This window comes from Arachis ipaensis, chromosome B6, assembly GCF_059453495.1.
Source record: "Arachis ipaensis isolate K30076 ecotype BB chromosome B6, ASM5945349v1, whole genome shotgun sequence".
Lineage (NCBI taxonomy): Eukaryota > Viridiplantae > Streptophyta > Magnoliopsida > Fabales > Fabaceae > Arachis > Arachis ipaensis.
In genome coordinates this window covers 116,242,296-116,314,384 of record NC_142441.1, presented here as the reverse complement: position 1 = coordinate 116,314,384, position 72,089 = coordinate 116,242,296, and the positions used below count along the sequence as shown (strand labels likewise).

General features: G+C 36.7%; 2 protein-coding genes across 2 annotated transcripts; both read left to right on the top strand.

Moving 5' to 3' along the window:
* Positions 1-28,923: 28,923 nt before the first annotated feature.
* Positions 28,924-29,490, top strand: LOC107647159 (uncharacterized). The gene has a single exon (XM_016351275.1). It carries the CDS (start codon positions 28,924-28,926, stop codon positions 29,488-29,490), a length of 567 nt encoding a protein of 188 aa, XP_016206761.1.
* Positions 29,491-29,521: 31 nt separating this feature from the next.
* LOC148562420 (uncharacterized) lies at positions 29,522-52,082 on the top strand. The gene is made up of 2 exons (XM_088490885.1): positions 29,522-30,185; positions 51,676-52,082. Exons 1-2 carry the CDS (start codon positions 29,522-29,524, stop codon positions 52,080-52,082), a joined length of 1,071 nt encoding a protein of 356 aa, XP_088347011.1.
* The last annotated feature ends 20,007 nt before the right edge of the window (positions 52,083-72,089 follow it).

Below are 72,089 nucleotides of genomic sequence, written 5' to 3'. Positions count from 1 at the left end.
AATAATTTGAAAAAGATTTTATTTTAAAATTGGAAGTTAGAAAAGATAAGATAAGAAATAAAAGATTTGAAAAAGAATTTAAAAAAATAAGATTTTGAAATTTGATTTTGAAAAAGATTTGATTTTAAAGTTTGAAATTTGAAAAAGATATGATTTTTATTTTTGAAAAAAAATTGATTTTTGAAAACTTGACAACTAAGATATGATAAGATAAAATTTTGAAATTAAAATCTGAATTTTTATGGTTAATTTTTGAAAATAATGTAAAAAGATAAGAAAAGATATTATTTTTTTATTGTTGAATTTAATGATGAAAGAGAAAAACACACAAAAGACACAAAACTTAAAATTTTTAGATCTAGCACTCCTAATTTTCGAAAATTTTGGAGGGAAATACAAAGGGACACAAAACTTAAAAATTTTAAGATCAAAATACAAAAAAGACTCAAGAACACTTTGAAGACTAACAAGAATACAAAGGACAAAATTCAAAGACCTAAAGAACTTAAGAACATAAAAAAGACACCAAACTTAAAATTTTTAGAAAACTAAGAAGGAATTTTCGAAAAACAAAAGAAAAATAACAAGAAAACACCAAACTTAAAGACTTGACACAAGATTTAACCAAGGAAAAATTATTTTTGAAAATTTTTAAAAAGAAAGACTCAAAGGAACAACAATTACCAAGAACATAAGCACAAGGCTCTAACCAAAAACAAAAATTGAACAAAGAAAATAAAAATATTTTTGAAAAGCTTTTTGATTTTTCGAAAAAATAGAGAAGGAAAAAAATAAAAATAAAAATAAAAGACTCAACAAGAACACAGATTAAACAAAGAAAGAACAAATATTTCTTGTAAAAGGTTTAAGAAGCTGTGGGAATTGAAAAACAAGAACATGTAAGACCCTAACCAAGAACAAAAATTAAACAAAGAAAAGAAAAATATTTTTGAAGAATGTTTTTAATTTTTTTTTCGAAAAATTGAGAAGAAGAGAATAAAATTAAAAGACTCAAATAAAATAAAATAAAATAAATTACCTGATCTAGGGAGCAAGACAATCCGTTAGTTTGTCCAAACTCAACAATCCCCGGCAACGGTGCCAAAAACTTGGTAGCACAAATCCCCACACCTTCGTACTATTGTACCAGTAAGTGCACTGGGTTGTCCAAGTAATACCTAAGCGAGTCAAGATTGATCCCACAGAGATTGTGGTTTGAAGCAAGTTATGGTTATCTTGCAGGTCTTAGTCAGACAGATCAGAAGGTTGTTGGTTTGAAGTTGTAAGAGTAATGTATGACTTGAAAGGAATAAAGGAAAAGAGGTAGAAAATACTGATAGGAATAGAGTTGAGAGTTAGAGTTGCTTTGTCTTTCTGAATTAACTATGGTACTACTATCTTCTTTGCTTGTGAATGATCTTCTTCTATGGCAGGCTGTATGTAATCAAAGCCATTACCTGTGGTCATTAATCAGCTCTGCTCCAGATCAAACGCTATTGCCCGTGGTCATTTAGTCTGACGGAGGGTGAAGCTCTAGCAGTTCATTCTCTTGGCGATCCTACTCAAAACGCCACAGATAAGGTCGAATCTTCCGGATCAGAGTACGCTGCTTCTTTGGACTCTAGCCTATACTACGGAGACCCTAATCTCCCTGAAAATCAGCTAAACTGGTGTCTCGAGAAGTCCTTAACGAAGTCGTGGATTAGCCGTCTGAGAGATGTATAAACATAGTTGTTGGTTCGTGCTTTCCGGCCACGTATTCACACGAACCCAAGTAGACGTGGGTGTTTGTCAGGAACATTCGTCTTAATGTGATGAACAGAGCTGATTATATGGTCATCCTATCCACCACGATGAAGATCGGATATACATCTTAGAAGTAAATCAGACACGGATCGAAGAAGAAACAATAGTACTTTTATTAATTCATAGGACTCAACAGGACTCCTCCCCTCAACTTAGGAAATTTAGAAACTCATACTGATGTAAAATACAAGGTAAAAACATGTATGGTGTCTGAAAGGAATCGAAGAAGATTAAAGGTCGGAATAACATAAATCTAATCCCTTAAATACTAAACAAATGACTAGTAAGGGTAAAATAGTCTTTTTAGTGCTAGAATCTACTTCTGGAGCCCACTTGGTAAGTGTTTGGGTTGAGCTTTGATGAGATCCACGTGCTATGAGGTCTCTTGGGTGTGGAACGCCAGCTAGGGGGTTCTCTTTGGGCATTTGGACGCTAATCTCTGCTTTTTGGGCGCTTGACGCCTGGAATGGGGTAGGAAGCTGGCATTGGACGCTAGTTTTAGGCCTTCTAATCCGAAGCAAAGTATAGACTATTATATATTTCTGGAAAGCTCTGGAAGTCAGCTTTCCATAGCAGTTAAGAGCCCTCCATTTGGACTTCTGTAGCTTCAGAAAATCTCTTCCTAATGCAAGGAGATCAGATCCAGACAGCATCTGCAGTGCTTTCTCTGTCTCTGAATCAGACTTCTGCTTCAGCTCCTCAATTTCAGCCAGAAGTTACCTGAAATTGTCCAAAAATACAAAAACTCATAGTAGAATCCAAAAATGTGAATTTAACACAAAATAAAACCTACTAAAAACTATATGAAAATGATGCCAAAAAGCGTATAAAATATCCGCTCATCAGTTGCGAAGAAAATTATTGGGTCAAAATGAGTTGGTAGTGATTGAAGGGATGAGTTGATATAATTGGATGATGGAATGGAAGAGATGGATTATTGAAGTTAATTTGGGACTTTTGATTTGGTGAAAATGGGTTTTTGAAAGAGGTGTACAGGACACTCACTCTGGGAGGTGTACAGGACACTCAACTCTGCGAGGTGTACAGAACACTCAACTCTGCAAAGTGTATAGGATACTCAACCCTGCGAGGTTCCCTCTATCTGCGAGATATACAGGGTATTTACTCTAGGAAGTGTACAGGGCACTCACCTTATGAGACTATATTATATATATAGCGAGTAAACAGCAGAGAGACAATGTCTCGGTCAGCTACGGGATATGTCGAGATCTGACAATGTAACCTACACGTGAACTCGTGGCCAGTAGGGCAGGCATGCATCATTTGCATTTATGTGTATTGATTGGGTGTATCTATATGCTATTTGAGCTACTTGCTTTATTTGTTCTCTCTATTTGTGTATTTCTTGTATTATTTTGTATGTGTTTAAACAAATGAGAGATCCCTTATGGTGCCGATGGTGACGCTGATGGTTGTTCTGGATGCGATGTGGTAAATGGAGGTTTGTGAAAAACTGAAAATAAATAGATAGATTAGAAATCCTTAGGCAAGATGCCATTTTCTGGTTTAGTGAAAACGCTAGGCTTGGATCAATGAAACTTTGAAGTTTAAGATTGCTTGGAGAGTTCCTATTACCTTATATTGTATTGATTCGGCACTTTTATCCTACTGGGAATCCGGTAGTTTGGGTTCTCACCCATATATTATTTCTGTTTTTCAGATGCAGGTTCCAATGCTTCTCAGTGAGCGGGAGTTTTATCTGGAAGTTGGCGAAGAAGACTTTTATTTCTGTTTTAATTTTAGATCCTCTCTTTCTTTTGAAAAAACTTATATGATGTACTTATTTTGAAGACTTTCCTTTAGAGGCTTTTGATGTATTCTTGGAGATATTAGTTATGTATATCAAACTGTTTTACTGTTGTAACTCTAATCGGCCTAATCTTCGCGAGCCGAGACTAGTAGATATTTGTATATACTTATATATGTTTCTTTACCCTTATTCTTTTTTCAAACTTTTAATTATCTACCTTTTTCGACGCGCTTATGTATATTATCGAGTATGAACGATTTGACGAATTGTCTTTTATCCGAGGTTTAAATACTCTTACAAGCTTCTAATTTAATATCTCCTTCTATACATATATAAGTATTTATATCTAGTCTTGTAGCACCAAACCCTTATTAAATTATTACTTAAGTATAAGATTTTAAAGGATACGGTGTTACAATAATTAGGTGTTAATTAATATATTATTCACTATATTTAATTTAGAGAGCGAGTACGTATTTACTAAATAAAAGAACTCAATAAATACATATTCAAATCTAATAGAGTTTTACTCTTTCGTTGCTTACCTTGTGTATGTAGTCCAAAGAGCCAAAAAACTAAGCCTAATATGGAAAAAAAGCCAACAGGGTCAGCGAAATAAAAATAAACTTAGAAAAAATTTATCTTTTTAACGAGACAGTTGGATAAATTTTAAAATAGAAAATATTAAGGAACATATTTTTAATAAATAAATAAATACATTAATGTTAATTCAGTATTTTAAATACAACATAAATAATCGAAGCAAAACCAAAAGGGTAAGTGAAATAAAAAAAATTAATAGAAAAAATTATTTTTTTTTAACGAGATATTTGCATAAGTTGGGAGTAAAGATTATTGGATGTACATGCATGAATGAATTAGCATTGAGAACTAAATCAGAGACCTGGGTGAATCTAACGCTAAAAAATAAATAAATAAATAAATAAAAAGGAATAGATAATGCTTTTAGAGAATGATATTAGAGAAGAAGATTTGATAATATGCTAACGTTTGTGTTAGTAGAAAAGAGTAGAAGTATTTATATAGACTTCCGAATAACAAAAAATTATAACTGTTCAAACTTCTTGATTTGAAATTCAAATGAAACAATAATATATCTATTCCAACAAAATTATACTGCCCCGTCACCGAATAAAAAGTAATTTTAAATTTGTTTTATAAATAGAAAAAAATTTATCATCTAAAATTAATTTATTAAAAAGATAAAATAATTAATATAAAAAAACCGACTGCTCAATTCCGATTAATAGAAATTTAACTTTATATGCAGATTAATTAATAGTTTAAATTGCAATATTATAATTAAAGATTAGTTTACACAAATATGATTTACAACAGTTTAATTTTATTTAACCGATAAAAATGAGTTCAAATAAGTCAGACCCAAAATAACTTGGTAGCATTTTGAAATCCAACCAAATTTTTAGCTTTCAATTTCACTCAAATCTTTGACCCTAATCGGCGCCTATTTTACCCAAAATCCTAAGCGGCTAAGCCAAACTAAACCACCATCACATCCTCTTCAAACACCGTCTATTGGAATGTTGATGTTATCGGTAAATTTTTTTTCCTCTTCTCTTGAATATTTTATTATAATTTGATCACTTTAGTATTTTATTTAATTTTTGGACAACAATAATAACATAAAATTTTGTTATTTCTTTCTTAGAGAATGACATCATAAAAAAGATGAATTTGAGCATCAAAGAGGCTATAGCACTTCCTCCTAGTAGATAGATTATAATGGAGTTCAGTACAGAGTTGCAACCGATCGATCAAGCAACTGGCATATTAAATGAGTTTTTAGGAAATTTGGATGTCGACTCTTAAGATTTTTCAATTAATGAAAAAAGTTAGAAGACAATGGACATTGCTTTGAAAGAAATTGTATATATGACACAATTAAGGTATAATTTTAGTTTTGATAGCTTCTTATGTTATTTAAAATACGACCTATGTCCTTATTTTTTCTTATCTTCGTATTTATCGGATTATGTCTCAAATTTGTAACGGACCTTTCAATACGAAGAGGATGACAACAGAAAAATAAAATAGGTAATTATTCAAAGGATAGGAAAAATCTGGAAGAAAACAAGAAATAATTTATTTCATAAGTTTTACAACGAGAGAAAGAATTTAAAAGAAAATGCTAAGCGTAAAATATCATAAATAAATGTACAGCAATGAAATGGTACCTTTAATATCGATTGAAGGATTCTACAAATGTAATTAATATTGAATTGGTATTTCATTTAATATCCAATTTTAAATATTTTGAATTCCTGAATAAAATAATTGATTAGCTGTGATGGAATTAAAAATCCAAAATATCCTTCCATTATGTTTCTAAACCTTAAAACAAAAAGGGCACCATAAAAGAGTCTATAAGTTCTAAAATTCATTACATGCTCAATTCTATTTGCGTCTTTATTTATAGAAAAAATGCAAATAAAATGCTCTAAATTGGTCAAAGCAGCTTTATACACATATTCGGAATTCCAATACATTGGCAAGGCGAAAGGATGAAGAGGTAATTATGTGTCTATTATTTTTTGTATATTTTTTCATGTTTTGTAATATTTATTTGTTAGATATATGATTGTGAAAATATTTAAGTGGTTATAGGAGAAATTACAGAAAAGGCACATTAGTAGAGGATAGGTATGGACTATGGTTCATAAAAAAAAGATGGCTCATATATCCAAGAAGATGCGCGTGTTGTTGGAGTAAGTATTGTTTTTACTTCTCTTGCTGTATTCAAGTTGCTAACTTTGAAATTACAAGAACCCAATTCTGGTATGTCTGTAGGAAGCAATTGCGAATATCGAGAGCCAAGATGGTTCTTCGAAGGAACTTTCACATAATGATTCGCTTGCACGAGTCATTGGAAATGAGCATTTAGGACAAGTTCGAGGGTAGGTTTTGGACCATGTCCAACTCATATTATTCGTAATACTACACAACAATTGAATTCTAGAGTGCAAATTAAGGAGTATCAGAAGGAGATTACAGAATTGAAGGCAGCGGTAGCAGAACTAAAGGCAGAGACAGCAGAAGAGAAGGCAAAGAGACAGACCATGGAGAATCCATTAAGATACATAATCCATTAGCAAGGAGATACTTTGTCATTTGATGTTGCTGTAGAGCTGAAATCTTTGAAAAATGCACCGAAATAGGTAGGAGATCTTTTAACAATTTAATGTTTTTTTGTTTGCTTTATGAATAGTGCACTTCAACGACAAATTGCTATTAACTATATTATTTTTGCAGTTATATATATTATTTGGATTATTCTAGCATTGTTTTTTTTACTTGAATTATGTTTTTTTATTATAATTGAAAGTAAATTAGTTAAATTAATATGTAACTTCTCAAATTAAAACATAGAAAAATGGTGATTGTGATTTGAAATAAAAATTCAAATAAATTGGAGAAATGAAAAATGGAAAATAAGAAATTTAGCAACGGTTTTTATTACCCGCTGCAAAAATAACTAGTTAACCGCCACGACACGGGCATTAATTAGGTTCCGAATCTAGCAAAGGCCATTAACCGCCGCAAAATTTTTTCACCACAAAATACTATTTAGCAGTGATTATTCCAGCAGTTGTAGAAAATCGCCACTAAGGGTTTAGCCACGTCCTATCTCGGAACGGTATATCAACCGCTGTAATACGTTTTGTGGCGGTCAGAAAACTGCTGCTATCTAAAAAACCAATCGCCGCTGTTTGTCGGATTTGTTGTAGTGAAAGGAGATTAGAACATGAAATTTGTTAGAAAAAAAAAGGGCTCAAATAGATTGATCTTTGTTTTTTTTCTTTAATTTATTCTCCATTGACCTAATTTTTTTTAAGTCACAGATACTAAGATACATGCATTTTCAGTTTTATAATAGTGAAACGATTATGATGACCAAACACACATATCGTAATATTCACTTCTAAAGCTCATACATTTTTTCAACTATTCACCCAAAAACGTGTTTTGAGATCTATCTTTTAAAAATCATATCCTTGACTATAGATAATAGTACTATCAACATTGAGAACTTCTGATATGTCCTCTGATCAAATGATAATGGTATATGAAAAAAATTTAGTGTCTATAATTCTCCATTGACATGCAAGTAAAATTTTTAGTGTGTATAATTCTTTTTCGAGAAAATAGCTGAAAAATGTGAAGAGGATTGACGACAAATGTGTAAAAGAAGAATTGTTGGACTTTCTTGAAGTTCTTAATATTCAAATAAACAAGGCCAACATAAAGAAGATAAGTTCTGCTTTAGTTTTCTTCGGTCCACAACCCCTTATTTCTAGAATGGATTTTGTTAGCTCTTGATTTGAAACTATCACATTATATGCTTTCAAGAAGAACTGTGAGTAAAATTATTAGAATTTTTGGAGTCCCTACATACTACAACTGATGTTCAACTTGCTGATAAAGAATAGGTTGATTATCTTTGAATTATTATCTAAGATTCTACATCAATTATTTTGTTTTGTTTGTAAAAGTAAATAATATACTTTGTGGAATAATATGTTATATTTTGAGCTGTTTGGTTAAAAGCATCCTTCATGTATTTCTTGATTTTTTATATTGATTCTTTTTAAATTGTTCTATAGTTCAAATAGATGTTTTGGAATTAAACATTATATCATTTCAAACTAAAAGAAAATCAATCATGTATCTCAATACTTGCTTATTTTTTGCATTTGGCATGCATCATCATAATGGCAAGTTGGCAACTGTAATTCAATAACTTGATTGATGAAAATAAATTCCTCTGCAGTTAATAATTATTTGTGTCTTTTTATCAAATAATATGTCTCATGTGTTCTTATTTTGCAGAGTCATAGTTACATGTTTGGTTTGCGTTATTCTTAGGATTGATTAGTCCGTCCATTTTAGAGTTGTAATATAGTCAAGTCTAAAAAATTTAAAATTACGATTTTAATTATTTGATAGTTATGTTTTACAGCTTTATACAAATTAAAAGAAATAATTTAAATATTGAATAAGTATAGTCTATTAATATATAAAGAGGAACAATCTCAATATTTGATTTTACTTTTATACAGCAATAAATACATTTACTTATTTATTTTTTAAATTAGTTAAATTGTGCTCTAAAAATTATTTTAAGAAAATTATTTAAAAATACAAATTAATATTAATCACTCTAAATTTTATATATTTATTTTTTATAATTAGATTAAATATCGAAATAATAAAAAGAATGTTAACTATTCAATTCTTGCAATGTGAGAACTTTGTTATTTATATATGAGCTCCTTTGTGCATAGATTAAAAAAACAAAAAATAAAATATATTTATGAAAAGGCATGCACAAAGGTTGCAAAACATACCAGAAAAATATTTTGAATAGTTAATTTAACCTTTACATAGTAGTTAATTAATTTATCTATTTTTTAAATTTAGTTAAAATACATTTTAAAGGTTCATTTAAAAAATTTATTAAAAAGATAATAAATTAATACAAACTAAAATATCAAAGAATATTAACTACCATAAAAAAATATTGATTGTTTAAACCAGATTAAACATCAACATAACAAAAGAGATTAATCACTTAATCTTTTATATAGTAAATAAATTAATTTTTTCAACAAATATATATTAATCTTTTTGTAAACAAATTATACATAATACAATAAAGTAGATTAAGTAAATGACTCGCACTATGCGCAGGACCATACACTGGAGTATAATAATATAACTAAATCTCACTTAGTATTTAGTATTTTTGTGATTACAGTATAAAATATTTTTATTAAAGTTATAATTTTTTGGGGTTCTATAACAGTAACAAAATGTAACAACATCTATTTAAAATACAAACATAATAGCATTCACATGTAAGTGGAATTCACTAATATGGATTAAAAAATAATAAGATTATTTAAAGTAGAGGATGAAACATTCTATACAATGTACAATAGATTTTTATTTTTGTACGCGAAGACTTTTCAAATTAAAACTAACAACTCTTAGTTGTTTACAGACCCTAATAAATTTTTGCAATGGATCAACATTTGGTCGCGTATAGTACGAGTCTTACATTAGTTACAAAAGAAAGAGGATGTGGGCTCCATCTTTATCAACTTTATTATATATGTATAATAGTTGTTAACTAAAAATTATAATATATTAAGTGTGTGAATAAGTTAAGTAGGGTTAAATCTAAATTCATATTCGACTCTGTTTGTAGCTCAACTCACTCAGGTCTCAACTCAATTCGTTGCTGGTTGGGTTGTCCAATTCTATTTAAATGAATTAAGTTGGATTGGATACTCGCGAATAGGATTACTATTGTCAATTCTAAAAATAAAAGAAGGATCACCGTCTTAAATTGAGACTTTATTTTTATCGACAGTTGAAAAATTAATAGTTGAAAAACTCAATTTTTTTAGTTTAATTTTGATGTACTGATAGTGTAAAATATTTTATACAGTTGTGCAATCACATTTATTTTTTTGGATGACTATTCACACAGTTAATATGAAAGATAGTTATTTTTATTGATATGATATTACATAATTAAATACACATATAAAACTATTTTACACTAATAATGTATCAAAATTAATTTTTTTTTTTTACCGACAACGTTGCTGTTAAGTATCGTAAATAATTTCTAAAATTAAAACATAAATTAAATCAATTTATTGTTACCGAGAATCCGTAAATAAAATTATAGATAGCTGAACCATCGATAAAAACATGATCGTTGAAAAAGTTTTACCCAAATTATCGACAACCTGGTTTTTTTAACCGTCGTTAACTCACCGTCTTTGACTGGCTGTTAGTGTAGCCCTCGGTGATTTAACTGCACTGTGTTGAAGTGATAACATAATAAGTGCATGGATCCTTTATCGCCTTTAGCTTTGAATCCAATCACGGGTCCCACACTTTATTGAAACTAAATGACATAATATGATGAAGATTGCTTATAATTAGTGGCCACATTTGCTTGATGTAGCTACGCTTAGGATGCAACAAGAAGATATCATCCAAAGTGGACAAATTAATTAAATTAGCCTCTTCAGCACCTTGAATTGTGCAAAATATATCTAAGCCTTCATTCAGAATGACTAATGAGACTAATAATTTGGCTCCGAAAGTGAAAAGGACGCGAAGATACCTGTTGTCGAAACTTAAAATAGTGGTGATGAACTTATGACTTGTGTCGGGTCCATGTAGGATCTCTCTTCATACCCACGAGAAGAAAATAATTAATCATTTCAATGGCTTCCTAAAATTATGACTTGCGAGGGGAACATATATATAATGAAATTATATGTCTATGACCTAGAAGTTTATGAACTTTTTGTAAGGTAATAATCATATGAAAATCATATATGTTTATAAAATTATCTTATATTAAGGAATAAAATGATCAATTTGCTTTATTTTTTTCTGTGTTAATAATTAAATTAGTTTTTAAAAAATTTTATCAAATGAATTAGTCCTTTAAAAATTATAAATTAATCATTTTTATCGTTCTATAACTTAATTAATAGTTTTTATTAACGATTGATGGTATAAAAAGTTATCTGACAGTATACATGATACCTAACATATCCAATTGGACACTGAAAAAATATATTTATGAAAATCTATCAATTTAATCAATTTTTTCAATTATATAAACCCTAATTCTAATATAACCTTTTTTTTTTCCAAAGATAATAGGTTATATTTCATTAATTATTAAAAAATGAAATACAAATATGTCCAAAAGCAGGACAGCATAATAAAAGGTGGGGATTTCCCAAAAACACTACACTGAAGGTATTCATCCGACGGTGCGTGGTCGAAAAACGAAGAAAAATCTAAAAGAAGAAAGAATGATAAATTCAATTGCATGCAACTAAGAGCTTGCCTCATGGAGATGACGACCTAAACTGGGAGTTCTTTGGATTTCACGGAGCAACTTGACAGAGCTTGCTAGAATGGCAGACGGCATAGAAGTAGAACCTTCAAAAATCAACTGGTTGCGAGCTTTCCAGCAGTTCCAGCAAATGATGGCAAGCAATTGAGGATTACGGTCAGCATTCTTCAACGGGTTAAGTATCTCTGTTGATGCAGTCCACCATGTCCAAAAGTCGTTAGAACTCTGAGGGGGAAGACAGTCACGAAGATAACTCTGAGACCATACGTCTTTAATTCTAGAGCAATCGATTAAACAATGAGTGACTGTTTCCGTTGCTTCATGACAGCAGGGGCATATTGGTGATATAGATGGGATGCGGTGATGAATCTGAGCAAGCACCGGAAGTCGGCCATGGAGAGCTTTCCAGATAAATAGCTTAATTTTGTGAGGCAAGTTCAACTTCCATAGATCAATCCATGGCTTTTTCTGCTGCATATAATTAGGGCAAAGCTCCAGAGGCGGATGGTAAAATAAATAGCCAATTCTGTAACCTGAAGCTGTATCATATTGCTTGGATTTGTTCAAATCCCATTGCAATTTGTCCCTACCCTGCTGAATTTTAACTGACAAAATCCTGTTTGCAACGTCTTGGGGAAATAATTCTTGAATGAGATTCTGATTCCAATTCCTATCTTCAGTAATTAGATCTTTAACTCTTGGAACCAACTCAGAAATAGCCTGTCTATTTGGCATGTCAGAAATCATTAAAGGATACGGAGGAGGCAACCAAGGATCCTCAAAGGTTCGGATATTCTCACCAGTACCCACAGCCCAATTAAGACCTTTTTCAACAATCTTTCGGCCTTCCAGTATGCTCCTCCATCCCCAAGAAGGTAAGACTCCAATTTCTGCCGTTATAGCATTACCATTGCTAAAGTATTTACCTCTTAGTATTTTGGATAATAAGAAAGTAGGCTGTGTTACAAGTCGCCAAAACTGTTTGCCTAAAAGCGCCAGATTTTGGATTCTGAGATCTTTAAATCCAATGCCTCCTTCTTTTCGTGGGCGAGTCATAGTGTCCCAGCTAATCCAAGCCATCCGCCTTTCAGAACCTTTTTGTCCCCACCAGAACTGAGAAAGTAGAGAGTGAATTTCTGAAATTAAACCATCAGGCAACTTGAAGCAAAACAATGTATAAATAGGAATAGCTTATCCCACTGCCTTAATTAATATGTGTCTACCACCTGACGAAAGAAAATTGCGCTTCCACCCTTGGATTCTTTTTCGAATCTTTTCTTTGATCATACTAAAAGAAGCCTTTTTTATTTAGAGACTGTAGAAGGCAAACCAAGGTATTTATCCTGAGCCCCAATATGATTAATATTCATAGAGTTAGCCAGTAGTGTACGAGTAGTGGAGGGAGTGTTGTGGCTAAAGAATGCAGCAGATTTATTAAGATTTACCCTCTGGCCATTGATGCTTTCATAAGAATTCAATAAATGCAGGATATTTGAACATGCTTCAGGATTAGCCTTACAGAATAAGATGGAATCATCAGCAAATAGGAGGTGGTTGACCTTGGGACATCGCCTATGTATCTGAAGACCCTGAATTAGTCTGTTTTGTTCTGCCTTGTGTAGCAAGAAGGAGAGACCTTCTGCATAGAAAAGAAAAAGGTAGGGGGATAGAGGATCTCCTTGTCGAATACCTCTATTTGGTTTGAAGAAACCATAAGGTTGTCCTTCCACAATAACAGAATAAGAAACAGTTGTCACTAATTCTCGAATCCACATGATCCATCGGGAGTCAAAACCAAACTTCTCCAATATAAACCAAAGAAAGTGCCATTCCACCCTATCATATGCCTTACTCATATCTAATTTTAGCGCCATTTCATTTTCGAGACCCCTTTTTTGTTCTTCAAGTAATGCATACACTCGTGAGCAATTAGGATATTATCAGAGATTAATCTGCCTTTAATAAAAGCACTCTGCATAGGGCTAATTAGTCTATTCATCATACCTTGAAGCCTATGTACAAATACTTTGGAGATAATCTTGTAAAAGACTGAAGATAGGCTTATTGGTCTTACCTGAGTCATATCTTTAGCATCAGAAATCTTGGAATAAGACAGATCTGAGTGTGGTTAAAACCCTTCAAGATTCTGCCCCCAGAAAAGAAGCTCTTAACTGCTCGAAACACATCACCACTAAGTATGTTCCAGAAGGTTTGAAAAAATTTTGCTGTCATACCATCATCTCCTAGAGCACTTTGAGGATGAATGCTAAATGTTGCGCGTTTCACTTCCTCCATAGTCACTGGTCTTTGAAGCCTACGGTTCATGTGAGCTGTAACCTTAGGTTCAAAATCAGTAAACAGAGGTTCAGGGTTCTCATGACAAGTAGAGGAAAAGATGTCCTTGAAATAAGATTCAGCCACAGAAGCAATACTAGCATTTGAAGTAGCCACTTCACCATCACTGCCAGTTAGTTGCCAAATTCTATTCCTTCGGGAAATTTTTGATGGAAGAAAGCTGTATTCTGATCACCAGATTTGAGCCATTTGACTCTAGACTTATCTTTCCAATAAGATTCCTCATTTTGCAATGCTTTTTCAAGTTTGTCCTCTATTTTTGAAATGATGTCGCCTCCATGAATTCCTGCTAAAAGAAGTTCCTCTAATTCTGACTGTAGTAAATCAATCTCCACCTTCGAATTAGATCTGTGTTCTTGCTGCCATCTGACAATCTTATGCCGACAACACTTTATTTTTTGAGTTAGGATATACATGGCTGAACCATCAATCTGTTCATGCCAAACCTCTCTAACAATCTGCCTTATTTCATCATTGGAACACCATCTTTCTTGGAATTGAATCGGCGTTTAGATATCTCAGTTCTCGGATTAGAGTCTAAGAGAAGAGGGGCGTGATCCGAGCCTGATTCTGACAGTCTAAGAACCGTTGCATTGGGATAGAGTTGCTGCCAATCAACTCCTACCAGGAATCGGTCCAGTCTTTCCTGTATCAACTCATCACCCCTCCGTCTATTTGACCAAGTGAATGGTCTTCCGACCATACCAATATCAATCAGGGAATTATCATCTATAAAACTATTAAAGGTTTCAATAGAAAAAGGAGATTTAGCACCCCCACCTTCTTTCTCCAATTGATTAGAAATGGCATTAAACTCCCCCATTAACACAACCTTATCATCGAACTGTTGGGTGACTGAAGTTAATTCAGCAAATTGAGCCATTCTATGTTGATCATTTGAACTGAGATAAACACCTAGAACACCATAGGGATCATTAGAACCAGCTGTCAGAACTGATGCCGCAATAAAAAATCTACCATGCTGTAAAATCTGAACAGTACAACCATCCCTCCATGCCATTGCCAAATCCCCTGATAATCCATCCGGATCCACAATAAACCATTCCTTGAAACCACAAGATCTTAGTTTTCCTTCAACTTGTCGAGATTGATTTTTTGTTTCACAGATAAAACCAACCTCGGGGGAGTAGGATTTGCAAATCCCTTTAAGATTGTGGATTGTCAGGGGTCTCCCCAAACCCCGACAATTCCACGAGAACAGTTTCATATTTCTCTGGGTGCCACTTGAAGGCTGGCACCCTTCACCGTCATAGCAATTATATGAGGGTTCTGAGTCTCTGATTTGTTGCCCATGGTGTAGAGAAAATCAGAATTGGTATTCAATGATTCCAAAGAGAAATAAGATATATGGAATGAGTGAATAAGAAAACGGAATGAATGAAAAGAGGAATGAATTGGGAGAGAAAACGAAAATTAGGGAGCTAAGTGGAAAAGAAATTAAGAAAAGAAAGTAAAAGAAGATGGAAAAGGGTTTGACGAAGAAAAGACAAAGAAAGGTGTAACCATGGAGGCGGCGCAGTGAAACCCTAGCAGAGCGTCAGGCGCTAGATGAGGAGTACGTACTCCCACTATTTTTCGACTAGATTGTGTTTCTTTCAATCCTAATATAACCTAATGACACTAAATTCATAAATTTTTATAAATATATTTGTTAAGCGTCTAATTGGATATCTTAGGTAGCATGTATGATATCAGTTAATTTTGACAAAAACTACTAATTGAGTGACTGAATAATAAAAGTGATTAATTTATAATTTTTGAATGACTAATTTGATTGATAAAATGTTTTAAGGATAAATTTAAAAAATAAATTATTTTTTAGGGACTAATTTAATTATTAACCCATTTTTTTTTATATATTTTTGTTATATCCAAGAGAGAAAACCACATAAAATGTCCTAAATTATTCAATTATTACTAACAAAAATATCCACTAACAATGAAATACCCTCAAAATATTTTAAAATACCACAAAAATATTCAACCAAAAAAGGTCTTTTCTATTAACGAAATCGATTTAGTTGGAAAATGAGAATGAAAAGGTAACAATTGTGAGAACCCCATGTAACCCCCTATTATTGATTTGCGACCCTAATTTCTCCAATTTCCAAATTTGAAACTAAATGCATAGTGATGAGTGGTGGTGCAAATATGGGCATGTCCTGGAGGATGCATCAGTGGGCGATCCTAGTTATGACATGTTCGAAGAGAATCGACTAAGCTCTATGATGAGATGTATTTTTTTCCTCTTGTAGTGGTGGCGGCATTGAAACCCAAGACAACAACAAAACCTAGAAGATAGATGTTTTTTTTTTTTTTTATATCTTTTGTTGAAGGTATGTAGCATTGAATTTGTTTAGAATTCCCCAATTATAACACCCTATCACACAGAGTTTCATGCTTAGATCGTAAATCAATGGTGGTAAAGCGCCACGACCTCTAAAAATAAAATATATACATATAAATATAGTAAGGATGATATAACTAGGAGCCTTGAATAAAGAAATTAAGCAAAAGCAGAAACAAAAAAGTGTGTCACATACGCTTGTACGGACAAGCGTAAAACAAAAAGGCAAGATCAAAAGGAGGCAAAAAGAAATATAAAAATATAAATCAGAGTTCCAAAATATAAATATCAAGCTCCAGACTCGACCTGCGAAACTAAGACCGACTCGAGTGTACATACATACGTATATATACAACCCAAAGTTATCCCGAAACATAAACAAAACACCTGTTTTTCCAAAAGTAACCTCTAAGAAGGCAAAAACATAAGTATATAGAGTGGAGAATAAACTATAAATATATACAACCAGTACAAAACACAAGCCCCAAAAGTACAGTTCTTCGCTTGTATAGAAAGTCTCTAGACGCTCAATGAGATGTCACTTGACCTACATATGAAAAACAACAACATATGTATAGAGGGAGAACCGAGGGTTCTCAATATGGTAAAGATGCCAACATAGATTTTTGAGCCTAGTTTCATTTTGGGTTAATAAATGATGACAAACATTCAATTGGGTTGAAAGCCCAATATTGTTTAATGTGTGCTTTAGTGTTGCAGGCCCAAGTATACTAGTTATGCTGCACCAGTGATGCACGAAATTGTGATCTCTGGTAATGGCTCCAAAAGCTTGGTGCTCTAATCTCAATTCATAATTTGTCACAACTTCGATACAACTAACCAGCAAGTGCACTGGGTCGTCCAAGTAATAGACCTTACGTGAGTAAGGGTCGATCCCACGAAGATTGTTGGTATGAAGCAAGCTATGGTCACCTTGTAAATCTCAGTCAGGCGGATATAAAATAGTTATGGATTTTTCAGAAATAGATAATAGAATAAGGATAGAAATACTTATGTAAATCATTGGTGAGAATTTCAGATAAACGCATAGAGATGCTTTCGTTCCTCTGAACCTCTGCTTCCTGCTATCTTCATCCAATCAGTCTTACTCCTTTCTATGGCTGGCTTTTTGTAAGGATGTCACCGGTGCCAATGGCTACTTTCAATCCTCTCGGGAAAATGGTCCGATGCGCTGTCACTGCATGGCTAATCATCTGGAGGTTCTCGATCATACTGGAATAGGATTTACTATCCTTTTGCGTCTGTCACTACGCCCAGCACTCGCGAGTTTGAAGCTCGTCACAGTCATTCAATCCTTGAGTCTTACTCGGAATACCACAGACAAGGTTTAGACTTTCCGGACTCTCATGAATGCCGCCATCAATCTAGCTTATGCCACGAAGATTCTGATTAAGAGATCCAAGAGATACTCATTCAATCTAAGGTAGAACGGAAGTGGTTGTCAGGCATGCGTTCGTAGGGAATGATGATGATTGTCACGTTCATCACATTCAGGTTGAAGTACGAATGAATATCTTAGAAGCGGAATAAGTTGAATTGAATAGAAAAACAGTGGTACTTTGCATTAATCTTTGAGGAACAGCAGAGCTCCACACCTTAATCTATGGAGTGTAGAAACTCTACCGTTAAAAATACATAAGTGAAAGGTTCAGGTATGGCCGAATGGCCAGCCCTCAAACGTGATCTAAGATAGCATACAACTAATCAAAGATGTCTAATACAATAGTGAAAAGTCCTATTTATAATAAACTAGTTACTAGGGTTTACAGAAGTAAGTAATTGATGCATAAATCCACTTCCGGGGCCCACTTGGTGTGTGCTTGGGCTGAGCTTGAAGTCTACACGTGGAGAGGTCATTCTTGGAGTTGACCGTCAGCTTTTGTGCCAGTTTGGGCGTTGAACTCCACTTTGCAACATGTTTCTGGCGCTGGACGCCAGAATTGGGCAGAGAGCTGGCGTTGAACGCCAGTTTGCGTCATCTAAACTCAAGCAAAGTATGAAGTATTATATATCGCCGGAAAGCCCTGGATGTCTACTTTTCAACACAATTGGAAGCGCGCCATTTTGAGTTCTGTAGCTCCAGAAAATCCACTTTGAGTGCAGGGAGGTCAGAATCCAACAACATCAGCAGTCCTTCTTCAACCTCTGAATCTGATTTTTCCTCAAGTCCCTCAATTTCAGCCAGAAAATACCTGAAATCACAGAAAAATACACAAACTCATAGTAAAGTCCAGAAATGTGAATTTAACATAAAAACTAATGAAAACATCCCTAGAAGTAACTAGATTCTACTAAAAATTCCAAATTATAAATTCCAAACTATCAATGAAACATAGCTCCAATCAGATGAGCGGGACTTGTAGCTTTTTGCCCCTTGAATAGTTTTGGCATCTCACTTTATCCATTGAGGTTCAGAATGATTGGCATCTATAGGAACTCAGAGTTCAGATAGTGTTATTGATTCTCCTAGTTCAGTATGATGATTCTTGAACACAGCTTCTTTATGAGTCTTGGCCGTGGCCCTAAGCACTTTGTTTTCCAGTATTACCACCGGATACATAAATGCCACAGACACATAATTGGGTGAACCTTTTCAGATTGTGACTCAGCTTTGCTAAAGTCCCCAATTAGAGGTGTCCAGGGTTCTTAAGCACACTCTTTTTTTGCTTTGGACCTTGACTTTAACCGCTCAGTCTCAAGTTTTCACTTGACACCTACACGCCACAAGCACATGGTTAGGGACAGCTTGGTTTAGCTGCTTAGACCAGGATTTTATTCCTTTAGGCCCTTCTATCCACTGATGCTCAAAGCCTTGGGATCCTTTTTATTTGCCCTTGCCTTTTGGTTTTAAGGGTTATTGGCTTTTTGCTCTTGCCTCTTGGTTTTAAGAGCTTTGGCTTTTTCTGCTTGCTTTTTCTCTTTTTCTTTTTTTTTTCGCCTATTTTTTTTTCTGCAAGCTTTGTTCTTTGCTGCTTTTTCTTGCTTCAAGAATCATTTTTATGATTTTTCAGATTATCAAATAACATGTCTCCTTGTCATCATTCTTTCAAGAGCCAACATATTTAACATTCTTAAACAACAACTTCAAAAGACATATGCACTGTTCAAGCAATTCATTCAGAAAACAAGAAGCATTGTCACCACATCAATATAATTAAACTAAGTTCAAGGATAAATTCGAAACTCATGTACTTCTTGTTCTTTTGAATTAACATTTTTCATTTAAGAGAGGTGATGGATTCATAGGACATTCATAACTTTAAGACAAAGTTGCTAACTACTAATGATCATGTAATGAAGACACAAACATAGATAAGCACATAACATAGAAAATGAAAAACAGAAGAAACAAGAACAAGGAATGAATCCACCTTAGTGATGGTGGCGTTTCCTTCTTGAGGAACCAATGATGTCCTTGAGCTCTTCTATGTCTCTTCCTTGTCTTTGTTGCTCTTCCCTCATTGCTTTTTGATCTTCTCTTATTTCATGAAGCATGATGGAGTGCTCTTGATGTTCCACCCTTAGTTGTCCCATATTGGAACTCAATTCTCCTAGGGAGGTGTTGATTTGCTCCCAATAATTTTGTGGAGGAAATTGCATTTGAGGTATCTCCGGAATCTCATGGTGATGAGCTTCTTGCGCCTCTTGAGCTCCATGAATGGGCTCTCTTGCTTGCTCTCTTAGTGATGGGCTTGTCCTCTTTGATGAGGATATCTCCCTCTATGTCAATCCCAGCCGAATTGCATAGGTGGCAGATGAGGTGAGGAAAGGCTAACCTTGCCATAGTGGAGGACTTGTCAGCCACCTTGTAGAGTTCTTGAGGTATAATCTCATAAACTTCCACCTCTTCTCCAATCATGATGCTATGGATCATGATGGCCCGGTCTATAGTAACTTCAGACCGGTTGCTAGTGGGAATGATTGAGCATTGAATGAACTCCAACCACCCTCTAGCTACAGGCTTGAGGTCCAATCTTCTTAGTTGAACCGGCTTGCCTTTGGAGTCAATCTTCCATTGAGCTCCTTCTACACATATGTCCATAAGGACTTGGTCCAACCTTTGATCAAAGTTGACTCTCCTTGTGTAGGGGCGTGCGTTCTCTTCCATGTTTGGCAAGTTAAACGCCAACCTCACATTTTTCGGACTAAAATCTAAGTATTTCCCCCGAACCATTGTAACGTAGTTCTTTGGATCCGGGTTCTTACTTTGATCATGGTTCTTGGTGATCCATGCATTGGCATAGAACTCTTGAATCATTAGGATGCCGACTTGTTGGATGGGATTTGTTAGAACTTCCCAACCTCTTTTTTGAATTTCATGTCGGATCTCCGGATACTCATTTTTCTTGAGTTTGAAAGGGACCTCGGGGATCACCTTCTTCTTGGCCACAACATCATAGAAGTGGTCTTGATGGGCTTTGGAGATGAACCTTTCCATCAACCATGACTCGGAGGTGGAAGCTTTTGTCTTCCCTTTCCCTTTTCTAGAGGATTCTCCGGTTTTAGGTGCCATCAATGGTAATGAAAAAACAAAAAGCTTATGCTTTTACCACACCAAACTTAGAATATTGCTCACCCTCGAGCAAGAAAAGAAAGAATTAGATGAAGAAGAAGAAGAAAATATGGAGAAGAGGGGGAAGGTGTTTTTCGGCCAAGAAGGGAAAGAGAGGGTTGTGTTGTGTGAAAATGAAGAAGAATGGAAGGCTTTATATAGGGAAGGGAGGGGGGTTAAGGTTCGGCCAAATGGGTGGGTTTGGGTGGGAAATTGATTTGAATTTTGAAGGTAGGTGGAGTTTATTGGGTAGGTTTATGGGGAAGAGTGGGTGGATGTAAGTGGTGAAGGGTTAATAGGGAAGAGGGATGGAGGTGATAGGTGAAGGGTTTTGGGGAAGAGTGTTTATTGGGAATAGAGGATAATTGAGAAGAGAGTGAGTGGAGGTAGGTGGGGATCCTGTTGGCTCCCCAGATCCTGAGATGATCCTGTGGGGTCCACAGATCCTGAGGTGTTCAAGGATTTACAACCTTGCACCGAATTAGGCATGTAAAATGCCCTTGCACACAACTCTGGGCGTTCAACGCTCATTTGTTGCCCATTTCTGTCGTTGAACGCCAGAACCATGCTTGTTCTGGGCGTTCAGCGCCAGCTCTTCTTCAGGGTGCAATTCTGGCGTTCAGCGCCCAGATACTGCCCATTTTGGGCGTTCAGCGCCAGAACCATGCTCTGTTCTGGTGTTGAATGCCAGACAGGTGCTTCCTCCAGGGTGTGATTTTTCTTCCACTGTTTTTGATTCTGTTTCTAAATTTTTCGTTTATTTTGTGACTCCACATGATCATGAACCTAAGAAAACATGAAAAACAAAAATAAAATTAGATAAATAAACATTGGGTTGCCTCCCAATAAGCGCTTCTTTAATGTCAATAGCTTGACAGTGGGCTTTCATGGAGCCTCACAGAAGTGCAGAGCTTTGTTGAGACCTCCCAACACGAAACTTAGAGTTTGGATATGGGGGTTTGACACCAAACTTAGAGTTTGGTTGTGGCCTCCCAACACCAAACTTAGAGTTTGACTGTGGGGGCTTTGGTTGACTCTTCTTTGAGAGAAGCTTTTTCTGCTTCCTCTCCATGGATGCAGAGAGATATCCTTGAGTTGTAAACACAAGGTTGTTCTCATTTATTTGAAGGATCAATTCTCCTCTGTCCACATCAATCACAGCTCTTGCTGTGGCTAGGAAAGGTCTTCCTAGGATGATGGATTCATCCTCTTCCTTTCCAGTATCCAGGACTATGAAATCAGCAGGGATGTAAAGGCCTTCAACCTTTACTAACACGTCCTCTACCTGTCCGTAAGCCTGTTTTCTTGAATTGTCTGCCATCTCTAATGAGATTTTAGCAGCTTGCACCCCATAGATTCCCAGTTTCTCTATTACAGAGAGGGGCATGAGGTTTATCCCTGAACCAAGGTCACATAAAGCCTTTTCAAAGATCATGTTGCCTATGGTACAAGGTAGTAAGAACTTTCTAGGATCCTGTTTCTTCTGAGGCAATGTCAGTTGATCCAGATCACTTAGTTCATTGGTGAACAAGGGAGGTTCATCTTCCCAAGTTTCAATGCCAAATAATTTGGCATTCAGCTTCATGATTGCACCAAGGAACTTGGCAGCTTGCTCTTCAGTAACGTCCTCATTCTCTTCAGAAGAGGAGTACTCATCAGAGCTCATGAATGGCATAAGGAGGTTCAATGGAATCTCTATGGTCTCTAATTGAGCCTCAGAGTCCTTTGGTTCCTCAGAGGGAAGCTCCTTATTGATCACTGGACGTCCCAGGAGGTCTTCTTCCTTGGGATTCACGTCCTCTCCTTCCCTTACAAGTTCGGCCATGGTAATTAATTCAATGGCCTTGCACTCTCCTTTTGGATTCTCTTCTGTATTGCTTGAGAGAGTACTAGGAGGGATTTCAGTGATCCTTTTACTCAGCTGGCCCACTTGTGCTTCCAAATTTCTAATGGAAGACTTTGTTTCATTCATGAAACTCACAGTGGCCTTAGATAGATCAGAGACTAAATTTGCTAAGCTAGATGGATTCTGCTCAGAATTCTCTGTCTGTTACTGAGTGGATGATGGAAAAGGCTTGCTATTGCTAAACCTGTTTTTTCCACCATTATTAAAGCCTTGTTGAGGCTTTTGATCCTTCCATGAGAAATTTGGATGATTTCTCCATGATGGATTATAGGTGTTTCCATAAGGTTCACCCATGTAATTTACCTCTGCTATTGCAGGGTTCTCAGGATCATAAGCTTCTTCTTCAGAAGATGCCTCTTGAGTACTGTTGGATGCAGCTTGCATTCCATTCAGACTCTGAGAAATCATATTGACTTGCTGAGTCAATATTTTATTCTAAGCCAATATGGCATTCAGAGTATCAATTTCAAGAACTCCCTTCTTCATAGGCGTCCCAGTACTCACAGGGTTCCTCTCAGAAGTGTACATGAACTGGTTATTAGCAACCATGTCAATGAGTTCTTGAGCTTCTGCAGGCATTTTCTTTAGGTGAATGGATCCACCTGCAGAAGTATCCAATGACAGTTTTGATAGCTCAGATAAACCATCATAGAATATATCCAGGATGGTCCATTCTGAAAGCATGTCAGAAGGACACTTTTTTGTCAGCTGCTTGTATCTTTCCCAAGCTTCATAGAGGGATTCACCTTCTTTTTGGCTGAAGGTTTGAACATCAGCTCTAAGCTTGCTTAGCTTTTGAGGAGGAAAGAACTTGGCTAAGAAAGCTGTGACCAGCTTATCCCAAGAGTTCAGGCTATCTTTGGGTTGAGAATCCAACCACACTCTAGCTCTGTCTCTTACAACAAAAAGGAAAAGCATGAGCCTGTAGACTTCAGGATCTACTCCATTAGTCTTAACATTATCACAGATCTGCAAGAATTCAGTTAAGAACTGAAAGGGATCTTCAGATGGAAGTCCATCAAACTTGCGGTTCTGCTGCATAAGAGAAACTAGCTGAGGTTTCAGCTCAAAATTGTTTGCTCCGATGGTAGGGATGGAGATGCTTCTTCCATGTAAATTGGAATTAGGTGCAGTAAAGTCACCAAGCATTCTCCTTGCATTATTGTTGTTGGGTTCGGCTGCCATCTCCTTTACTTGTTCGAAATTTTCAATAAGGTTGTCTCTGGATTGTTGTAATTTAGCTTCTCTTAGTTTCCTCTTCAGAGTCCTTTCAGGTTCTGGATCAGCTTCAACAAGAATGTCTTTTTCTTTATTCTTGCTCATAAGAAAGAGAAGAGAAAAAGAAAAGAAGAGGAATCATCTATGTCACAGTAAAGAGGTTCTTTAGTGTTAGTAGAAGAAGAAAAGGAATAGGGGTGAAGAAGAATGAAGAATCCAAACACAAAGGTGATGATAGGAGCAGAGATGTGAGATGAAGAGAAGTGTTAGTAGATGAATAAATAAATAGAAGGGGATGAGAGGAGGAGAGAATTTTCGAAAATAATTTTTGAAAAAGAGTTAGTGATTTTCGAAAATAGTTTTTGAAAAAGGTTAGTAGTTTTTCGAAAATTCAAATAAAAAAAATAAAATAATTAGTTTAATTAAAAAGAAACTTTGAAAAAGAGGGAAGATATTTTCGAAAATTAGAGAGAGAGAGTTAGTTAGGTAGTTTTGAAAAAGGTAAGAAACAAACAAAAAGTTAGTTAGTTAGTTGAAACAAATTTAAAAATCAATTTTGAAAAGATAAGAAGATAAGAAGTTAGAGAAGATATTTTGAAATCAATTTTTTGAAAAAGATAAGATAAGAAGATATTTTTGAATAGATATGATTGAAATTATTTTTGAAAAGGATTTGATTTTTAAAATCACAATTAATGACTTGATTCACAAGAAATCACAAGATATGATTCTAGAACTTAAAGTTTGAATCTTTCTTAACAAGCAAGTAACAAACTTGAAATTTTTGGATCAAAACATTAATTGATGATGTTATTTTCGAAAATTATGTGATAAAAATAAGAAAAAGATTTTTGAAAAATATTTTTGAAATTTTCGAAAATAACTAAGAAAAATGAAAAAGATTTGATTTTTGAAAAAGATTTTGAAAAAGATAAGATTTTCAAATTGAAAATTTTATTTGACTCATAAAAATAACTAGATTTTAAAAATTTTTGAAAAAAGTCAAATCTAATTTTCGAAATTTTAAGAGAGAAAAAGGGAAAGATATTTTTTTTTATTTTTGAAATTTTTATGATGAGAGAGAAAAACAAGAAAAATGATGCAATGCATGAAAGTTATGGATCAAAACAATGAATGCATGCAAGAATGTTATGAATGTCAAGATGAACACCAAGAACACGATGAAGATCATGATGAACATCAAGAACACATTTTTGAAAAATTTTTAATGCAAGAAAAATATGCAAGACACCAAACTTAGAAATCTTTAATGCTTAGGCACTAAGAATTCAAGAATGCATATGAAAAACAAGAAAAGACACAAAACATGCAAATGCAAAGATCAAACAAGAAGACTTACCAAGAACAACTTGAAGATCATGAAGAACACTATGAATGCATGATTCTTTTCGAAAAATGCAAGATGCACATGCAATTGACACCAAACTTATAACATGACACATGACTCAAACAAGAAACATGAAATATTTTTTATTTTTATGATTTTATGAATTTTTTTGTATTTTCTTTTAATTTTTTTTTCGAAAATCATTTTGAAAGAGAAAAATAAGGATTCCAAAATTTTTAATATGAATTCCAGGAATCTTATGCTCTTTAGTCTAAAGCTCCAATCAAAGGGTCAGGCATGGCTTAATAGCCAGCCAAGCTTTAGTGTGTAACTCAGACATGACACGCCTAACATGCCCTATCCAAAAGAATTAGACATGGCTTTACAGCCAGCCAGGCTTCAACATGCTTCATGAAACGCTAGAATTCATTCTTAAAAATTCTGAAGAAAAATATAATTTTTTTTGAAAACATTTTTATTTTTTTCGAAAACAGATGAGAAATTTTTGAAAGATTTTTGAAAAACTTTTGAAAATAAAATAAAAAGAAAATTACCTAATCTGAGCAACAAGATGAACCGTCAGTTGTCCAAACTCGAACAATCCCCAGCAACGACGCCAAAAACTTGATGCACGAAATTGTGATCTCTGGTAATGGCTCCAAAAGCATGGTGCTCTAATCTCAATTCATAATTTGTCACAACTTCGATACAACTAACCAGCAAGTGCACTGGGTCGTCCAAGTAATAAACCTTACGTGAGTAAGGGTCGATCCCACGAAGATTGTTGGTATGAAGCAAGCTATGGTCACCTTGTAAATCTCAGTCAGGCGGATATAAAGTAGTTATGGAGTTTTCGAAAATAGATAATAGAATAAGGATAGAAATACTTATGTAAATCATTGGTGAGAATTTCAGATAAGCGCATAGAGATGCTTTCGTTCCTCTGAACCTCTGCTTCCTGCTGTCTTCATCCAATCAGTCTTACTCCTTTCTATGGCTGGCTTTTTGTAAGGATGTCACCGGTGCCAATGGCTACTTTCAATCCTCTCGGGAAAATGGTCCAAATGCTCTGTCACAGCACGGCTAATCGTCTGGACGCATCACCCTTGTCGATGGTTGCGTCCTATTCCCCTCTGTGAAAATGGTTCGATGCGCTGTCACTGCATGGCCAATCATCTGGAGGTTCTCGATCATACTGGAATAGGATTTACTATCCTTTTGCGTCTGTCACTACGCCCAGCACTCGCGAGTTTGAAGCTTGTCACAGTCATTCAATCCTTGAGTCCTACTCGGAATACCACAGACAAGGTTTAGACTTTTCGGACTCTCATGAATGCCGCCATCAATCTAGCTTATGCCACGAAGATTCTGATTAAGAGATCCAAGAGATACTCATTCAATCTAAGGTAGAACGGAAGTGGTTGTCAGGCACGCGTTCGTAGGGAATGATGATGATTGTCACGTTCATCACATTCAGGTTGAAGTACGAATGAATATCTTAGAAGCGGAATAAGTTGAATTGAATAGAAAAACAGTGGTACTTTGCATTAATCTTTGAGGAACAGCAGAGCTCCACACCTTAATCTATGGAGTGTAGAAACTCTACCGTTAAAAATACATAAGTGAAAGGTTCAGACATGACCGAATGGCCAGCCCTCAAACGTGATCTAAGATAGCATATAACTGATCAAAGATGTCTAATACAATAGTGAAAAGTCCTATTTATAATAAACTAGTTACTAGGGTTTACAGAAGTAAGTAATTGATGCATAAATCCACTTCCGGGGCCCACTTGGTGTGTGCTTGGGCTGAGCTTGAAGTCTACACGTGGAGAGATCATTCTTGGAGTTGAACGCCAGCTTTTGTGCCAGTTTGGGCGTTGAACTCCACTTTGCAACATGTTTCTGGCGCTGGACACCAGAATTGGGCAGAGAGCTGGCGTTGAACGCCAGTTTGCGTCGTCTAAACTCTGGCAAAGTATGGACTATTATATATTGCCAGAAAGCCCTGGATGTCTACTTTCCAACGCAATTGGAAGCGCGCCATTTTGAGTTCTGTAGCTCCAGAAAAGATACTTTGAGTGCAGGGAGGTCAGAATCCAACAGCATCAGCAGTCCTTCTTCAACCTCTGAATCTGATTTTTCCTCAAGTCCCTCAATTTCAGCCAGAAAATACCTGAAATCACAGAAAAACACACAAACTCATAGTAAAGTCCAGAAATGTGAATTTAACATAAAAACTAATGAAAACATCCCTAGAAGTAACTAGATTCTACTAAAAACATACTAAAAACAATGCCAAAAAGCGTATAAATTATCCGCTCATCAACCAGCCCATCACAGCAAATAGAAGAGCAGCTCACGTTGTTCCTTAGTGCAGTAAATAAGTCCAACAATTCCTCATAGCACCGTTTAGCAAATTAAATGATTATGTATATATTTGCTAAAAGCAATATGAGGACATCTGTATCATGCAAGGATAGGTGTGGCTCTGTAAAAGTAAGCAAGGACACAAGGGCACAACCACTAACCCAAGGACATCAGCTGAGCAATACTAGGATCGTGGTTATGCAAAAATGAACTTGCACATAGCAGCAGCAGCAGCAGGGAAATGGAGCAAAATGAAAAAGGAGAGCATGCCTTGGAAGAAGGCCAAGCAAAGGACAGCAGGAGTAGTGGTCGAGCTCCTCGGACAGCAGAGGTGGTGGAGCAAGATGAAGAAAGGACTGCATGCTAGCAAGGACAGCTCCAACGAGCAGCTGGCACAAGGAAATGGAAGAGGCAGAAATTCAAGGCAAGCTGAAGATATGTAAGAAGTCTCATTCCATCATTTCAAGTCAAGGAAGAGAGCACACACATTCAGAGCACCTTCTCTAACACAGAGCTGAAATCTCTTTCTTCTACTCAAGCTTAATTCTGATTTTTTGTTATGGCTGTCTTGCGTTATTTTTTGTTTTGAAAAAGGCAATTATGTGAGGTTCAAAAGCCAAGAGAGAAAAGGCAAGAGTGATGCAAAATAGCCACTATTTTTCTGATGTAATTTGGGTGTATGAACTAGGATTAGTTTCCCTTGCCAAGTTGGGTTAGTACTTGGTGAGATTTGAATCTGTGTAGATTCCCCTTTCAAGTTGGGTTAGCACTTTGGGGTCGCTAAGCTTTGGTGAAAAAAGCTTGGGGTAGATACTAGTTGGATTAGGGAGTAATTCAATAGTATTGGTGTATGTAATAGGAGGATTATAGTGAAAATTCCACCATGGTTTATGGTGGAGATTGGACGTAAGATTCATGGCACTAAGAATCCGAACCAGGATACATGCTTGCCTCTTTCTCCTCTTCTATGCTCTTTTAATGTTCTGCATATGATATAATTTCAAATAATCTCCTGCAACTCGAGCAACAGCAAAAACAGAGTTTGAAACTCTAAATTTTAAGCTAACTTGATTCAACCCCCCTTCTCAAGTTCAACTAGAACCATCAATTGGTATCCAGAGCAAGGTCTCAAGAAGGCAAGCTTCACAGCTTGGAGTAAAGATCCATGGCCAACAACATGAATTCCAACATCGTGGCTTTCACTCTCATTGAAGGGCAGTCTAATAATAGACCTCCTTACTTCAATGGCAGCAACTATTCTTACTAGAAAGAAAGAATGAGAATCTTCGTGCAGTCAATCGACTACAATATCTGGAAGATCATTCTCAACGGACCGGACGTTCCCACCAAACAGAATACTGATGGAGAAGTAGTAGCAAAGGAAGACAGTGAATGGACATATGAAGAAAAGAAGAAGGTTGAACTCAACGCCAAAGCAATCAACCTGATGCATTGTGCAATCAGTTTTGAAGAGTTCAGAAAAGTGTCAAGGTGCAAAACGGCTAAAGAAATCTGGGATAAGCTTAGACTCACTCATGAAGGCACTAAGCAAGTGAGGGAAACCAGAATTGACATGCTGATGAAGGAGTATGAAATGTTCAGTATGAAGGAGGATGAGAGCATCGATCAAATGTTCGAAAGATTCTCAATAATCATCAACAATCTGGACGCCATGGGAAGAAACTACTCTGAAGAAACCTTAGTAAGGAAGATTATGAGAAGTCTTACTAAGAAATGGGAAGTGAAAAGCACAGCCATCTCTGAAAGGAATGATTTGATCAAAATCACCTATGATGAGCTAAGAGGTAAGCTGCTGGCTTATCATGTCTCAAGACAAAGATGACAAAAAGAAAAGTATAGCACTAAAATCAAGAATGACAGCCCAAGGAGAAGAATCTGATGACAGTTTCTCAGATGAAGAAATGGTGCTCTTTGCAAGAAAAATGAGAAGACTACTGAGATACAAAAACAAAGGCAAAGGAAGCTCTTCATCCAAAGATGTCAAGAAAGATCAAGTCAAGTTTACATGCCATCACTGCAAGAAGCCTGGTCACTTCAAGTCAGATTGCCCTCAACTTAAGAAAGGCAAAAAGTCCAAGAAAGACAAAAAGAAGGTGATGATGGCAACATGGGAGGACTTGGAGAACGACACCAGCTCAGAGAGCTCAGATCAAGAAGCTCAACTATGTCTGATGGCAGATCATAATGATGAAGATGAGGTAGATCTCTCTGACTTATCTATTGATGAACTGTACTACATTATCAAAGATATTTCTGTGAACTCTAAGAAACTCTTGGATAAGTATGCTAAATGTAAGAAAGAAAATGAGGCTTTGAGGACAGAAAATGATCTTTTTTTGAAAAAGGTTAAGGCAAATGAAAAGTTTTTAAAAGAAGAAAACATTGCCTTGCAAACTGAATTAGAAAAATTCAAACTAAAGCATGAAGTTACTGCTTCCACTGATTTGATTTCTGAAAACAAAAAGCTGAATGAACAAATAAAAAATTTGAATGAAGACTTAGCAAAGTTTGTTCAAGGTTCTCAAAATCTGAACAAACTACTTGCTAGTCAAAGGTTTGGATCTGAAAAATCTGGACTTGGATTCATAGAGGAAAACAAGGCTGTTTTCAAACAAAACTTTAAAAAATCTGAAGCCTCCTCTTCCAAGCTTTTCAAACCAAAAGGATTCAGCAAAACTCAAAAATCAATAAGCAAGAATCATTGCTACAAGTGCAATAGAAATGGTCATGATCCTCCTCAATGTTTCATCTTTCTTAAGTCTTTTGGTAATAATAGTAAATTATATAAAGTTGTTCATGATTATAATGCTCTTGGGCAACCAAGAAGATTTCACATCAAAGGATCCAAATGGATTTGGATACCTAAGGTTAGTTGAAGAACATGCAGGTGTGCCTTGCATCCAAGAAGAAAATGGACATGTGGTATCTTGATAGTGGATGTTCAAGGCATATGACCGGAAGGGATACTTTCTTCATTAAACTCAACAAGTATAATGGAGGATTTGTCACTTTTGGAGATAATAGTAAAGGTAAAATAATTGCCATTGGTAAGGTTGGCAAAGATTTTTCAACTTGTGTAACACCCTCACTATCAGAAGTCACGCTTCTGGCTGCGCCACTCTGATTGCAAGAAGTATTACGACTACTTTACATACTAAATACTAAAATAGGAGCCTGTGACTCAACACTGTGTCGCTGATTTGTTAGAAAAACCGAAATTAAACACTTTATCTTAAGAAAAATACAAACAGGCATAGATTCATATACAAGACTCCTTATATAATAACTCATAATATAATATACATATAAAACATACAATTCCTATCCCTCTTACAAACTCATAATAACAAAGACGAGGGAAGAAAATAATCTAATTAATACATCTTATAAACCAAACGCAGTATATCTCTTCTTAATGCTTCTTCATCCGGTTCCTGAAAAGGTAAAGCTGTAGGGGGTGAGAACCTAACCACACGGTCTCACCACGGAGTTTCAAAGTTGTTATAAGAAGATATTTAATAAGAAACTGTTTTCAAGCTCAGTGATTATCATTGCCTTATGAATCTTTTAAAACCAATAGGAAATCGTTCAAAACCCTTTTCAAAGAAACAATGTTTAATCTTTCAGAAATCCAAAATCTTTCATTTCTTATAGGAAAATCTCAATCAATAGAAATCAACCACGCAATTAAACAACACAATCATTAATTCAGCATCCAAGTTCATTCCCAAATATAGAACGCCAGAACAAACACAGGCAAGACAGATGGTGCACGAATTGTGAATCACACTTTTCACAACTCGTACCACTAACCAGCAAGTGCACTGGGTCGTCCAAGTAATACCTTACGTGAGTAAGGGTCGAATCCCACGGAGATTGTTGGTTTGAAGAAATCTATGGTTATCTTGTAAATCTTAGTCAGGAAGTCAATTATGTTTATCAATTGAATTGTGAGTAACCAGTAGAGCATAAATTAAAAGTTACTTGTTGTGCAGTAATGGAGAATATGTTGGAGTTTTGGAGATGCTTTGTCTTCTGAATCTCTGCTTTCCTCTGTCTTCTTGTTCACGCACGCACGTCCCCCTATGGCAAGCTGTGTGTTGGTGGATCACCGTTGTCAATGGCTACCTTCCATCCTTCCAGTGAAAACTACGCTCACGTGCTCTGTCACAGCACGGCTAATCACCGGTTGGTTCTCGATCCGGTTGGAATAGGATTTACTATCCTTTTGCGTCTGTCACTAATGCCCAGCCTTCAGGAGTTTGAAGCTCGTCACAGTCATTCAATCCTTGAATCCTACTCGGAATACCACATACAAGGTTTAGACTTTCCGGATTCTCATGAATGCTGCCATCAGTTCTAGCTTATACCACGAAGATTCTGATTAAGGAATCTAAGAGATACTCATTCAATCGTATATAGAACGGAGGTGGTTGTCAGGCACGCGTTCATGGTTTGAGGAAGGTGATGAATGTCACGGATCATCACCTCCATCACAGTTAAGCGCGAATGAACATCTTAGATAGGAACAAGCGTGTTTGAATGGAAAACAGAAATACTTGCATTAATTCATCGAGACACAGCAGAGCTCCTCACCCCCAACAATGGGGTTTAGAGACTCATGCCGTCAGAGAATATAAAGTTTAGATCTAAAATGTCATGAGATACAAAATAAGTCTCTAAAAGTTGTTTAAATACTAAACTAGTAGCCTAGGGTTACAAAATTTGGATAAACTATGATGGATGATGCAGAGATCCACTTCTGGGGCCCACTTGGTGTGTGCTGGGGCCCACTTGGTGTGTGCTGGGACTGAGACTTAAGCAATTCACGTGCAGAGGCCATTTGTGGAGTTGAACGCCAGTTTTTATGCCAGTTTGGGCGTTCAACTCCAGCTTTTGATCCTTTTCTGGCGCTGGACGCCAGAATTGGGCAGAGAACTGGCGTTGAACGCCAGTTTACGTCGTCTATCCTTGTGCAAAGTATGGACTATTATATATTGCTGGAAAGCCCTCGATGTCTACTTTCCAATGCAATTGGAAGAATGCCATTTAGAGTTCTGTAGCTCCAGAAAATCCACTTTGAGTGCAGGGAGGTCAGAATCCAACAGCATCAACAGTCCTTTTTCAGCCTGAATCAGATTTTTGCTCAGCTCCTTCAATTTCAGCCAGAAAAATACCTGAAATTACAGAAAAACACACAACTCATAGTAAAGTCCAGAAATATGAATTTTTCCTAAAAACTACTAGAAATAGACTAAAAACTAACTAAAACATACTCTAAACTATATGAAATTATCCCCAAAAAGCGTATAAAATATCCGCTCATCACAACACCAAACTTAAACTGTTGCTTGTCCTCAAGCAACTTAGACAAATAAAATAGAAGACTAATAAGTTGAGAAGCAATAATATCTCAGAGTTTTTGAGTGAAGCTCAGATTCTAATTAGATGAGCGGGACTAGTAGCTTTTTGCTTCTGAACAGTTTTGGCATCTCACTTTATCCATTGAAGCTCAGAGTGATTGGCATCTATAGGAACTCAGAATTCAGATAGTGTTATTGATTCTCTTAGTTCAGTGTGATGATTCTTGAACACAGCTTCTTTATGAGTCTTGGCCGTGGCCCTAAGCACTTTGTTTTCCAGTATTACTACCGGATACATAAATGCCACAGACACATAATTGGGTGAACCTTTTAGATTGTGACTCAGCTTTGCTAAAGTCCCCAATTAGAGGTGTCCAGAGTTCTTAAGCACACTCTTCTTTTTGCTTTGGACCTTGACTTTAACCGCTCAGTCTCAAGTTTTCACTTGACACCTTCACGCCACAAGCACATGGTTAGGGACAGCTTGATTTAGCCGCTTAGGCCAGGACTTTATTCCTTTTTGGCCCTCCTATCCACTGATGCTCAAAGCCTTGGGATCCTTTTTATTACCCTTGCCTTTTGGTTTTAAGGGCTTTGGCTTTTTGCTCTTGCCTTTTGGTTTTAAGAGCTTTGGCTTTTTCTGCTTGCTTTCTCTTTTTTTTTTCTGCAAGCTTTGTTCTTTGCTGCTTTTTCTTGCTTCAAGAATCATTTTTATGATTTTTCAGATTCTCAATAACATGTCTCATGTTCATCATTCTTTCAAGAGCTAACATATTTAACAGTCTTAAACAACAAATTCAAAAGATATATGCACTGTTCAAGCATTCATTCAGAAGACAGAAAGCATTGCCACCACATTTAACTAATTAGAATTTCTCTTATTAAAACTCGAAATTTTATTGCTTCTTATTCAAAAGATCTACTACTTTATTCATGTTTGCTGATGATGAGAAAAATAAACTATAGCTTAATTGGAGATAAAATCAAAATAGATACTAATTACTACTATATGACTCCTAAGGTAAAATTAAAATAAGAACAGTTATCACAGAGTTAAGGCTAAGATTAGAACTCAACAACCTTGAGGTTTGGGAAGTGGATGTTCCTCTAGTCTGTGAGGTGCTTGGTCCTTCAAGAGAGAATTTCTGGCGCTTCAGTTCCTTTAAATCACGCCCTTGCTCCTTTTGGAGTGGGTTGTTTTCCTTTAGGGGCCATGATCTTAGTGATCACGGATAAGCACACCAAACTTAGAGCTTTGCTTGTCCTCAAGCAAAAAGAAAAAGAAGGAGATGGGTAGAAGGAGAGCTCCTCCCCACCATCCTGGCGTTTGAACACCCAAACACTGCCTATTTTGGGCATTCAACGCCCCAAATGCTGCTCTCCTGGGCGTTCAACGCCCAGTTGTTGCCCTTTTCTGGCGTTGAACGCCAGATAGCTATCCTTACTGGCGTTCAGCGCCCACTGGATGCCCATTTTGGGCGCTGAACGCCCAAAATGGCCTTCACTGGCATTTTCTTGCCAGTAAGCTCCCTATATCTGTTTTGTGTGTAGATTCCTTCTGTAACCCTGTAAACTTATGCAAATGATTCTTTACCTTAGTGTCAGTGAACTTTATATAAACAAATAAAAATAAAAATAGGGCAAAATGCTTAGAGGATTGTTGCCCCATGGCTGGGTTGCCTCCCAGCAAGCGCTTCTTTATTGTCTTTAGCTGGACCTTGCTGAGCTTTTAATCTAGCTTCAGCCTTGAGCATTCTTGCTCAATATTGCCCTCAAGATAATGCTTGATTCTCTGTCCATTGACAATGAACTTCTTATCAGAATCAATATCTTGAAGCTCCAAATAACCATATGGTGATACACTTGTAATCACGTATGGTCCCCTCCACCGGGATTTCAGTTTCCCGGGGAATAGCCTGAGTCTAGAGTTAAACAACAGAACCTTCTATCCTGGTTTAAAGATTCTAGATGACAGCTTTCTGTCATGCCATTTTTTTGATTTTTCTTTATAAAGCTTGGCATTTTCGAAAGCTGTGAATCTGAATTCCTCTAGCTCATTTAGCTGGAGCAATCATTTTTCTCCTGCTAGTTTGGCATCAAAGTTTAGGAATCTGGTTGCCCAGTAGGCCTTGTGTTCCAGTTCCACGGGCAGGTGACATGCCTTACCATACACGAGTTGGTATGGAGAGGTCCCTATAGGGGTCTTGAATGCTGTTCTGTAAGCCCACAGAGCATCATCCAAGCTCCTTGCCCAATCCTTTTTACGGGTATTTACTGTCCGTTCCAGGATTCTCTTTAATTCTCTGTTAGAGACTTCAGCTTGCCCATTGGTTTGTGGATGATATGGTGTGGCCACTTTGTGGCGAATTCCATACCGAACCATGGCAGAGTAAAGCTGTTTATTGCAGAAGTGAGTGCCCCCATCGCTGATTAACACTCTAGGGACACCAAACCTGCTAAAGATATGTTTCTGGAGGAACTTCAGCACTGTTTTAGTATCATTGGTGGGTGTGGCAATAGCCTCAACCCATTTTGATACATAGTCAACTGCCACCAGAATATAAGTGTTTGAATATGATGGTGGAAAAGGTCCCATGAAGTCAATTCCCCATACGTCAAACAACTCAATCTCCAAGATTCCTTGTTGAGGCATGGCGTAACCATGAGGCAGATTGCCAGCTCTTTGGCAACTGTCACAGTTACGTACAAACTCTCGGGAATCTTTATAGAGTGTGGGCCAATAGAAGCCACATTGGAGGACCTTGGTGGCTGTTCGCTCACCTCCGAAATGGCCTCCATATTGAGATCCGTGGCAATGCCACAGGATCCTCTGTGCTTCTTCTCTAGGCACACACCTACGGATAATTCCGTCTGCACATCTCTTAAAGAGATAAGGTTCATCCCACAAGTAGTACTTCGCATCAGTAATTAATTTCTTCTTTTGTATCCTGTTGTACTCCTTGGGTATGAACCTTGCAGCTTTATAGTTTGCAATATCGGCAAACCATGGTGCTTCCTGAATGGCAAATAAATGCTCATCAGGAAACGTCTCAGAGATCTCAAGAGAAGGGAGGGACGTCCCTTCCACTGGCTCTATCCGGGGCAGATGATCAGCTACTTAGTTCTCTGTCCCTTTTCTGTCTCTTATTTCTATATCAAACTCTTGCAGAAGCAATACCCATCTGATGAGCCTGGGTTTTGAATCCTGCTTTGTGAGTAGATACTTAAGAGCAGCGTGGTCAGTATACACAATCACCTTTGATCCTACTAAGTAGGATCTGAACTTGTCAATGGCGTAAACCACTGCAAGTAATTCCTTTTCTGTGGTTGTGTAATTTTTCTGGGCATCATTTAGAACGCGACTGGCATAATAAATGACATGCAGAAGCTTGTCATGCCTCTGTCCTAATACTGCACCAATGGCATGATCACTGGCATCACACATTAGCTCGATTGGTAATGTCCAGTCTGGTGCAGAAATGACTGGTGCTGTGACCAGCTTAGCTTTCAGCGTTTCAAACGCCTGCAGGCATGCTGCATCAAACACAAATGGCGTGTCAGCAGCTAACAGATTGCTTAGAGGTTTTGCGATTTTTGAAAAATCCTTTATAAACCTCCTATAGAATCCTGCATGCCCCAGAAAGCTTCTGATTGCCTTAACATTGGCAGGTGGTGGTAATTTTTCAATTACCTCTATTTTTGCTTGATCCACCTCTATTCCCTTGTTTGAGATTTTATGCCCAAGAACAATTCCTTCAGTCACCATGAAGTGACACTTTTCCCAGTTTAAAACTAGGTTGGTTTCTTGGCATCTTTTCAGAACAAGTTTCAGGTGATCAAGACAGGAGCTGAATGAGTCTCCATATACTGAGAAGTCATCCATGAAGACTTCCAGAAATTTTTCCACCATGTCAGAGAAAATAGAGAGCATGCATCTCTGGAAGGTTGCAGGCGCATTACATAGCCCAAATGGCATCCTTCTATAAGCAAACACTCCAGATGGGCATGTGAATGCTGTTTTCTCTTGATCCTGGGGGTCTACTGCAATCTGGTTATAGCCTGAATAGCCATCCAAAAAGCAGTAATAATCATGACCTGCTAGTCTCTCTAGCATCTGGTCTATGAATGGTAAAGGAAAATGATCCTTTCTGGTGGCTGTATTGAGCCTTCTGTAGTCAATACACATGCGCCACCCTGTAACTGTTCTTGTGGGAACTAGTTCATTTTTTTCATTATGAATCACTGTCATGCCTCCCTTTTTTGGGACGACTTGAACAGGGCTCACCCAGGGGCTATCAGAAATAGGATAAATAATCCCAGCCTCTAGTAACTTGGTGACCTCTTTCTGCACCACTTCCTTCATGGCTGGATTTAGCCGCCTCTGTGGTTGAACCACTGGTTTGGCATTATCCTCCAATAGGATTTTGTGCATGCATCTGGCTGGGCTTATGCCCTTAAGGTCACCTATGGACCACCCAAGAGCTGTCTTGTGTGTCCTTAGCACTTGAATAAGTGCTTCCTCTTCCTGTGAATTTAAAGCAGAGCTTATGATCACTGGAAAAGTGTCACCTTCTCCTAGAAATGCATATTTCAAGGATGGTGGCAGTGGCTTGAGCTCTGGTTTAGGAGGTTTTTCCTCTTTCAGAAGAAAGTTCAGAGGCTCTTTCATGTCCCCTGAATCCTCCAAATCAGGCTGAACATCTTTAAAGATGTCTTCCAACTCTGATTCGAGACTCTCAGCCATGTTGATATCTTCTACCAAAGAGTCAATAAGGTCAACTTTCATGCAGTCTGTTGATGTGTCTGGATGCTGCATGGCTTTGACAGCGTTCAACTTGAACTCGTCATCGTTGACTCTCAGGGTTATTTCCCCCTGTTGGACGTCAATGAGGGATCGTCCAGTTGCTAGGAAGGGTCTTCCTAGAATGAGAGTGGCACTCTTGTGCTCCTCCATTTCCAGCACAACAAAGTCAGTGGGAAAGGCGAATAGCCCAACTCTGACAATCATGTCCTCAATCACGCCTGATGGGTATTTAGTGGAACCATCAGCAAGTTGGAGACATATCCGGGTTGGTTTAACTTCTTCAGTTAAGCCAAGCTTCCTGATAGTGGATGCAGGTATTAGGTTGATGCTTGCCCCAAGATCGCATAAGGCTGTCTTGGTGCAATCACCTTCCAAGATGCATGGTATCAGAAAACTCCCAGGGTCTTTAAGCTTTTCAGGAAAGCTTTTTAGAATGACTGCACTGCATTCTTCAGTGAGGAGAACTCTTTCTGTTTCTCTCCACTCCTTTTTATGACTCAAGATCTCTTTCATGAACTTGGCATAAGAAGGTATTTGCTCAAGTGCCTCTACAAATGGAATCTTTATTTCAAGAGTCCTTAGATAATCTGCAAAGCGAGCAAATTGCTTATCCTGCTCCTCTTTCCAGAGTTTTTGAGGATAAGGTATCTTGGCTTTATATTCCTCAACCTTAGTGGTTAAGGAAGCCTTTTTAGAGGGGTTGTTATCAGCACTTGTGTGTGTCTGATCCCTCACTGGCAATTGAGTACCAGAGTCAGAAGCTGGAGTGACGTTAGACGCCAACTCACTGTCTGTTCTTGGCGTCTGAACGCCAGAAATGTGCCCATTTTGGGCGTTCAACGCTGGATTCTGCACCATTTGGGTGTTCAACGCCAGATTCTTGCCCATTTCTGGCGTTGAACGCCAATCCTGCCTTGTTTCTGGCGCTGAACGCCAGTTTTGGGCATGGTCTGGGCGTTCAGCGCCAGCCTTCCACCCATTTTCTGGCGTTTTAGTGCCAGAATTATTTTTCCCTGGGCTCTTACTGTCCTCAGGTAAATCTTTGGTGGGTCGCTCATTTCTTGAATTTTTGATGCCTTGAGGCGGGGTATTTAATGTTTTCCCACTTCTTAATTGAACTGCTTGGCATTCTTCTGCTATTTGCCTTGATAGCTGCTGCTTTGTTTGCTTAAACTGTTCGTCCATATGTATATTAGCTATCCTTGTCTCCTGTAGCCTATCTTTGAATTCAGCTAGCTGCTTTGTTAGAAAATCCAATTGCTGATTGAATTCAGCAGCTTGTTTTACAGTACTGAATTCAGCAGTTACTATTTTAACCTCTTCATTCATGGAAGGGTTGCTGCTTAGGTACAGATGCTGATTCCTGGCAACTGTATCAATGAGCTCTTGAGCCTCTTCAATTGTCTTTCTCATGTGGATAGATCCACCAGCTGAGTAATCTAGAGACATCTGAGCTCCTTCTGCAAGCCCATAGTAGAAGATGTCTAACTGGACCCACTCTGAAAACATTTCAGAGGGGCATTTTCGTAGCATCTCTCTGTATCTCTCCCAGGCATCATAAAGAGATTCATTATCTCCTTGTTTAAAGCCTTGGATGTCCAGCCTTAGCTGTGTCATCCTTTTTGGAGGGAAATACTGATTCAGGAATTTTTCTGTCAGCTGTTTCCATGTTCTTATGCTGGCCTTAGGTTGGTTATTTAACCACCTCTTAGCTTGATCTTTTACAGCAAATGGAAACAGTAATAGTCTGTAGACATCCTGATCTATTTCCTTATCATGTACTGTGTCAGCAATTTGTAAAAATTGTGCCAGAAACTCTGTAGGTTCTTCCTGTGGAAGACCGGAATACTGGCAACTTTGCTGCACCATGATAATGAGCTGAGGATTCAACTCAAAGCTACTAACTCCAATGGAGGGTATGCATATGCTACTCCCATATGAAGCAGTAGAGGGGTTAGAATATGACCCCAAAGTCCTCCTGGACTGTCCATCTCCACTTATGTCCATGATGGATATATGGATATAACTTGGACTGATTTATCTTTTTATTTATTTTATTTTATAAGAAGTAAATACTTAAATAAAATAAAATAACTAAAAAGAATTTGAATTTTGAAATAAAAAAGTTTTTTTTATTTTTTATTTTTTTTAAAATTTTTTTTATAAAAAATAAAAATAATTAGTTGAATAAAAACGAAATTTTGGAAAAAGGGGGAAGATATTTTCGAAAATTAGAGAGAGAGAGAGTTAGTTAGGTAGTTTTGAAAAAGTTAAGAAACAAACAAAAAGTTAGTTAGTTAGTTGAAACAAATTTTGAAAAGATAAGAAGTTAGGAAGTTAGAAAAGATATTTTTGAAAAGATATTTTTGAATTTAGTGAGGAGAGAGAAAAACAATAAGATAGTACAAGATTTAAAATTTTTAGATCTAATGCTCCTTGTTTTTGAAAATTTTGGAGGGAAAACACCAAGGAACACCAAACTTAAAAATTTTAAGATCAAGACACAAGGAAAACTCAAGAACACTTTGAAGACTCACAAGAACACAAGAACATGAAGAAAGAACACCAAACTTAAAATTTTTAGAAAACCACCAAAATTTTCGAAAACCAAAGGGAATTCAACAAGAAAACACCAAACTTAAAGTTTGGCACACAATTTAATAGAGAAAATATTATTTATGAAAAAGAAGGTTTTGAAAAGAGTATAAAAGATTCTAACCCAATTACCAAGAACACAGATTAACGCTCTAGCCAAATGAGTTATGGAATTTTCGAAAATTTTAAGAAAGATTAATTTTGAAAACACTAAACTTAAAGTTTGGCACAGGATTTAACAGAAAAATTATTTTTGAAAAAAGTTTTTTTTTTTTAAAAAAAATTATGATAGCCAATTACCATGAACATAAACACCACGTTCTAACTAACTGAGTTATAAATTTAAAGTGTTTTAACAAGGGATAAATAATAAAAGACTCTAAACCAACAAGAAAGATTTTTTTTTTCTAATCTAAGCAACAAAATAATCCGTCAGTTGTCCAAACTCGAACAATCCCCGGCAACGGCGCCAAAAACTTGGTGCACGAATTGTGAATCACACTTTTCACAACTCGTACCACTAACCAGCAAGTGCACTGGGTCGTCCAAGTAATACCTTACGTGAGTAAGGGTCGAATCCCACGGAGATTGTTGGTTTGAAGCAATCTATGGTTATCTTGTAAATCTTAGTCAGGAAGTCAATTATGTTTATCAATTGAATTGTGAGTAACCAGTAGAGCATAAATTAAAAGTTACTTGTTGTGCAGTAATGGAGAATATGTTGGAGTTTTGGAGATGCTTTGTCTTCTGAATCTCTGCTTTCCTCTGTCTTCTTGTTCACGCACGCACGTCCCCCTATGGCAAGCTGTGTGTTGGTGGATCACCGTTGTCAATGGCTACCTTCCATCCTTCCAGTGAAAACTACGCTCACGTGCTCTGTCACAGCACGGCTAATCACCGGTTGGTTCTCGATCCGGTTGGAATAGGATTTACTATCCTTTTGCGTCTGTCACTAACGCCCAGCCTTCAGGAGTTTGAAGCTCGTCACAGTCATTCAATCCTTGAATCCTACTCGGAATACCACAGACAAGGTTTAGACTTTCCGGATTCTCAAGAATGCTGCCATCAGTTCTAGCTTATACCACGAAGATTCTGATTAAGGAATCTAAGAGATACTCATTCAATCGTATATAGAACGGAGGTGGTTGTCAGGCACGCGTTCATGGTTTGAGGAAGGTGATGAATGTCACGGATCATCACCTCCATCACAGTTAAGCGCGAATGAACATCTTAGATAGGAACAAGCGTGTTTGAATGGAAAACAGAAATACTTGCATTAATTCATCGAGACACAGCAGAGCTCCTCACCCCCAACAATGGGGTTTAGAGACTCATGCCGTCAGAGAATACAAAGTTTAGATCTGGAATGTCATGAGATACAAAATAAGTCTCTAAAAGTTGTTTAAATACTAAACTAGTAGCCTAGGGTTACAAAATTTGGATAAACTATGATGGATGATGCAGAGATCCACTTCTGGGGCCCACTTGGTGTGTGCTGGGGCCCACTTGGTGTGTGCTGGGGCTGAGACTTAAGCAATTCACGTGCAGAGGCCATTTGTGGAGTTGAACGCCAGTTTTTATGCCAGTTTGGGCGTTCAACTCCAGCTTTTGATCCTTTTCTGGCGCTGGACGCCAGAATTGGGTAGAGAACTGGCATTGAACGCCAGTTTACGTCGTCTATCCTTGTGCAAAGTATGGACTATTATATATTTCTGGAAAGCCCTGGATGTCTACTTTCCAATGCATTTGAAAGCATGCCATGTCGAGTTCTGTAGCTCCAGAAAATCCACTTTGAGTGCAGGGAGGTCAGAATCCAACAGCATCAGCAGTCCTTTTTCAGCCTGAATCAGATTTTTGCTCAGCTCCTTCAATTTCAGCCAGAAAAATATCTGAAATTACAGAAAAACACACAACTCATAGTAAAGTCCAGAAATATGAATTTTTCCTAAAAACTACTAGAAATAGACTAAAAACTAACTAAAACATACTCTAAACTATATGAAATTATCCCCAAAAAGCGTATAAAATATCCGCTCATCAACAGACAAGGAAAGCACAAGTAAGTAGCAGTTACAGCAAATAGTTCAAGTAGCAGTTAAGAACAGTTTAGCAATTAGGCAAACCAAAACAAGTTCAAACCCAAGCAAAGCATACAAATGCATATGATGCATGCCTGTCCTATGGCTGATGAGGCTCATCTGTCGGTTATCCAGCCAACCCGACAAGTCTGAATTGTCCTTAGACCGTCCCCCGACGTGCATCCCCAAGAGTCTATGCATAGCTTTTTCTCAAATAATCAATATTACTCAATGGGGGTATCATTCCCGGGAATTTATATAGTGCCCGGTCACACTTACGTCGTAGGGTCAACAGAGTATCGAGTTTTCAACCTGGTACACGTGGTGGCAAGCCACGGCACTTAATCCAGGGAACCTCGTATCTCAGATATTTCAAATTCATAAGCCACATAAATAATTCATTCATCATTCATCAACATCTAAGCCATTCTCAATATCATCATCATTCGTCAATCCATATCCCATTTCCAAATTCATTCAAAAATCATATTTCAAATCAATCCTCATCATCCTTCTTTTCGTTAATCAACAATCTCAATTCAAAACATAATTCTTTCTTTTCTAAATAAATCAATCTTAAAACATATAACGTTCAAAAACTAAATCTTTTTAAATCATCACTTCAGGCAAAACTTTCAATTTTATAAAATTTCGGCAGCATCTCCTCTAAAACTCGGACACTGCCACCCTTTTCGGGTCCCAACCAAACCAAACCAAACACCTGTTAATCAGTCAAATCACTTCCAACAACCATTATCACTGTAACAGTACTCAACCCAAGGAAATTACAAAATCCAGATTTCAATCAACCAATCCTATAAATCACAATTTAAACTGACTACGACCAACAGCATCAATCAATAGTTAAGAATTCTCGGTCTTCTCAAACAGTTTCAAACCAAACCATTCCCTCAAACACTTTTCGAATCATTTCCAAAATAGCAAATCATTCTCAATAAATAACCCATTTTCAAATATCAAGTCTTTTCCAAGTTTATTTTAAAATCAAATTTCAATATCAAATCGGGTTTAATATCAAATCAAACTAATGATCTCATTCAACCAAAACAACTCAATTCAATTCATAAGACTCACGAAATCACAAAAATGTATTTTACGCGTTAATATCGATTTATAACAACCCTGTAATGTAAAATAGATTTAAGAAAAACCCTACCTCGTTCGCGATTCAACTACGCGACAAACCGCATTTTTATTCTTATCCCACAGCAACAACATTAATACTGACCGTCCCCGCAGCAGCCACAACCTCTAAACACAGTCTTAGCCCAATCCTAAAATATTAATGTCGCGTAAAACTCAATAATCTATAACATAACAGCAACTAAAAGAGTTTGGAACAAGGAACGACTTACTGGGCTTACAAATAATCAAGAAAACGGAGCAACAGCAGCTCCGGTGACGACGCAGCACCTTGATGCTGTATGCAGCAGCCATAGAACTCAGCAATCAAGACCCGTAACTCGATCCTATGACACCAAGACCTCAGATCCTCAAACAACTTAAAACAGAAACACCAATTTAAAGGTTTTGGAACACATGGCTTACCCAAACAAGGATGAACGGCTGAACTGAAATAACGGTAACTCCGATGGTGGTTCCGGTGATCACCCACGCCACACCCGGTGACCAGAACGGCGGCAACGACGGTGCAGCAGTTTAGAACAACAAGCAGCGGGGGCGGGTAACTGAAATAAGCATGCAGTGACGATAAAGGTTCCCGGAATCCAAAAGAACAGAAACCAAACTTTAAAACTCTTACCGACAGTGCATTCTCCGGTGGCGGCAGCAGAATTTTGAGCGGCAGAAGCGGCGGTGGCTGGCGCGGGTCTCTCTTTTCTCTCCTCTGCTCCCGAGCTCGCTCTCTCTCGCTCTCTCTAGCTCCTCCATAAGTGGCGGCAACCGACTCCGGGATGAGAACGACGACGACGCGGGTACAGTAGCGGCGGTGACGGCTTCACGGTGTGGGCGACGCTCGCGACGCAAAAAAGGTTCCGACATGGTGGTTGGACCTCAGCTCGGCTTGAGATCCCACTCTCTCTCCCTCGCGCGTCTCTCCTCCCCGCGTGGTCTCCTCGGCGCTGGCGCCAACGGCGACGCGACGCGACGGCGGTCCTGAGCTGCGTGGTGGCTTCCTTGCGGTACTCTCCTTCTCTCTCAGATCTCCTCTCTCTTCTGTCAGCAGCGGCGGCGACGGTGGCAGTGACACCCACCGCGCCGCCTCCCTCTTCTTCCTCCCCTTTCCTTCTTTCTTTTCTTCGTTCTTCTGCTTTTGCTTTTCTTTCTTTCTTTCTTTCTTTCTTTTGATATGTTTACTGAAGGAAAGAAAACAGGTGTGGCGGCTAGGGTTAATTTAGGGGGTTAGGGTTAATTTGGTTAAAATTAGGGTTTTGATTTAATTTAGGAAAATTTGTCTTTAAAAATTTTAATCAAATTAGGATTTGTTTTATTAATTTCAAATCTAATTTAATTGTCAAAACTTGATTTAATTACTTCTAATAAAATAATTTTTAAAATAAAATTTTTAATGAATAAATAAATTGAAATTAACTCATAATAATATTTTTTTGAAAATTATGGGTCTTACACCCTACTCACCTTATAAAAATTTTCGTCCTCGAAAATTGATACAAAATAAAAGAGATTTTCATATTACTTCACTCTTGAACTTATTTAAAGAAAAGGCAAAAAGTTCTTAGTATATATATATATATATATATATATATATATATATATATATATATATATTTTCATATAGTTTCAAATACCAGAATTTTCATATGGCATAAAAATATAAAGGGTATAAGTATGATGTGAAACAAAGTTACAAGATAGACTTGATGCACAAAATAATATGTTTCAAACGTGTGATAGTAAAGCAAGGCGACAAAAATGGTATAAAACAAGCTGGGGTCAAAATGATGTGCTCAACGTCCGGATACTAATCTCATACCAACTGCAAATACTCAACTATTCAAACTTCAATATAACTTATCTCTACCATTCTTAACTGTACTTCATTGAGCTCTCATCCGATGGTTTTCAACCTTGTCATCACTTCGTAAATCTTAATTGTCACAAACCCAACATCAACAAAATTCTTTCACATGAAATAAGGTTCCACAACTCCCTGCAACATCGTATATTTACAAATTTTCACCTTTTGAATTCACCAAACGTGTCCTAAAGAGCTAATGTGTTGTTTACTAAGCGTACGGTCGCACAAGACATCAAAACTAATCTCGAGTATACTCAGAAGGATCATAAACCATAGAAAAGAAAGAACAGTGACAAAGACTGTGTTTGCGAGAATTTGAAAGAATTTTGGAAATCACAAGTAGACAAGGATGAACAAGTAATAAAAAGTGCTGGAAAGAGAATCAACTGATAACTTTAAAGGTAACTCTTGAATCGAAGGAATTTAATAAGACCAATAAGATGAAAAACAATGTAGTATTTTGAAACGAATTCAAGCTGAGTCAAATAAATATGAGGTTTACAAAAGAAGAATATCCAAAACCAAAGACAAAATTCATAGAACCCAAGAGTATGATTTAAAGATACTCTCGAATGCATTGCTCATAAGGAATGAAAAACTTAAAGAAAAATCATTTTATGTTCTAAAAGAGAAAATGAGTAACAAACATCCTTCAAAAGATTAATAAAAATGTAAATGTGGCATTATTTCAATATAAATTCAAGCGAAAATAGATTACACAATTTGTAAATGGAAAGATTAATTTGGCTAAGAGAAAAATTGTATTTTCTCTTCTTTTTTAAGCATGTATGAAAACTATAATCTTGTTGGAAGAAAATCTGAGATAAAGTTTTACTCATAAAAGAAAAGATGATACGTTACAATCAAACAGGTTTAAATCACATAGAAATTTTCAGAGTATAAGGTAAAGGAGTGTAAGCTAAATTGAAAGCGATTTTATTAAAACTTCAATAGAGGTATCGCCCTAAAACAAGTTCAAATCACACCAAAGAGGGGCACTGCTCAAGTAAAGCATTTCTAGTCAGGGACAACTTTGCATAAAAATAAATCGAAACTTGTTTAAAAAGGTTTAAAACAAAACTTCAATATTATACTTGAAGTCACAACTTTATAAGGATGTTCAATAATATTATTATGTGCTAAAAAGGAAACTAACTCATTTTAAGAAAGAGACTTAAATTAAAGGATTTCAATTAGGATTCATAAAGCATGTCACTCATAGAAACAAAAAGCTTAAGAAGAAACTTAACAACTTAAAAAGTTGATTCAAAACTTAAATTTCTTCAAAAAAATTCAAAACCTTTTCAAAAATGGTTCAAAACAAAATTTTGAAAGTATACTTGAAATAACACCCTCGCAAGTATCATTTAAGAAGATCACGATGTGCTTAAAACGAAATCAACCCATGGAAGAAAGGACCTTTAAATTAAGGGAATTCAAACAAGAACGCATTGGGTATGGATTATCAAATGAGTTTCCAATTGGTCTAAAGGAATACAAAACGCGCCAGGAAGACAACTCAATCAATAGAAAATTCTCAAGAAAGAACCTTTAACTAAAGAAAGATAAATAAAAGGACAAATGGTGCATTAGATGGAAACGAATTAAAGTTGACTCGGATGAGAATGAGATTCACAAGAAATGGAAAACTAAGACTAATAGTGACGTTAAAAAAAAATAAAAGAGTAGTTAAAAATAGAATTAAATATGACATCCACAGAAATAAAAGTTTAAGAAAGAAATTGATCCATTCATGATAATAAAGATATGAGTCCAACATTTTTTTTTTGTAAGAACAACAATTGCATAAATAATATAGTATGCTAAACCAAATTCGAATAAAAATAAATTAGGTGAAGTTTACCAAACAAAACCAACTGGAAAGAGACAAAAACCTTTCTTTGAAAAATATCTAAATATATAGTCAAATCAGGATATTCGTAAAAACTGTAATAAAATTGTTAAAAAATCAAATTGTATTTAAAGTATATATACATTTCCATAAATCAGTGAAGAAACAGGCGAGGTATTAGAAACAACTAGTTTTAAACTGTATAAGAAACTTTCAACGTTTATATAAAGAAGTACATATCAAATTAAAAGCAGTTGTATATTTCCAATCAAAAACGGTTTTGTTAAGATTTAAAGAATGGCTGTAATTGTTATCAAATAAGAGGAAAACTAAATTACAATTTGTTTACAAAGGACTCGAAAAATGAACTTAAAAAGGTGTCCGACATCAAAACAGATTTAAATGTATATCAAAAAATACATGATTCAAAAAGAAGTTCCTAAATAAAGAAGGTAAATACACCGAAGGTTTTAAACAGGCATATGTAGTTAGGATCAAACAAAAGCGTACGTGAACAAGAGAGTAGGATTGAAAGATAATGTGTTCACTTTCCAAGAAAAGTATCGCAGACAAGAAACTTAGAGCATACCAAGCAGGAATAAGATACGTGATATTCGCAGAGTTCAAGACACCTAACCGAGTAACCTCAAGAATTAACTCCTAACGTTCCCAAAACCCACGATTTGCATTACCTATGACTCGCATATTGTCTATGATAACCCATTAGTGCTTACATAAACATAATTCACTAGTGTTAAGCTGGCCAAACTTAATACCAGGGATTATGCAATGCAAGACTAATGGCATTAATCAATAGACCGTCATGTGCATAAGCTCTAAATCTCGTTATTCAAACAAGACTTACTACATGACAGGCTCTCAGAGTATGCAATTGAAGCATAACCGGTCCATTCCTCAGGCTCTACAGGAAAGACTGCTCTGATACCATAATGTAACACCCTCACTATCAGAAGTCACGCTTCTGGCTGCGCCACTCTGATTGCAAGAAGTATTACGACTACTTTACATACTAAATACTAAAATAGGAGCCTGTGACTCAACACTGTGTCGCTGATTTGTTAGAAAAACCGAAATTAAACACTTTATCTTAAGAAAAATACAAACAGGCATAGATTCATATACAAGACTCCTTATATAATAACTCATAATATAATATACATATAAAACATACAATTCTTATCCCTCTTACAAACTCGTAATAACAAAGACGAGGGAAGAAAATAATCTAATTAATACATCTTATAAACCAAACGCAGTATATCTCTTCTTAATGCTTCTTCATCCGGTTCCTGAAAAGGTAAAGCTGTAGGGGGGTGAGAACCTAACCACACGGTCTCACCACGGAGTTTCAAAGTTGTTATAAGAAGATATTTAATAAGAAACTATTTTCAAGCTCAGTGATTATCATTGCCTTATGAATCTTTTAAAACCAATAGGAAATCGTTCAAAACCCTTTTCAAAGAAACAATGTTTAATCTTTCAGAAATCCAAAATCTTTCATTTCTTATAGGAAAATCTCAATCAATAGAAATCAACCACGCAATCAAACAACACAATCATTAATTCAGCATCCAAGTTCATTCCCAAATGTAGCACGCCAGAACAAACACAGGCAAGACAGGCAAGGAAAGCACAAGTAGGTAGCAGTTACAGCAAATAGTTCAAGTAGCAGTTAAGAACAGTTTAGCAATTAGGCAAACCAAAACAAGTTCAAACGCAAGCAAAGCATACAAATGCATATGATGCATGCCTGTCCTATGGCTGATGAGGCTCATCTGTCGGTTATCCAGCCAACCCGACAAGTCTAAATTGTCCTTAGACCGTCCCCCGACGTGCATCCCCAAGAGTCTATGCATAGCTTTTTCTCAAATAATCAATATTACTCAATGGGGGTATCATTCCCGGGAATTTATATAGTGTCCGGTCACACTTACGTCGTAGGGTCAACAGAGTATCGAGTTTTCAACCTGGTACACGTGGTGGCAAGCCACGGCACTTAATCCAGGGAACCTCGTATCTCAGATATTTCAAATTCATAAGCCACATAAATAATTCATTCATCATTCATCAACATCTAAGCCATTCTCAATATCATCATCATTCGTCAATCCATATCCCATTTCCAAATTCATTCAAAAATCATATTTCAAATCAATCCTCATCATCCTTCTTTTCGTTAATCAACAATCTCAATTCAAAACATAATTCTTTCTTTTCTAAATAAATCAATCTTAAAACATATAACGTTCAAAAACTAAATCTTTTTAAATCATCACTTCAGGCAAAACTTTCAATTTTATAAAATTTCGGCAGCATCTCCTCTAAAACTCGGACACTGCCACCCTTTTCGGTTCCCAACCAAACCAAACCAAACACCTGTTAATCAGTCAAATCACTTCCAACAACCATTATCACTGTAACAGTACTCAACCCAAGGAAATTACAAAATCCATATTTCAATCAACCAATCCTATAAATCACAATTTAAACCGACTTCAACCAACAGCATCAATCAATAGTTAAGAATTCTCGGTCTTCTCAAACAGTTTCAAATCAAACCATTCCCTCAAACACTTTTTGAATCATTTCCAAAATAGCAAATCATTCTCAATAAATAACCCATTTTCAAATATCAAGTCTTTTCCAAGTTTATTTTAAAATCAAATTCCAATATCAAATCGGGTTTAATATCAAATCAAACTAATGATCTCATTCAACCAAAACAACTCAATTCAATTCATAAGACTCACGAAATCACAAAAATTTATTTTACGCGTTAATATCGATTTATAACAACCCTGTAATGTAAAATAGATTTAAGAAAAACCCCTACCTCGTTCGCGATTCAACTACGCGACAAACCGCATTTCTATTCTTATCCCACAGCAACAACATTAATACTGACCGTCCCCGCAGCAGCCACAGCCTCTAAACACAGCCTTAGCCCAATCCTAAAATATTAATGTCGCGTAAAACTCAATAATCTATAACATAACAGCAGCTAAAAGAGTTTGGAACAAGGAACGACTTACTGGGCTTACAAATAATCAAGAAAACGGAGCAACAGCAGCTCCGGTGACGACGCAGCACCTTGATGCTGTATGCAGCAGCCATAGAACTCAACAATCAAGACCCATAACTCGATCCTATGACACCAAGACCTCAGATCCTCAAACAACTTAAAACAGAAACACCAATTTAAAGGTTTTGGAACGCATGGCTTACCCAAACAAGGATGAACGGCTGAACTGAAATAACGGTAACTCCAATGGTGGTTCCGATGATCACCCACGCCACACCCGGTGACCAGAACGGCGGCAACGACGGTGCAGCAGTTCAGAATAACAAGCAGCGGGGGCGGGTAACTGAAATAAGCATGCAGTGACGATAAAGGTTCCCGGAATCCAAAAGAACATAAACCAAACTTTAAAACCCTTACCGACAGTGCATTCTCTGGCGGCGGCAGCAGAATTTCGAGCGGCAGAAGCGGCGGTGGCTGGCGCGGGTCTCTCTTTTCTCTCCTTTGCTCCCGAGCTCGCTCTCTCTCGCTCTCTCTAGCTCTTCCATAAGTGGCGGCAACCGACTCCGGGACGAGAACGACGACGACGCGGGTACAGTAGCGGCGGCGACGGCTTCACGGTGTGGGCGACGCTCGCGACGCGAAAAGGGTTCCAACACGGTGGTTGGACCTCAGCTCGGCTTGAGATCCCACTCTCTCTCCCTCGCACGTCTCTCCTCCCCGCGTGGTCTCCTCGGCACTGGCTTCAACGGCGACGCGACGCGACGGCGGTCCTGAGCTGCGCGGCGGCTTCCTCGCTGTACTCTCCTTCTCTCTCAGATCTCCTCTCTCTTTTGTCAGCAGCGGCGGCGACGGTGGCAGTGACACCCACCGCGCTGCCTCCCTCTTCTTCCTCCCCTTTCCTTCTTTCTTTTCTTCGTTCTTCTGCTTTTGCTTTTCTTTCTTTCTTTCTTTCTTTCTTTTGATATGTTTACTGAAGGAAAGAAAACAGGTGTGGCGGCTAGGGTTAATTTAGGGGGTTAGGGTTAATTTGGTTAAAATTAGAGTTTTGATTTAATTTAGGAAAATTTGTCTTTAAAAATTTTAATCAAATTAGGATTTGTTTTATTAATTTCAAATCTAATTTAATTGTCAAAACTTGATTTAATTACTTCTAATAAAATAATTTTTAAAATAAAATTTTTAATGAATAAATAAATTGAAATTAACTCATAATAATATTTTTTTGAAAATTATGGGTCTTACAACTTGCGTAGATAGTGTCTTTTTAGTTGATGGGTTAAAGCAGAATCTATTGAGCATAAGTCAATTGTGTGATCTTGGATATGCTGTAACCTTTAGAAAATCTGATTGTAGAGTCATAAATGAGAAAACAGGGGCTGTTTTATTTGTTGCCAAAAGAAGTGACAATGTTTATGGTATCACTCTAGATGATCTAAAAGTTCAAAGTGTAACTTGTTTCTCTTCAATGGAATCTGAAAAATGGATGTGGCATAAGAGGTTAGGACATGCTAGCATGTTCCAAATCTCTAAGCTTGTAAAGAGAGGCTTAGTTAGAGGTCTTCCTAATATAAAATTTGATAAGGACATCATTTGTGATGCTTGTCAAATGGGTAAACAAATTAAAACCTCTTTCAAACCCAAGGAAGATGTCTCTACTTAGAAACCATTGGAGTTGTTGCATCTTGATCTGTTTGGACCTACTAGAACTCAAAGTCTTGGAGGAAAGAGTTATGGCATGGTAATTGTGGATGACTATACTAGATTTGGCTGGGTGTTCTTTCTTGCTCATAAACATGAGGCTTTTTCTGTTTTTGAAAAGTTCAGCAAAAGGATTCAAAATGAAAAAGGTTCAAAAATTGTTTCAATAAGAAGTGATCATGGTAAAAAATTTGAAAATCAATACTTTGAATCTTTTTGTGATGAACAAGGCATATCACATAACTTCTCTTGTCCAAGAACACCTCAATAAAATGGTGTTGTTGAGAGAAGAAATAGAAGTTTACAAGAAATGGCTAGAGCTATGTTATGTGAATATGAAATCCCCAAGTTCTTATGGGCTGAAGCTGTGAATACAGCTTGCTATGTTTTAAATAGAACCATCATTAGGAAGTTTTTGAAGAAAACCCCATATGAACTTTGGAAAGGGCATCCTCCTAATCTTAGTGATTTTCATGTGTTTGGCTGCAAGTGTTTCACTCTGAATATCAAAGAAAATTTAGGAAAATTTGATCCTAAAACACATGAAGGGATTTTTCTTGGTTATTCCACTAATAGCAAGGCCTATAGAGTTTATAACAAGAACTCCAAAACTGTCGAGGAAACCATGCATGTCACATTCTGTGAATCTAACAATGTTCCCAGTGTTTGCATTGATGATAGTCCAGGTTTTGAAGATGAATTACCAAAGAACACTGAACCAGTTCCACAAAATCCAAGTTCTCATGAAGTTACACCTGTTAGCTGTGAAAATTCCAATTCTGCAGGAGACAATTTGGAATTATCTCCTGTCACAGTAGAAAACACTGATGCAGAAGCTATTATTGATCAAGAGGAACCTGGATCTTCAACACAAATCAGAAGGCCCAGGGAATGGAAGTTTCTGAAAAATTATCCTGAGAAATTCATAATTGGTGATCCCTCCAAAAGTATTTCAACAAGGTCATCTTTGAAAAGAGTTGAATCCAACAACTTAGCTCTTTTATCAAAGATTGAACCTCAAAACATCTAAGAAGCTCTTGCTGATTCATCTTGGGTGTTAGCTATGAAGGAGGAATTGTAGCAGTTTGAGAAAAATCAGGTCTGGTCATTGGTGCCTTACCCAAATGGAAAGAAAGTTACTGGCACTAAATGGATTTTCAGAAACAAACTTGGTGAAGATGGATCCATAATCTGAAACAAAGCTAGATTGGTTGCTCAAGGATATGATCAAGAGGAAGGGATCAACTTCGATGAGTCCTTTGCGCCTGTAGCTAGAATGGAAGCCATCAGATTGCTACTTGCTTATGCAGCTCATTGTGGCTTCAAGCTATTCCAAATGGACGTAAAGTGTGCTTTTCTCAATGGCATAATAGATAGAGAGGTTTATATGGATCAACCACCTGGGTTTGAAAACAAATCTTTTCCTAACCATGTTTTCAAACTAGCTAAGGCCTTATATGGTTTGAGACAAGCTCCTAGAGCTTGGTATGAGAGGCTTAGCTCATTTTTGTTGAAAAATAATTTTCAAAGAGGAGCCACTGACACCACTTTATTTATTAGGAACTATCATGATCATTTTATTCTTGTGCAAGTTTATGTTGATGATATTATATTTGGTTCGGCTAATGAGGATTTGTGTGCAGATTTTGCTAAGCTTATGACCAATGAATTTGATATGAGCATGATGGGAGAGTGACGTTAGGATTTTTGCCAGTAAAGAATTTCATAAAAATAGTCGCGTTGTAGATATAGTCTTTAAACCAACAGAAATCCCTTCGTACAAACGTTTTGGTTGTCACAAGTAACAAACCCCTTTGAAATTGATAACCGAGTATTCAAACCTCGGGTCGTCTTCTCAAGGAATTGTAGGGAAGTATGTTCTTATTATTGGTTATGAGTTTTGTAAATTGGGGGTTTTGGAGCTTGGACAATGAGCACAGATATATTTAAATGACAAATAAAATAAATAAATAAATGTAAAATAAACTTTTGGCAATGTATGAGAAATTGGAAGTCCTAGCCCAGTTATCCTTATCAACAATAATGAAAATTGACTCTTGATTCCACTTAGTTAACCTTTACTAGAGCAAGGGAAGGTCAAGTGACTAATTAGTTTGATCTTCAAATCCTAGTTAATCCCTAAGGAAAGATTGGGATTATCGAAGTTCAGTTCAATTAGCAAAGATAACAATTATCACTTATGTTGAGTTAAGATAACTCCTGAGTTACTAATTTCTTAACCAAAGCCAAGAATGTAGAAAGCTAAATTAAAATCATAAATATCTGGAATACCTCAAATAAAATACATTCAAAGCAGTAAAATCTAACATGAAAAAGTTCATAAGCCAATTGGGCAACATAAATCAAATACAAATAAAAGCATTAGAGTCAATAAAAATAGAAGCGAAAGTAAATAGAAAGGGACATTGAACCTGGGATCGAGAGTCACTCCTAAAACTAAGAGAAGTCCTAAATCCTAATCCTAAGAGAGAGAGAGGAGAGAACCTCTCTCTCTGAAACTACATCTAAAACATGAAAAGTGAATTATGAGAGCCTCCTTATGAATGGATGCATTCTCCCACTTTATAGCCTCTAATCTGTATTTTTTGGGCCGCAAACTGGGTCAGAAACAGCCCAGAATTCGCTGGTTGCGAATTCAAACACGCTGATTTTCGTCACTATGACGCGACCGCATGGGTCACGCGGTCGCGTCACCTAGCGTCAAGGCAACTATGATATATTATATATCAAATCGAAGCCCCGGACGTTAGCTTTCTAATGCAACTGGAACTGTGTCGTTTGGACCTCTGTAGCTAAAGTTATAGCCGTTTGAGTGCGGAGAGGTCAGGTTGGACAGCTTAGCAGTTTCTCCAACTTCTTGTATTCCTTCCATTTTTGCATGCTTCCTTTCCATCCTCCAAGCCATTCCTGCCTTATAATATCTGAAAACACTTAACACACATATCAAGGCATCTAATGGTAATAAGAGAGGATTAGTATTAGCAAATTAAGACCAAAGAAAGCATGTTTTCAATCAAAGCACATAATTAGGAAGGCAAATGTAAAACCATGAAATAGTATGAATAAGTGGGTAAAGAGTTGATAAAAACCACTCAATTGAGCACAAGATAAACCATAAAATAGTGGTTTATCAACCTCCCCACACTTAAACATTAGCATGTCCTCATGCTAAGCTCAAGAGAAGCTATAAAGATGAAGAGAAATGGTAGAATGTATGAAATGCAATCCTATCTATATGAATGCAACTACATGCAAAATGTTTCTACCTACTTGGTTAAAAGTAAATAAGTTCTCCAAGACAAATACAAACCAATTTATACTAATTCAAATCGTACAATAAAAAGCAAGTAAACTTGTAAGAAGATAGCTCATGAAAGCAGGGAGCATAGAATCAAGCATTGAACCCTCACTGGTAGTGTATATCACTCTAATCTCTCAAGTGTATAGGATTATTCACTCTACTCTTCTCTAGTCATGCTTTCGAAACCTTGTTCTTCATATAACCAATCAACAAAATTTAGTATACCAATGCAAACATCATGAGGTCTTTTCAAGGTTGTAATGGGGCTAAGGTAAGGATAAGGATATATATATATATATATATATAAGGCTAAGTGAGCTAACAAATTGAATCCTTAACTAGTCTAAGATCTCACCTAACATATACATACTTTATACAATTTTAAAATACTTTACCTAACTACCCAAATTTTTCCCACTTGTATTACATGCTCATGTATCAAACTTATTTTTGAATTTTGTCCCATGTGCATTGATTCTTTTTTATTTTGTATTTGGGGTAATATATATTTTTTTCATTTTTCTCTTTTTTTTATTATTTTTTTTGTATCCCCTTATTTAATTACTTAATATATTTTTCTTCAATGCACATGGTAATTTAATTATTTTGATTTCACATGAGCATGCTTCCCAAATTTTCAAATGACTTATTCAATTTAATTCCCTACTTTTTCATATCATCCCATGTTCCCATAAAATTTCCCACACTTAAATTTTACAGAATATCTATCTTAAGCTAACCAAGGATTCAACTTGGGATTCTTATTTTGTTTTTCTGCTTAATGCTAGTAATGTGGTTATAAAACAGAAGGGATTTAAAAGTTCAAGGGGGCTAACAAGGGTGATGTAAAAGGTAGGCTAATTTTGGGATAAGTGAGCTAAAATCAAACAATGGCCTCAATCATATGCAAGCATGTGAATACACTAAATATTGGACATATAGAATGGAACAAAGTAAAGATTACAATCATAGAGAAGGGAACACACAGGAATAAAATATTTATGGTTAAATAATGTAACCATATAAATAAGCTCAAATCTCACAGGTTGTGTGTTCTTTAGCTCAAAAACCATGTTCCAAATACAATTTCCAAACAAGTTTAACACAAAATTTTTTTTTCAATTTAAATTAGTAAAATATTATAAAAAATTTTTTGAAAAAGAAAATATTACTTCAACCAAGTAGTAACTAAATGCATAAAATCAAATAAACATGCAATTAAATATGCAAATGCAACAATTAACAAAGAAAATAAAATATTGGTGTTTGAGACAGGAAAGTACTAACCCATGGAGATCGGTATCGACCTCCCCACACTTAAAGATTGCACCGTCCTCGGTGCATGCTAAGATGTACAAGTGGACGGGTTGTTCCAACTGATACTTTTCTTCAAGGATTGTGCAGATAGACTTGTTTGTCTCCCCTTATAGAAGTTTCTCCCTTTTCCATCTTCGGTGGCCAGCCTGAAAGAAGAGAAAAAGAAGAACAGTAACCCAAAAGATTGAAATTAAATAAAATATGGGTGTTAATGCCAAATGATAAGGGTCTCATTTACATGGAAGCTTCAACATATATGTGAGAAAATAATAGAAGCCATGGCATGCCAGTGGTATAAAATTTGTAACATAGGGGAGGAGTGTGGGTAATGGAAGTATCAATACAAGCTCATGTCAATGCAAATGGAGTGCAAGTATCATAAAAGATTAGCATTGGCAGATAATTAATATCATCCCACACTGTAAAACAAGTTACCAAAATAAATTTAAGAAAAGATGCAACAGTAAAAAAAAAAATTTTTTTAACACCAATAGAAAAATAAAAAATTCTGAAAAGAAAATAAAAATATACACAAATTTAAAATGCAATGAATGAGAATATATAAGTAAATTAAATAAAATAGAATGGAGGTGAAAGAAAAGAAGAAAGGAAGAAGAAAGAAATAAGAAAAGATAAGAAAAATAAGGATTAGAGAAGAAAAGATAAGAAAATTGGCTGATCTGGATATTCTGTGCGCCGCTTGTGACCCGGACGCGTGAGTGACGCGGTTGCGTGGTGCGCGATAAGGTCAGGTGACGCGGACGCGTGGGTCACGCGATCACGTGGCCTGTTTTGTGCGATTGGCGCGAGTGCAGCCTCGCGGTCGCGCAACTCTCTGTTCGAAACTCTTTTTTGCCAAAATTCTGGGTGAAGCGGTCGCGTGGGTGACGCGATCGCGTGAATGGCCTTATCTCCAATATGACGCGGACGTGTGAGGCACGCGTTCGCATGGGAGGGCTTGGGCTTCTAGCACGAGTCCAGCCCCATTCCAACTTAACCTTCGGCCATGCACCCTTGTGACGTCGATTTACATGGCATGCGGCCACGTGGGTGACGTTGTCGCGTGGGAGGCCAACGTTCCCATGTGACGCGGACGCGTCGGCGACGCGGTCGCATGGGTCGATTTGTGCCACTGGCATGCCTCCAGCCACGCTCCAGCGTGACTCTCTGTCCGTTTTTATTTTCTCCCCTCTCCTTGCGACGCGGACGCGTCGCTGATGCGGTCGCGTCACGTGGCATTTTTTTTTATATATCTGAAAAAATGCAGAATGCAGTGTTAATATGAATGTGATGTAAAACTCCAGGTTCAATATAATAAAATAAAATAGAACTCGAAAACAAATAAAACTAAATAAAAATGAAAAAGGAACGACCATACCATGGTGGGTTGTCTCCCACCTAGCACTTTTAGTTAAAGTCCTTAAGTTGGACATTTGGTGAGCTCCCTGTTATGGTGGCTTATGCTTGTATTCATCCAAGAATCTCCACCAATGTTTGTACTTCCAGTAACCTCCGGGGTCCCAAACTAAGCAGGTAAAGCCCTTAAGAAGCTTCAAACAGATTCTTAGGCTCCCGGGGTAACGAGTGTCAGAGTGAATTCCAGGATCCCAATTCTTTCTTTTACACCCATTTTTGTTGAGATTTGTATTTTTCCAGCCGGGTGATAAGTAATTTGAATTCTCACTGCAGCTACCAAACAGCTTCCTAGACCCATTCAATTGAGCTCTACACCAACCTTTGCGTTTAAACTTAAGGCTTCCAACCATAATGAACCTTGCAGGACAATTCTTACCACTGACCATCTTCCTTTTACTCTTTATGCCACAAAGAGCTCTAAGTTGACCATCCGTCTCCAGTAGCCCATATTCAAGTGGAATTAGAAAGCTAAGGAATATGAATTTTACCCACTTGAATGTTGTGAAGGATGATGGCAACTTAGGGGGAGATATTTTTAATGAAATTGCAAGCTCCACTCCCTTGTGCTCTTCTCTGATAATTACCACCTCTTTGCAAGCTTCTTTAATTTCAACCTCTTCCTCTTGGTAGCTTTCTTCCAATTCAATCTCCTCTTCATTGCTTTCCAAGGGCATGGGAGGTTGTGCTTCTTCTTCTTGAATCTCCACCTCTTGATCACCCTCTTCCAAGTCTTCAACTGTGATATGCCTTGGAGGTTGTACACCCTCCTCAGCATCAATTTCAAACGTCTTGAAAGGGAGTTCTATGACTGGACTTTCCCATGGAGGTTTTGCATCTCCTAAGTCTTCAACCAATTCTTCTTCTTCAATAATTCCGGCTTCCTCTACTTGTTCCAGTACAAAGTCATGCTCCGTACTGTTCACTGGAGTTTCTAGTATCTCCTTCATACTACGTTCTTCATTAGATTGTCCACATGAAGCCATGGGGGTTCCTTGAGTGTCCGAACATCGGGAAGCTAATTGACTCATTATTGCTTGCCCCAATTGATGAATGGTTGCATGACATTGATCCACTGTTTCCTTGAACCGATCCTTTGTCTCTTGATGCACTCGGCTTTCATAAATAGGATCATAGTGCTCTTAGATTGATGGATATGGAGATGGTGAATATTGAAGTGGTGGTTCTTATGAGTAATTGGGTTGAAATTGGGGTGGTTCTATATATGGTTCATATGGCTCATAAGGTGGTTGGTATGGTGGTTGAGGGTTAGGGTCATATGGAGGTGAATGGCAGAAAGGGGCTTGTGAATATGGCGGTCCAAAGTCATGTTGAGGAAAGGGTTTATAGGTATATGGTGGCGGTTGTTGATAATCCATTGGAGGTGGTTGTTGCCATGAGGGTTGATCAAATCCTTGTGGCTCCTCCCATCTTTGATTGTTCCAACCTTGATGCCTGTTCTTATTGTAATTTCTTCTTCCTGCAACATTATTGTAACCAGACTCATAGCCAAAGGGGTGAGAGTTCATAGTAGCAAATAAAAATTAAAAATAAATTTAAATTAAAAGGTTATTTTAAATTTTTGAAATTTGAATTTTTGAAAATTTTTAAATTTAAATTTTGGAATTTGATTTTTGAAATAAGATAAGATAAAATAAAAATTTTAAAATAAAAACCAATAACCTCTTAACTTAAGAAAAAGCAAAAATAAAAACAAAAAATAAAAATAAATAAATAAGCAAAAATAAAATATTTACAATAACCAATAATAAGGTACACGTTTGCAATTCCCCGGCAACGGCGCCATTTTGACGTTAGAATTTTTGCCAGTAAAGAATTTCATAAAAACAGTCGCGTTGTAGATATAGTCTCTAAACCGACAGAAATCCCTTCGTACAAACATTTTGGTTGTCACAAGTAACAAACCCCTTTGAAATTGATAACCGAGTATTCAAACCTCGGGTCGTCTTCTCAAGGAATTGCAGGGAAGTATGTTCTTATTATTGGTTATGAGTTTTGTAAATTGGGGGTTTTGGAGCTTGGGCAATGAGCACAGATATATTTAAATGACAAATAAAATAAATAAATAACTGTAAAATAAACTTTTGGCAAGGTATGAGAAATTGGAAGTCCTAGCCCAGTTATCCTTATCAACAATAATGAAAATTGACTCTTGATTCCACTTAGTTAACCTTTACTAGAGCAAGGGAAGGTCAAGTGACTAATTAGTTTGATCTTCAAATCCTAGTTAATCCCTAAGGAAAGATTGGGATTATCGAAGTTCAGTTCAATTAGCAAAGATAACAATTATCACTTATGTTGAGTTAAGATAACTCCTGAGTTACTAATTTCTTAACCAAAGCCAAGAATGTAGAAAGCTAAATTAAAATCATAAATATCTGGAATACCTCAAATAAAATACATTCAAAGCAGTAAAATCTAACAAGGAAAAGTTCATAAGCCAATTGGGCAACATAAATCAAATACAAATAAAAGCATTAGAGTCAATAAAAATAGAAGCGAAAGTAAATAGAAAGGGACATTGAACCTGGGATCGAGAGTCACTCCTAAAACTAAGAGAAGTCCTAAATCCTAATCCTAAGAGAGAGAGAGAGGAGAGAACCTCTCTCTCTGAAACTACATCTAAAACATGAAAAGTGAATTATGAGAGCCTCCTTATGAATGGATGTATTCCCCCATTTTATAGCCTCTAATCTGTGTTTTCTGGGCCGCAAACTGGGTCAGAAACAGCCCAGAATTCGCTGGTTGCGAATTCAAACACGCTGATTTTCGTCACTGCGACGCGGTCGCATGGGTCACGCGGTCGCATTGTCTAGCATTAGAGAAACTATGGTATATTATATATCAAATCGAAGCCCCGGACGTTAGCTTTCCAACGCAACTAAAACCGCGTCGTTTGGACCTCTGTAGCTAATGTTATAGCCGTTTGAGTGCAGAGAGGTCAGGCTGGACAGCTTAGCAGTTTCTCCAACTTCTTGTATTCCTTCCATTTTTGCATGCTTCCTTTCCATCCTCCAAGCCATTCCTGCCTTATAATATCTGAAAATACTTAACACACATATCAAGGCATCTAATGGTAATAAGAGAGGATTAATATTAGCAAGTTAAGACCAAAGAAAGCATGTTTTCAATCAAGGCACATAATTAGGAAGGCAAATGTAAAACCATGTAAATAGTATGAATAAGTGGGTAAAGAGTTGATAAAAACCACTCAATTGAGCACAAGATAAACCATAAAATAGTGATTTATCAGAGAGCTCAACTTCTTTCTAGGCTTGCAAATCAAGCAAACTACAGAAGGCATATTCATCCATCAAGAAAAATATGCAAAGGAACTTGTCAAGAAGTTTGGGCTGGACTGTGCTAAGCCAATGGGAACCCCCATGCATCCCAATATCAAGCTTGACAAGGATGAACATGGTAGAGATATTGATGAGACACGCTATAGAGGGATGATTGGATCTTTGATGTATCTAACCTCCTCAAGGCCTAATATCATCCAAAGTGTTGGAGTTTGCTTAAGGTTTCAATCAAAGCCTAAGGAGTCCCATCTCTCAGCTGTCAAGAGGATCATCCGATATGTGCTTGGTACCACTAACTATGGTTTATGGTTTCCTAAGACTGATTCATTTCAATTAGTGGATTTCTGTGATGCAGATTTTGCTGGAGATAGAATTGATAGAAGAAGCACAAGTGGCATGTGCTGCTTTCTTGGGAAATCTCTCATTGTTTGGTCTAGTAAAAAGCAAGCTACAGTAGCACTTTCAACAGCCGAGGTTGAGTATATTGCAGCCTCCTCTTGTTGTTCTCAATTATTATGGCTGAAAACTCAACTAGCTGACTATAAACTGAATGTCTCAAATATTCCATTATTTTGTGACAATATGAGTGCTATTAATATTTCTAAAAACCCTATTTTGCACTTAAGAACAAAGCACATTGAAGTTCGTTTTCATTCTATAAGAGAACATGTGCAAAATGGATATTTAGATATTCAGTTTGTTAATTCTGAAGGTCAGCTGGCTGATATTTTCACCAAACCATTGATAGAGGAAAGGTTCTGTAAGTTACGAACTGAACTGGGCATTCTTACTTCATCTTTGTTTTCTTAATGATTCTGATCATGAGATTTTTTATGTTTTATCTCATAAATCGCGGTGAGATTTTTTTTTTGGCAGATGATGAGTTTACTTCATTAAGTCACTATGAAGCTATTGGGTTCAAATCTGACTGTAATGAATGATGGACGTCTAGTGCTGAAGCAGTCTCTGCACCCATGGGCTTTTCTTTATTGAACACTTTGGGGCTTTTTCAATTTTTTACTAAAAGTGGGCTTTCAATTTTTTTTGGGCTTAAATTCATTTTCAAATTTTGAAGAAACTGGACTTACTTCAATTTTTTAGCAAGTCTCAAATTTTTGGCATCTAATTGGGCTTTATTTCAATTGCATCCTTTTATCAAATTTCCATCTTTTGGTTGGTTTTTATCCTTATTTTCAAACGTACGAAGGTTACAGTTGTAACTTTCAAAACTTTTTCAAAGTTTGGATTTTTATCTTTTCAAGGTGCAACCTTTACACTTCTCTAAAGCTTATAATAACTTCCCACTGCATGCATCCATTCACACCATACTCTCCACTCTCCACTCTTTTATCTTCTCCGAACCAGTGCTCTATAAAATGGCACGAAAGAAAAGAGCAGTTCGCAGAGGTTCACATAGTGGCCACCATCGTTCTGATCATACACTCTTCTCCCTCTCAATCACCTACTCATTCTTCACCTCCTTCACCACCAAACCCTTCTTCTGACATGGCCCGCACTAAGACCACTGCTCAATGCCCTGGTGTTGCTCCTCGCCCTACGCCTCCTCCTCCTCCACCAAACATCTCTCAGCCTAGTTCTTCCAAACCCAGCTCTTCCAGAGGAAAGAGGCCTCTTCACGAAGATGAAGAGACTCGCCCTTCTCAGAATCGCCATACTCGCGGTACAGTCATTGCCTTTGAACTTCGTCCTGTTGTTGAACCTAGACTCTCCAATCCTATTGCTTACAAGTCTTTTTATGATGATTTTCCTGATGAGTCTTATGATCGTCGCCGTTTTCAATCTCTCATGAACTACCTGTTTTTCTGCAAAGATGTTTACAAGCGTACTCTCTGTCCCTCTAAGCTTGTCAATCTTGACAAACTCCGTAGGAAAGGCCTGAACTTTACCCCATTGTTTGCATATCAAGGTTGGACATCCATATTGTCCATCAAAGAGAAAATTTACCCTGATTTGGTAAAACAGTTCTATAGCAACATGTCCTACAAAGAAGGGAGAATCGCCTCTTTTGTTAAAGGCAAAGTGATTATTCTTGACAAATATCACCTAGGCAAAGCCCTAGATTACCAGGACCGAGGCCCTGATGTCTACACCTCTGGTAAGTGGGACAAAACGCTAAATGTTTCATACTTTGATGCCCTAAGCACTGTCTGCATCAATATTCCTCTCTTAGAAGGTAACACTCCTACTCATAAGTCTCTTGGTCCAGTCCGTGCCCAGCTGCACAGGATTGTAAACCATGTCATCTTGCCTCAGAGCGGCTCTTTTCAACGTGTATCATTCTGTGACACACTGGTTTTGTATGAACTGCTTTCAAAAATTCCCATCTCTTTTGCTTACTTACTTGTAAGGCATATGTATGCTTGTGTCAGTACCAAAAATGCGTTACCATATGGCATGCTTCTTACAAAAAATTTTCAATATTACAATGTTGATTTTGGGGCTGAAATTGCAAAAAATTGTAACTCATATATCAAAGGGGGTGGTGCAGTAAAGAAAATAGCTCCCAGGCATCGCCGAACTGATGACAGCATTGATGTTCCCTCTGTTGATGAGGATCCTCTGATCCCCCCTTCCACCTCTACTACAATCAAGGTCATGACACGCATTCTGAAGAATGTGCTTGAAGAGTTCATCAATCTGACAGACCTTCTTCTCCATCATGGTGCTGAGTGCAAAAGGAACCAAGTTTTGGAGGAAAATGCTCTCAAGAAGACCAAGGGAAGGATTCGTATTCTGCAGGACTTTGTGGAGGATGTTGAGGTTGGTCTCACCACATCTGACAATGAGGGGGAGGACGATGGAACCTCTGATGAATCCAACTCTGATGCCTAGCTCATTTTATCTCATCTGTGATTATGGCTTAGTTTACTTTTGAACTTATCTGTTTATTTTGGATGACTGTAAAGACCCTAACTACTCTGCTACTTAAACTATATGCACCAGCTACTAACAAATTTTGTGTAGGTTGTTTTTCCTTTCCTCCCTTGATGACAAAAGGGGGAGAAAAAAAAGAATGTTAGTTTTGGCTTAGGGATTAATAGTAATAGTTAAGAACAATATTTTGTGGTACTATGATTTGCCTTGTATTGTGTTAATTGCTCTGTGCTTTCATTACTGTGATATACTGTTTGAAAATATTGGTCTTGGCTGTTTTTAAGTTTTACCCAGGTTAAGATGTAAGCCATGATCGAGGGGGAGTAATGCTGGCATTGAGGGGGAGCAGCTCACAATCCAAAAGTCATCAAAGGGAAGTGTTCTTAACTCTTTCAAATTAGTCTTTAATTTCCCTATTTTATCATGTTTGTCATCAAGGGGGAGATTGTTGAGCCTAGTTTGATTTTGGGTTAATAAATGATGACAAACATTCAATTGGGTTGAAAGCTCAATATTGTTTAATGTGTGTTTTAGTGTTGCAGGCCCAAGTATACTAGTTATGCTGCACCAGCCCATCACAGCAAATAGAAGAGCAGCTCACATTGTTCCTTAGTGCAGTAAACAAGTCCAACAATTCCTCATAACACCGTTCAGTAAATTAAATGATTATGTATATATTTGCTAAAAGCAATATGAGGACAGCTGTATCATGCAAGGACAGGTGTGGCTCTGTAAAAGCAAGCAAGGACACAAGGGCACAACCACTAACCCAAGGACATTAGCTGAGCAATACTAGGATCGTGGTTATGCAAAAATGAACTTGCACATAGCAGCAGCAGCAGTAGGGAAATGGAGTAAAATGAAAAAGGAGAGCATGCCTTGGAAGAAGGCCAAGCAAAGGACAGTAGGAGTAGTGGTCGAACTCCTCGGACAGCAGAAGTGGTGGAGCAAGATGAAGAAAGGACTGCATGCTAGCAAGGACAGCTCCAACGAGCAGCTGGCACAAGGAAATGGAAGAGGCAAAAATTCAAGGCAAGCTGAAGATATATAAGAAGTCTCATTCCATCATTTCAAGTCAAGGAAGAGAGCACATACATTCAGAGCACCTTCTCTAACACAGAGCTGAAATCTCTTTCTTCTACTCAAGCTTAATTCTGATTTTTTGTTATGGCTGTCTTGCGTTATTTTCTGTTTTGAAAAAAGGCAATTATGTGAGGTTCAAAAGCCAAGAGAGAAAAGGAAAGAGTGATGCAAAATAGCCACTATTTTTCTGATGTAATTTGGGTGTATGAACTAGGATTAGTTTCCCTTGCCAAGTTGGGTTAGCACTTGGTGAGAATTGAATCTGTGTAGATTCCCCTTCCAAGTTGGGTTAGCACTTTGGGGTTGCTAAGCTTTGGTGAAGAAATCTTGGGGTAGATACTAGTTAGATTAGGGAGTAATTCAATAGTATTGGTGTATGTAATCTGAGGATTATAGTGAAAATTCCACCATGGTTTGTGATGGAGACTGGACGTAGGATTCATGGCACTAAGAATCCGAACCAGGATACATGCTGGCATCTTTCTCCTCTTCTCTGCTCTTTTAATGTTCTGCATATGAGTTAATTTCAAATAATCTCCTGCAACTCGAGCAACAGCAAAAACAGAGTTTGAAACTCTAAATTTTAAACTAACTTGATTCAACCCCCCTTCTCAAGTTCAACTAGAACCATTATAGATAATATATAAGGTTTCAAAAAAGTTAGAGGCAATCCTAAAACTCCGACACTCAGTTTTAAACGTATAATTAATTCTAAACCAGAATTATCGGTAATTTATCTAAGGGATTCTAGTTCTAATCTAACTTTTCACCTCCTGCCAATCCAAACCTCGTCATCACTGTTGAAACTACCCTTAGTGTCACCTCCGTCAGCATCAGGGATCTCTCAGTTACAAAGACATACAAAGCATACAAGTAATACATGATTAAAGAAACAGGTATAGCAGTTAAGTCATGTAGCATATTGACATATATATACAATTAAGCAAACTAAAATATGCATACTCAAACAAAACATACAAATGCATATGATGCATGTTTGTCCTATGGCCGATGATATCATCTGTCGGTTATCCAGCCAAATTCGACATGTCCGGTAGCGAACCCTGGACAATCCCAGTGACATGGAGCTCAAAGCATATACATTTATATATATAATCAATAATCCATCGTGCGGCTGGGTCAAAGGGATCTCAAATCTCAACCTGAAACCAGTGGGGCGAGTCATTGTTTTTGCCCAGGGAGACTAAGATCAATTACAAATCCCATCCTAGAGCAAGTGGGGCCACTACAAGAAAATTGAACATTTGTAACAAAAAATTTGTATCAAATTTAAAATTGTTACAAATTATAGTTTTTTTGTAACAATAATTAGTTATTATTACAAAATAAGAATATTTTGTAACAATAAGAAAATTTGTTACAAAATATTTCAATATTTTGTAACAACTTGATTTCTTTTGTTACAAATTATATTGGCTTTCGTATCGAATTGTTGTTTTGCTACAAAATGTTATAATGTTTTGTAACAAAAGATTATATTGTTGCAAAAATTCAAAATATTTTGTAACAAGTTATTTATTTGTCACAAAATTCAAAGATTTTTTTGTAACTAATAAAAAATTTTGTTTCAACATACTAAATATAAGACTTTGAATTTTTAAAATTAACATAATAAATTATTTATGATTTATTATATTTATTTTACTAAAAATATTTAAGTCAAATTAATGATAGTTTCAGTTTAAAATTATTTTAAAAATTAAATAATAAATTATTTATAATTTATTATATTTATTCAAAATAAATTTTAGAGATTTATATATTAAACGGAGTATTTTCTTATTTATAATTTAAAGTTTTAGTAATTAAAAAAATATAAAAATTTTATATCATTTAATTTAAATATTTAAGATTTTTGAATTTAATATTTTAAATTTTATGAATAAAAAAAATTAACTTGAATATCTTTAATTTTATCTTAATTAATATTTATTTAAAAATAATTATAAAATAATAATAAAATAATATTTTAAGAATAATTAATTAATAAAATAGTAATTTTTTTCCTTTCTCACCAAATACACTTAATTAATTAGTATGTAACGTGTGACTCACTGTGCTTCCCCCTTTTCACCAGAGACCTGGCCTTTTCCCCTTTCTCCTTCGTGCCATTGAGCTTCACCAAATCAGAGAACCACTCTCCCCATTTCGTCACTCATCACCCTCCCGCCGTTACCTTGCCCACTCACCGTCTCTCCTCTTTTCCACTCACCACTCACCCCTCATGACTTTGCCATCGATCGCGAGAACCATCGCTCCTCTTCATCTTCTTGCTCTGACCGTCGCTGCGAGCTCAATGTCGGGAAGACTCGGCGCTCAGCATTGTCTTTTTTCGCTCACCGTCATCGAGAAGGTATGCATTCACCTTCATCATTTGGTTCTAAAATTTGAGAGGGCTAGGATTCCAATTTTAGGGTTTTGATTTGAGAAGGTATGTTTGCTCAGCTTGCATTGTTTGATTTGATAGGGGTGTTCTCAAGAACAGGGATATTCTAATGGCATGTGTGTGCAACAGTGCTACTCTACGAATTTGCTTCAGCTTGCATTTTACTTACTCTGCTATGTGCAACTGTGCAAGGTCTTTCAATTTTAGTTCTTTTGCGATTTTCCATTTTAATTAGTGTGTGCATGTGTGTGTTCAGTTGCTTGAAAATCTTAGTTTTGTTTTGAAAATAAAATCATTATGCTTCATAATTGATCACTTAATTGACATCTTATAATTATGTGCAGAACTGTAACTTGTAGTGATAATTGGAGTCAGGTAAAAGAAATTTTGTTATTTTTTTAGTTGTTATGAATAATTGGCATGATATTTTATAATTTTAAAATTCTTCAACCAGAATATGTAGAAAAGGATTCAAAACTCAAAAGATATACCCTGAAGAAAGGTGGATTTGAATATAATTAATAATAGGATAACTGTTTGATTAAGTTTGCAATTTCATGAGTGGAAGAAACAGTAATCTAATGATTAGTGATATAGTTATCTTGGTCATTGACGTGGCGGAAATTGGCTAATTAAGAATTGATATAAGTTGTGCGTTGCCAGTATAGTTCTTAACCAACCAGAAATCCGCTTATCAATTTAGAAAGGTTGTCACAAAGATTAAAATTAAAATACTGGGAGTATGAATCCCAGGTCGTCTCCCAACGAGTTGCAGAAAGATGTGCTATTTTATTAATCAGATATTTTCAAAAAAAGAGTTTGAGTTGAATAAACAGGAAATTAAATTGGAGAAATTAAGTAATTCAAATAAAAGCCTTGTTTGGAAGTAGATTAGTTGGAAGCCCTATTCTTGTTGCAGTACTTTCAAGATTAATTGATAATTGGGGTTGTTCTGTTTAGTTATCCCTTACTAGGTAAGGGAAAGTCAAACAAGTTGGAATGCTGTTTCTATTCACAAGTCCCAATCCGCTTACTTAGAAAGACTGGCGTTAGTGACTAGAGAGCAAACCAATAGTAAACCCAATTACAATTTCTCCCTTGAGCACTCCAACTCAAGGGTTCCTTTCAATCAACTCCCCATCAAGTTAGGGAACTACTCGCTCATTGTGAATGTGGAATTCATAACATAGGAAAGGGAATTAAAGGAAGACATGATAAATAAAACTTCAAAAGAATTAATTAAAAATAAAAATAAATCTTGTATTGATAAATTCTAAAATAATCCAACAGTAAGATTGAAATAAATTAAAGGACATAGAAGAGTAAAGCCAAGTAAAGAAAACGAACTAGAATGACGAAGTCTTGATGAGGTAACAACTCTTCTCAATATCCCAATGCAAAAAGCAATTAAAAATCCTAAGAACTATGAATGTGCAGAGAGAAAACCTAGAGGAGAGGAAAACTAGATCTAAAAAAACTAAAACTATCCAGAATGAATGTTGTTGTTGGTTTCTGCATGTTCTCTGGCTCTAGTCTGCTTTTCTGGGCCGAAAACTGGGTCAAAATAGGGCCCAAAATCATCCCCAGCGATTCTGCAGATTATGCAGATCGCGCACGTCACGCGATCGCGTCATTCATGTGGACGCGTCATTCGGCGTTTTGCTTCTCCACGCGGACGTGTCGTCCACGCCTCCGCGTCACTTGTGCTATTCCAATTTGCGCGGTCACGTGAGCCATGCGGCCGCGTCACTGCGATTTCCTCTCTTTCGCGCGGTCGCGTGAGCCATGCGGCCGCGTCACTTCTCGCTGGTCATCTCCTTAATTTCTTGTGTTCCTTCCATTTTTGCAAGCTTTCTTTCCAATCTCCAACTCATTCGTGCCCTATAAAGCCTAAAACACTTAACACACAGATCACGACATCGAATGAAATAAAGGAGAATTAAAATACTTAATTAAAAGTCTCTAGGAAGCAAGTTTTCAATCATGTAATAACTTTAGAAAGGAAATATAAATGCATGCTAATCATATGAATAAGCGGATAAAGATCATGATAAAACCATACAATTAAACACATTATAAACCATAAAATAGTGGTTTATCAACCTCCCCACATTTAAACATTAGCATGTCCTCATGCTTAGTTGAAAGAGATAAAATAAATGAGTATGAACATGTAAAACTCATGCAATGCAATGCAACCTATATATATGAATGCAACTATATGATTTTTGTCTACTTGATCAATAATAAATAAGCTCTTCAAAACAATTACAAATCAAATTCTACTAATTCAATTCTCATACAGTAAGAACAGATAAAAATGCAAGAAGGTAGCTCATGAAAGCAGGGAACATAGAATTTTAAGCATTGAACCCTCACTGATGATGTATGTACGCTCTAATCTCTCTAGTGTATAGGGTAATCACTCTATCCTTCTCTAATCATGTTTTCTAATTTTTTTTTGTTCTTCTCCTAATCAATCAACAACATTTAATATACCAATGCAAACATCATGAGGTCTTTTCAAGGTTATAATGGGGCCAAGGTAATGGTAAGGATACATATATGGCTAAGTAAGCTTATAAACTGAATCTTTAATTAACCCAAGCTTTAACATAACCTATATATATTCTATATAACTTTAGAATTCATATCTAGCTACCCAGAATTCTCTTTCACATTCCATACTCATGTTTCAACTTTTTATTTTAATTTTATTATACATGCATTGATCTTTGAATTCTTAACTTAACATTGGGGTAATTTTGTCCCCTTATTTATTTATTGAATATTTTTTATTTGATTTTTTTTATAAGCATAAAAATAAACATAGCTTATCAATGCACATAGATTTTTAATTCTTATAGTTTCACATGAGTAGGTATCCAAATTCCCATTATATTATCATGGTACATTCCCTTATTATCTTTTGTTCCCACAATTTTCCATACTTAATTAGCACACACAATTCTATCTTAAGCTAACCAAAGATTCAGTTTGGGATATATAATTGTTTTTCCGCTTAAGGCTAGTAATGTGGTAAAATATAGAACAAATGGGATTTAAAGGCTCAAAGTGGCTAACAAAGGTAATTGAAAGGGTAGGCTTAATTTGGATAAGTGAGCTAAACAATTAATGGCCTCAATCATATGCAAGCATATAAATATAATAAATATTGGACATATAGGATGAAACAAAATATAGATTACAATCATAGAGAAGTGAACACACAAGAATAAAATAATTATGGTTAAATAATGTAACCATGCATAAAGGTTCAAATCTCACAGGTTGTGTGTTCTTTAGCTCAAAAATCATGTTCCAAATACAACTTCAAGAAAATTTAACATAAAAATTTAATTAAAATTAGTGAAATTTTGTTCCAAAAAAAAAAATTAGAGTCTTAGAAGAAACTTATTGTCTTTTCAATCAAGTAGAATATGCATGCAGCTAATCTATTACTATGCAATTTATCCTATTCTATACAAGAAAAATCTAACTAAATATCCTAATTTATTGGTGTTTAGGGAAGAGAAATTACCTCCGAAAGTCAGGTACTGACCGACCTCCCCACACTTAAGGCTTTGCACCGTCCTCGGTGCCATCTGTCAGGAACAGGGGTGGGCTGGTAGCAGTATCTCCACAGTCGGGACCATCATGGCTCCCTGTGCTAGTAAAGGAAGTGGAGTCTGGAGTGTCTGAGTCCTTGAATTTTCCCATGATCAGCTCCTTGAGGTATGTGAATCGGCGCTTGTTACGGCGCTCTCTCATCTTAGCTTTGTGTTCCTGCCGATCCAACCTTTCGAGTATCTGATGGAGCAGTTGGTCTGTGGTAGGTGCTTGTGGTACGGAAGGAGGAATGTCCTGAGCCAGTTCAGTGGGCTGGCTTGTAGTGGCTGCTAAGGGTTTGATATATTTCCCATTAGGGACATATTGATCATCCCGTGGAAGTATGGCTTTGGTGTCCCTAGCTCTGAAGGAGACTCCGGCTGCTGAGATGAGATCTGAGACCAAGGCGGGAAAAGGTAAGTTGCCTGCGATTTGTACGTGTCCCATGGCATTCCAAATGTGTCTTGGTAGGTTCAGAGGCTGGTCTGTAAAGATGCACCATAGTAGAACGGCCATGTCCGCAGTGAAGGAGGACTCGTGAGTGCTTGGAAAGACGTAATGGGACATTATCTGTGCCCATACGCGAGCCTCCAAGGTAAG

Coding starts and splice junctions, on each gene's coding strand:
- LOC107647159 (XM_016351275.1), top strand. CDS start 28,924: ATGAGAATCTTCGTGCAGTCAATCGACTACAATATCTGGAAGATCATT.
- LOC148562420 (XM_088490885.1), top strand. CDS start 29,522: ATGACAGCCCAAGGAGAAGAATCTGATGACAGTTTCTCAGATGAAGAA. Junction 30,186..51,675: donor CTTAGCAAAGTTTGTTCAAG/GTTCTCAAAATC, acceptor CAACTTGCGTAG/ATAGTGTCTTTTTAGTTGAT.